Consider the following 72,089-nt stretch of genomic DNA (forward strand, 5'->3'; position numbering starts at 1 on the left):
TTAATGTGACATGTCAGTGTTTAAGATAAGATAAGCAACATAGATGATGGACGTCAACCATTAAAATATAAATTTTGTTTGTTTGTTTGTTTCCTAAACTATACATTGACTTTGGCCCCGCGACCTTGACTGTGTAAACATTTTAGCCCCTTGTGTCGTTGAGTTTGACACATGGGTAGTGGTTCTACTCTGAGTCTCTCCTGGACGGTCCAGCTCCTCACTCGACCCTGCAGACACCGCTGTGTTTTGGTCTCTCAGAAGGATCGAGAGTTTTGCCCTTTTAGCTCAGCTCTGATGCACATGCTCTTAGCAGCACAAATACATTATTGCTTTCAGCTTTGCACTGAAAAACATGTATATATTTATATGTAAACATCTGTTCATTCAATATTTTTTAATATGATCACTGACTCTTTTTTACATAAATACGTGCTGCCCCCTGCTGGTCGCAATAGAATAGCGCTTAGAAGATGTTAACATGCTACAAATTAAACTGTCCAGGAACAGAAAATACACTATTTAACCTTTTTATTTCCTGATATCCATAGTAATGGTTCCAGGGATGATTATTAAACTTTCTTAAATATCTGATCATTCTATTATGATTTTAACATTTATTTTAACATCAAATAAAAGGTGATTTATTTGGTGATTCTAGCACAAGTTTAGCTGATCTAACGTTTTTTTTTTATGTATTTCTTATTAATCATCTTTTTGCTTTGTGTGCACTTTGAACTTCATTCTTCTGCCAGGATTTTTCCCAAAGGATGAATAAAGTTAAAGTAAATATGTCGTGTTTACAGCACTGGCAACACATGATTCTGATTTATCTGAGTCAACCTGCTCTAGTAGAAGAACTCTAATTTCCACATGAATAACTACAAGTTCCGTGCATCTGGAAATGTAACACAAAAAACTCCCATGATGCCTTTAAACTCACCTTCCAAATTAACTGCGGGCTATAAAGAAAATGTTGATGTAACAAAGGTTTTATTGGTGAGTCGTCCACCTTCACGTTCACAGGTCGCTGATCAGAAGCAGGTTCCTGCTCAGGTGTGAAGGAGAACGAGGCAGACATGCTGTCGTCGCAGCTGCAGCCGTCATGGATGAATCAACCGATGGATCAACAAGACGCGGACGAAGCTGTTCAAACACTTTTATTGAGAGTCGCTCGTGATAAGAAGGAAGAAGACGTGACACGATACAGAAGTGAAGACGCACATGAGAAAACACAGAGCACATGTTAGAGGTCAAAGACTTTCCAACAAGGTCAAGAACGGAACACGCTTTAACTCATTTAGTAGAAGGAACCTGAACATTTTTACGGTTCAATTTCTGCAAAAACTTTTGTCATTGGGGAAATTACACAGCAGGTTTTTATTATATTGTAAAATAATTATGAGTAAAAAAAAAGAACTTTTTTGAAGTAAAATAAGTAAAAAATAAGTAAAAAATCATAGTATAAATAATAGCAGGTTTACATAGTTTTTTCCCCCTTCGAAATTAAAACTATAACATCTTGAAAATGTGTTAAACATCTTCTAAAAAAATTACTTTTAAAGAAAATTTTGTTTTATTTCAAAATGTTTACTTCTTTTGCAAAATGGAGGTGGTTTTATTAATGTGTTTTATTCTACAGAGCAGTTTTTTTGTTGTCGAGATCTGGAAACTCTTATGAAAATGAAAAGCTTTAAAAAAAAACCTCAAAGAAATACTTCCAAACATTTTAATTATGTTTATTATATATTAATTTACAGTATATATATATAACATGTGTTTTCGCATAAACAAACTGCCAAAACACATTCCTTTTTCTTCATTTTTAAAATATTACTCATACAAAGTCTTACATATGACTTGAAATCTACATTAAATCGAGGCATAATTAGGTCAACAAAGCCTCTCGTGATGATATGGAGGAGAACCACCATCTTAACTTCAGTATCCTGGCCACTGATTGGCTCAGTCCAGCAGCATCAATAAGTGGCCTGTAAGTAAGTAAATAAGCTCTATGACGACATGGAGACTATAAAAGCGAGTTGAGAACATTAGGAGGAAACAACATGTGCTTAGTCTAAGTCTAGAGTTATAAACTCCAGCTGACATTGATGACCTATAAGTTAAATTTAAAAAAACATTTCTCATGTTTTCTCACAGGCCACACTATTTTTTTTTTGCTCTCTGCCGCCCCCCTCAGGCGTGTGTGATTATTGGTGTAAGAAATGTGATTTATCGGGACAGGATGTGTGCAGTGACCTCGATGTGTCGTGGAGCTGCGAGGGTTTGACTCTTTCATTGGTTGGTCAGTCATTGAATCATCACAGCTCAGTGGACAGTCTTATCTGCTCAGAGTCACAAGCATTGTTAATAAAAAAAAGAAAAAAAGGAGGATAAATTCCTTTACCACAGATTAAAACTATTCATATTGCTCAAGATGTCGTCACCTTTGAACTCTGCGACCCCAGAACTCTCTTCTATTAATACTGCCGGTGTCGCTCGATCAATCCATAACAAGTCAGCGTTTCTGATCAGCAGCATAGATCAGATTATGGCGAGCGGAATCTGAGCTGTCTGGCCCTGGCAAGGGTTAGATAATCTGAAAATCCTCGGTAGTTCTCGCTGTCTAGACGAGCCATCAGTGGAACACTGACGCGTCATCCGGGTCCTGAGGGGGCCACGCTCTCCGTGACCTTTTCACCCCGAGACCGTCGCATGTAGGAACCTCTAGGAATAACTTTGACTTCCTCAATAATGTTTTGGCAATGGATTTAAATATAACATGTTTAACAATAATCATCATATTTTTGTGTTTATTTCTTTTTTTTGTGTGATTTTATTCTTGTAATTAGGATAAAAAATATATATATATTTATTAAAATGTATGTGGTTTTTTTAAGACTAAATTAAACATATATTTTATAAAAAATATTCCGAATTAGAGATGAATTTTATTGACAACAATGACGCAAAAACATTTATTTATTTATCATGATGATTGTCTGTTGTTTTCTTAGCAAGAAATTGTTTATATTTTTACCTGATAATTGTATTTAATTTGTATTATTTCATACTTGTATTCTGTTGTGTCACAACAATAACAAAAATAAACCCTGTGTCGTGTTTACAACACTAGTAATAAACATTTCTGATCCTGATAAGATTTATTTTTAATTGTTTTTCTAATTTTAATTTGGCCATTGATTTGATATTTTAGACTGCTATCTAATATATCTCTTTCATATTTAAAAAAAGGTTTTGATTTATTTTATCTTTTGTTAAAACAAAACAAAAGTATAAACACAAGCCCTCATTTTTGGGGTTACATAAGATGTTTTTATTTTTAATAAACTGTAACTAATCAGAAATGAGTTACTTATAAACCAAATATTTATATTGGTCCAAAACTTAGATCAAATAAACTTTATTAAATAAAAAAGGCATTATTTAACTTTAAAATATGCATAACATATGCATAAATACTCAAAAACAAAAAGCTAATGTGTGTCTCGTTGCTAACAATTGATGCTAAGTTTTTATATTTTTTATCAAACAAACGGTGGTTAAAATAAACAAAAATGAACAATAAACGCTCAACAAAAATGCTGTGCTTGACAGAAACCAGAGATCCGAACCAGCACACGCACTACTGTCCCTAAATAAAGTACAGAATGTGCACACAGTAGGAAGTAGACAACACATGGAGGGCCCCTGGGGGACCAGACCTGACCCAGGACGCAACGACCCCCGGGCCAGAGATGGACGGGGCTCGACCCGGGTTAGGACCGGTCCAAAAAATTGGGGAGGTTCTGCCAAAACCAGGTTAGCCGCTGTCACACGCACAGTGGAATTGAGACGGACACAATGTGCGTTAGTCAGTGGCTCACCTGTTCTTAGATTAAAACGGTAAAAGCTGCGAAATAAAAATGAAAAAAACACGAAATTAAACACGTGGAAATACATTTAAACCAATGACAAGTTTTTGTTGGATTAGTTTCAATATTACAACACATTATTTAGGAAAACAGTGATTTTAAAATGAATTAAAATGGCGATTAATGGAGACTTAAGTGGACACTTTAATACATATTTGTCAGATAAACTGTACTTACCAGACACAAGTTTTCTGTTGAAACCGCGTTGACTGCGAGGCTTTTATTTTTGCCACATGTGCGTTAACTTCTGCGATTAAAAAAAAATCACTTTGCCACAAATAAAGCTGACTTTATATTCCTAAAGTTAATTTCCAGAGTGCAGACGGTTCCACACCGACGCTCAAGTTCAGTCCACTTGCTCTCAAGACCACGCCCCTTGCCTCTGCAACCCGACCTGCTTGTACAGACTGGCACCGCGCGTGACCAATGGGAGCGCGTTTGTAAGTCGCTCGACCCGCCCTTTTACAGATGCAGTCCAATCGAAGGCTGTAGTGGGCGGGGCGTATGCAAACGAGCAGTCATGTTCCCTTTTAGACTTACAGATGGGGCGCGGTGCGTTCAATTCTGCACGTCGTACTCGCGGGTTATACCAATTTGACGCGCGCACGAGTCACGGTTCGACTAGTTATAATCGACGAAGACGGAAACCTAAATAATAAAAGTCGCTTTCTCGTTTATACTAAGTCACGCATTAGATAAAATAAAGGAAATATATAGGTTTGAGTTGAGGCTTTACCCCCCCAGTCGCCGAGCGGTGGTACAGTCCGCTCGCTTGTGTACAGTGTTGCCATGAGCGGAGTGTGGCTGCGCACGTACGAAGGATGCAGCGTGACTGACGGGTGACCCGGTGATGACGTGGGAGCTATAAAGTTATATATTAAAACGTATTCATTATTTGGTCAAACTTAGGATTTATCCTAAAAAAAACATATAAAATATCAAACTATTAAAATAAAATATATATATAAAAAATAAATAATCGCCCCGTTATAAAGTCTAATACTAAAACATGAGTGGAATTCATGTATTTTTTATGTCACATTAATACTCTCGGGTAGTCGCTAAAATATTAAATCAACTAAACATAGCAAACCACGTGGTCTCTCGACCTAAATTTAGTAAGTAAGTAAGTAAGTGATTTTTATTTATATAGCGCTTTTCCAGACCAGGGTCACAAAGCGCTTAAACAATCAAAACAATATTCAATAAAATATATATACTTTAAAGGTCTTGTCTGTGTGTATGTGTTTTCTCGTCTATGTCTATACATGTGTGTATCTGTTTTTGTCAATGTGTATAATGTGTGTATTTGTTTGTGTGTATATGTGTTTTTGTAAGTGTGTTTTTTTCTATATGTATGTGGTTTTGTTAGTGTGTTTTTGTCTGAGTGTATGTGGGGTTTTGTAAGTGTGTTTTTGTCTGTGTTTATGTGGGGTTTTGTAAGTGTGTTTTTTTCCTGTATGTACAGTATGTGGGTTTTTGTAAGTGTTTTTTTTGTCTGTGTGTATGTATTTTATTATAAATTTAGAATGTAATAGTCACCCTGAAGTGAAGAATGAAATAGATGTTTTGACACTTTAGATACTATTGTTTGTTTTTTTTAAATGACAGCCACCTCTAGGATAAACATCTCATGACAAAAAGGTTACACTCCAGGATTGCATTGTTATGTAACAGGGCGTTGAAGACTACTCCTTGCTGAAGAATCCATAATGCATTCCAGAGATATTTATTGATTAGATTAAAGAAAAGTGTGGCCCAAGGGGGGAACATGCGACACTTTCACGTATATTTATTTAGACATGTATTTTTATTAAATAGTCATATTTATGTGTATTGTGTCTTATATATATATATATATATTTTTATGAGTATTGTTTTGATTGTTTAAGCGCTTTGTGACCCTGGTGTGGAAAAGCGCTATATAAATAAATTACTTACTTACTTACTATTTATAGTTTTTTATAGTTTTTTTTTTATCTTTCAGGCCTCAGTATTTGTGCTCCATTCGTACTGATAAATGTGACACTGAATATACTTAGAATCTTCAATTAAATAATTATATATTAATATATATTGTTGAAATGATAAATGTAAATTACAATTTTAATCTTGTCCATAACTTGTACTACGTGGACACCAAAAATACGACTTTAATAAACCGGGATGATGTAGTCTATGTAAACCTTTATATACTTTTAAGATCTTTGTGTTATTTCCTTAGATCTTTGCTTTTCATATTTGCACTTTGTTATATCTTTGCACTTGTTCTTGCTTTTATGAAACTTGCTGTACCTTCTATCGTGTACTGGAAATCTAATTTCCCGAAGGAGATCCCTAGAGAGATTAGTAAAGTATATCTAATCTAATCTAAAATCATCTAAATCTCGTAATAATCCAACTTTAATTTCGTAATAAAGAAAAAACAGTTTGGCCCTTACACTACCTCGTATGGACTAAAGAAACTTTTATTTTGTAATTTGAACCTGAACGGCATCGCTATACGTCATCAGTATCCTCCTCCCTATTTTAGTTAAATCTACCTATAACTCAGATTACTGACGTGTAAACTAGTCTCCATGCGTTAACTAGTAGCACCAGCTCGGATAAAGAGGTCACTGTCACTTTAAGAGGCTGGTGTCGTCCTTCGTCAACTTTCGGCCATTTCCGTCGGTTCGCAGCCGGTGGTGTCACTCAACAACCGTGGAGACTAGAAATCAAAACACGTTTTAGGGTATGTTAAAGATCGCGAAACCAGCGACGTGTCAGTGTACTGTACTCCAAATAATAATAGAGTTATTCTGACATCGTTTTTTTTCCATTCGGGATCTCTATGGAGGGATACGTGAACGTGCACACACTTTGTATTGGCTATATTTAGCATTAGCTCCTCGCTCTGCATGGACCTGCCCTCTTTACTACACCACTGTAAGAACAGTTGTATATGTCATTCTCATGTTCCTCCCGGTGAATCTTGTATGTATTCCCTCGTCAAAGTGTTTTTTAAAATGGTTGTTTTTAAAGAATTGCAAATTGGTCTCACGCTGCCTTCTTTGTTTACAAATGTAGCCCAATGTATGCTAGCGAGTTAGCTAACTTCTCTTGTATAGCATAAAACCTTCGATAAATGTCAACACTTTTGATATATATATATAACACATTTTAATGTTCTCAAGGTGACACCAATCGTGTTTTTTTTGGGGGGTTTAATGCGTTCAGATGAAAAGTACTTTTGTTTTCCTGTTTACTCAGATCTGTTCAGCTCAGTTTGCATGAACGTTAGCTTGACTCAAAATGCACTGAGACGTCGCTTGAATCTCAACCATAACCTGATGTCTTCAGAGCAGTTTTGGTGTCAAATCATGGACGAGGACGACAGTCAGGACGAGCTCATAAATCCAAGTTCTTCCTTCAGTAAAACCAAAAGGGCTGTATTCGGGTCGTCTTCAGGTACCAGGCTCACACCATGTTTGACAAAAGTCGTACGACAATTATTTACCTTATGTTTTGTTTGTTAAGATGAGTCAAATGAAGACGAGGGAGAATCTGACAGTGGGGGAGACGACGACGACGACGATGAAGAAGATGAAGACGTGGACGAGGAAGACGGTAATTCAATGAATATAAATTTCTCCTGATAATGTTCAATTTCTTGTAACTAAAACCCAACTATGAATTTGTTTGTAGATTCCGATGTCAGTGAGGAAGAAGATTTGAAGGCGGACGAGGGAGCGGTTGGCCAGACGTCGGCCAGCCTTGCGGGGATGAGTTCAGACGAGGACTCGGATAAATGTCCTATCTGCCTTAATTCTTTCAGCGATCAGCCCGTCGCAACGCCAGAGAGCTGTGAGCACTACTTCTGTCTTGAATGCATTCTAGAATGGAGCAAGGTGAGTTTGTCTTGATGCCGTCCTTCATTTTTAACTCTCAAATCCAATACAAAGGACTTTAATGTTCAATAAATATTATGCAACATTGCATTGAGTTGCACAGAAGCTCTGTCATAACAGTATATCTATTATTATAACCTCTTCTTCTTTAAGCAATGCTCATATTTGCGTTGGTCAAATTTGTTGTTGCACTTCTGTCATTGCACTATGGTCATTGCACAACACTGTTGTTCGTGAATTTCTGGGACAGCAGTGTTTTTCTCGGTGTTATCTTGGTCCTTTTAGTTTATATTTGTTGAGTATTTTTTTGATTGTTTAAGCGCTTTGTGACCCTGGTCTAGAAAAGCGCTCTATTAATATAAATTACTTACTTAAAATTTGGCCTCAAGTAGTTCTTAGGTTGATGTCTAAGGCAGTCATCTAATGTGGAGATCTCCTGTTCATTGTGTTTAAATGTCTCATCTGAGTTTGCATATTTCTGTAATTTTGAGTTTTTGGCACGTTTGAAAGGAGAAAAAAAATGTTTTTGACTTTTATGTAACTGTATTAGTAAAAGGAATGGTAATAAAAATAGGAAGCATGACAATGAACTACAACACACATTTTATTTTATATGGCATTAAAGCCAATCTTTATGTTTTCCGCTCTTTAGAGTGCAAATTCCTGCCCCGTGGACCGTCTTGTCTTCAACAGCTTAAACGCGAGGAAATATTATGGAGGAAAAGTGGAGGAAATGGTAAGTTTTAACAGTACAAATCTTACTTTTCACAACCTGAATTCAGTCTTTGTTTATGTGCGTTTCCATCCTGTTTTTTATCAGATCGCCGTGCGACAACCAGTGAAGGATGTGAAGGAGGAGGTTGTAAACGTGGACCTAGAGCAGACTAACTGTGAGGTGTGTGGCGGCAGCGATCGAGAGGATCGTCTTTTGCTCTGCGATGGTTGCGATGCTGGGTAGGTTTTTAAAAAATGTATTTCACAAAACCCTTTACAATATGCACATTTATTTACAAAATGTACAATCATCTTTCCAGTCTTGCCTCATTATTTGTCAGATATCGTTCATCTTTCTAAATAATAATTTTAAATTAATTTTATGCTTTGATTTGGCAGTTACCACATGGAGTGTCTCACACCACCTCTTAACGCGGTTCCGATTGAGGAATGGTTCTGTCCGGAGTGCATTGCAAACAACAATCACTTGAGTACGACTTTTTCCCTTTTTTTTAAATTCTGAAAATATATACCATTAATGTCCCATTCAAGTTTTCTAAATTTCTTCACACTGTGAATTAAAATCTTTTTTTTTAAATTAAGGAGTATCTGTTGAAGAAGCCAGTGAAACGGAGAGTGTGCCATCCACTGCCCACCAGTCCAGCAGACCCTCTCAATCAAATGCAGCTCGGCCCACAAGAGCCATCGCCCGCACCCAGCACAGCGAGAGAGTCCGCGCCAACGTCAACCGCAATCGCATCACTCAGGCACGCTCGTCGCAGGTTTGGTTTGAAGCGTGATGCTTCTGTCTTGGCTTTTTATCACATCTTATTTAGATGCTAACACTGATGACCAACTTCTTATTAATCACGTACGATAACCACCAAGTTTTGGCTGAAACTGAACTAGTCGCACCTGTTCTGCATGTGTTGAAGTGATTTGCCTCGTTGAACTAATTCATTACAAAAGTGTGCTTAACCCTTTGGGTAATCTCAGGGTCAAGGTGGGCTGAAAACAAGTGTGTTTGTGGTATCCCTTGTGTTGTCTCTGGGTCAAGTTGGAACGACCAGAAATGCCTATGCAGTGGTGAAGGTCCTTCACCGCGACCCAGAGACGACACAAGCATAAAGATATTTGGATCAAAGTAGGCTATAAGCTTCTTTAATTTTTTTTTTTCCAGTTGGCGCCGACATATTTAATTCGGTCTTCCTGGCTTGACGATACTATCAATGCAGTTGTTGCCGGGATGAACACAGCCGTCTACGTCCGAGATCTCACACCGCGTGCCCCCACCAGACGCCGGCGGAAAACAGGTAAACTTGTCAAGTGTTAATGGCATGAAAAAAAGACTGTTTGCTGTAAAATGTCTTTAAATATTTCATTAAGCTGTCATGATCTTAAATATACGGTTGTTGTTTTTAATTTTTTTTTTTTTTATGATGGAGGATATTGTTTTACTAACTTAGAAAAACTAACTGGACCTTTTGTTATCCTTTTAAATCGTTTTGACTTATTACAAACACAAAGAAGGAACACGATGAGTAGGTGCCACAGAATCAGACACTTTTATTGCCAGTGTTGTAAACACAACATAGGAATGTCTTGTGGTGATTGGTTGCCTTGGTGCTTGGTTCTGTGTTTTTATTATAGCTTATTTTGTTGTGTTCCCATGTTGTGTTTGCAATTAAAGTTTCTGATTCGGATATAACTATTGATTAAGAGAAAAACAAAATTCAAGCAAAGGTTTTTTTTTATAAGAAATTGGTCTGTCAGTCTTTATTTAAGGGTTATTTTTCAGAAGTCTTAATAATTTTGTGCACAATTATTATAAATTTTATTTTATTACTAAAGTGCTCTTGGTCATTGAGTGTTGTCTTATTCTTCTGAGAATATCGATGTATGCACAATTATTGGGCAACTATTAGTGTGCAGAACTATTACACAACTAAATTAAAAACAAAGATTTTCTCATCTCACTTGTTTATTTTTTACCAATAAAGTCTATCACAACTGTCAACTGCCTTCCATACCATTCATGGAGTCTTAATAGTTTCTTGACACATTCACAATAAACCTTTCAGCTCATTATTAATGATACCAGTCCAACAGTACACCAACACATCTCGCTTATATCTGAGCCTAGTGGAGCTCTGAGCTCCTCACTGATCCAGCCACTGGTCCATGGACCATGATATTGTGTTTGTTGGCACATTAGCTTGGGTTCCTGGTAGCTTCACTTTTGTTCTTCTCAAATATTTGGCTGAGAATGTGTGTCTTTCCTTCTCAACACATTTATTACAACCGTTTTGACTATTCCGAACCTAACGCTTGATGGTTCTATGATCCTGTCCCAATATCTTGGCTATTTCAAAAGTGCTGCATCCCTGTGAAATAACTACAGTCAGTTCAATCTTTTTTTTTACACACACCTTGAAATGGAGTTTTAATCTCCTTAGGCCACAAAAACAACTCGCCTGATTAAATCAAATAAGAATTTAAGTTAATACATCTTGAAGTTGAAACGTATGATTTTAATTGTTACCATCAGTCTTACTTACTTCTTACGTCTTACTTTAACTTCATCTTTTTTCTTTTTTTTTTTACCACAATTATGCAAAGTCATTTTAAATGACCGATTGAGGTTTGTTGAAGAAGTAATCTAAACTGATTTACTTTGGATGTCATTATATTCACAAATAAACGTTTTCTGTTGTAAGTAACAACAACTTTTATTACTGAAAATGCAGAAAAATGAAAATATAACTCTTTTCTTATTTTTAAACCAAAAACATATATGATATATTAGATCGAAAGGGAAGAAAAAGACATCTTGGTACGTCACATTTTTTTATGGATTTCGATTTTTTTTAAAAGACATTACCCTTATCAAGTGTTTAAATACTTTTATGTTTTTGACTGTGTAATCGAGATAAAAAGTGAATATAAGAAAACCGAGATAAGTTGAACTATTATTTATACTTGTAACAAAATTTCACTGACCTTTTATAAATGATATTGACCAGAAAGCGACAGCAACTGTACTATAATCGTAGTAGTTGACGTGTGAATATAATAACAGAAGTTTCTGTGTTTGACAGCGAGGCGGCGTAAGACCACTAGCAGTAAATCCTCTTCAGCAAAGGGTGGAAAAGTAAAAACGGGCGGCACGAGAAGGAGGAAGACGAAGCGAAGAGTCAGAAGGACACGATCCAGAAAAACGGTTCGTGTTGGACCTATTGACTTGATTTTTAAAGTAAATAATGTGGCAATAAAAAATCATCTCCTGTTGTTATTCCAGGCTACAAAAAAGCCAGCAAAAACATCTTCAACCCCCTCAGTGTTTCGGGGGTCAGACAACACGCTGAGCAACATGAGAGCCGGCATTGGCGCTCCTTCCCTCTCCATCTACGGGAACCCCTTCGATCTCGATCCATTCGCCGATGAGTACGATCTTTTCCTCTTAGTGTTTCAATTGTATTTGATGTCCGTCTGTTAATGGGGGTTGTTGTGTGGACCTCGTCAGTGAGGAAGACGAGCCACAAGGTCGTGACACACGTTTGCTCGAGGCTAAAAGAAGAGGAATCTCTCACTCCGCTCTACGCTCCCATCAACCTGTGGCTCGCCCCGTTTTTGCTGGTGCCACGAGGTGAGTTAACTGTCGGCAACAGGCTCCGACCACCATTATCTCCTAATGAATCAATTTGTAACTAATAACCGACGGTTGATTCACTAACGGCTGATTTTGAAATGACACCAGAAGAGGTCTGGACCTCCCTCAGTCCAGCAGTGTCGTGGAGGCAGCTCCTGTACCAGACCTTCTTGGAAGCATCCTGACGGGACAGAATATGCTCTTCATGGACAGCGCTGATATTGATATCAACCGGGATGGATCCCTCAAAGCAACCAAACTAAGTGAGTCAACGACTGCCTCGACACCAACACATTAACGGAGGGCTCTGCTGTGACAGCGTGACATTCGTCTTAGATTTAGGATTAAGAAAGTTGTTGACAAAGAACAGCTTTTATTGTAAATTTTGAATAACACTTTTAAATTATTTTTTTCAGATTATTTGTTAGTATTTCTCGTGCCTTGAAATACATTGAAATGTGCTTCTATATAATATGAACTTACCTTTACCTACCGTACCTTTTTTGAATTATATTCAGATTTATTGATCATTAACATCATATTTTTATATTGTCATGCTATAATTACACTTTGCAAGTTCATCTTTTGTCCCGTTTTGTGACTTCGGTATATGTATAAATCCGTAGGATTATATAATTCCAAATAAGTGCAACATCAATTCTTATCACTTTTATAGATTTATATACTTATATTGGTATACATTTCTTTAAAATAAAATGTTTGGTATTTGGGAATGTTCTTTACCTGAGAGTAGAAATTTCCAGAAATATTACACAAAAATTATTAAAACAACTTTTATTGATGAATATAAGATGAAGAGCAAAACATACATGTCATGCTGGAAATATTTTCAAGGATTCGATCAGATCCTTAAAAAGTTTTAAAAGGCATTCTATTCATGAATACAAAAAAGGCCTTTTTTAGTACTAAAATGTTTTAAATCAATGTTTTCAAAAGGCAAAACATGTGAACAAATGATTAGTAGTATTTCATGTTAGTTTCAAATCTTTCAATATTTGGGAACATTTTTTTTCGTTTAATTAATATACAATTTGATGATCAATCCCAATAGCGGAACTTATAAAACAAAACGGTGAAGTGGTTGCATCTGGGACTCGCTTGCTGTGCTTTTTCATTTAACAACATGGGAAAGAGGGAATTCTGGCACAGTTTAGTTACGACATTTGGAAATGACCTTAGGAAATTTTTAAATCAAAATGAAGGGTTTGAAAGGTTTTTCAGTGTATTGAAATCTTTTGTTTAAATAAAAATTTGGGGCGAAATGGTCCTTCAACCCTTTATGTAGTGTTTCTTTCTCCCACTTAGTTGAGCGTCAAGTTGGTCTTAAATTTAAAGGGGTTCATTAGAAATAGACCTAAATTTTGGCCTATAACTCTATAAAGGAACTGAGCACTCTCAATTTATATCAAATCAAACAACATTAACTGCTGGGAAATCATTTTTTTTATTTAAAAGTGCATGTTTGTGCTTTAAATGTCTATTTCTCCTCTTTTTCAGCAGATCTATCCTCAAAGTTCAACCCTGGCCACAGTAAAAGCAGCAGCTCCGGAGAGTGCAGCTCTCAGATGGACACGGGTTTGACGCCAAACCTCAGAGACGGTGCCTTTTCTCCTGGAAGCTCTAGCTCACCATCGAGGCCCTTTTCCAACAGCGCCTCCGTCTTACCTCCGTCCCTGCCTTCCACGCTCGACCACGCCCACCCTGAACGGCCAGTCCGACCTCGACCCGGGTTTCATGCGCCTAGTTCCAGCAGGCCCTTCTCGGCCAACGGACACACGAGAAACCCCGGGTCCTCGTCGACGGGCTCGAGGGCGAAGCACACGTCTGCGCCTAAAAAAGCTCAAATAAAACCGATGTGGGTGGATGTCTCCGAGCTTCCTAGGATACCAAAACTTAAAAGGGATCACAGCAGCGGCTCAGAGCAAGGAAGCGCGACTACTAATGCGGATCGCAGACCTGATGGATTCATGAACACTCTGGCTGGAGACAGAATCCCTCAGGCGAATGTGGATCAACGTGGGGGGGCAGGTCGACAGAGCTCCAGGTCGGACGGAGCTGGATCATCGTCGACCTTCCCCAACTCATTCTATTCCTCCTCCTCCTCCTCCTCCTCTTCCTCCTCTCAGCCACGCCATTCCTCGTTCACCTCATCGTCTTCCTCATCCGTCAGCTTCCGGATCAACTCCAGCGGGAACTCGTTGCTCTCGAGGAGGCTCGGCAGCGCGTCCTCGTCGTCGTCGGACGGCAACAGCACGGGAGAACGCAGGAAAGAAAAGGCCGACGAGGCGAAAAAGAGACTCCTTCAAAGAAACAAACAGAACTTGCTTGCTTCCGCTGTAAAATTAGAAGAGAACGATATCTATGATCCCTTTAATCCAACTATGTCCGAGTCCAGCAGCTCAGACGAGGAGCAGGAGAGCAAAAGCGCAAATCCTTTTTCGTCAAAAGCGACCTCGTCTCTCAACCAAGAGGATCTGAGGAGCAGGCTAGGTTTTAAACGCGAAGAGGAGGAAGTCCAAATTTCACAGGAAGTAACACGGACCACAGGTTCAGGGGAAAATGAAGCGCGTGGAGGCAGGTCATCGGAATGTAGAGTCAAGATTGAGAAAGAATCGACTTCCACGCAAACATTTCGACAGATCCCGTCAGACTTGAGGGTGAAATTGGAACCAGAGAGCGACGACGAACGGGAGGAGCAGAAGAACGTCGGGGCTCAGAGTGACGAAGCAAGGACGGATGACGCTTCGAGTCTTCGGTCGGACAAGAAAAAGAAAGTTCTCGTTAAAGAGGAAAAGCAACAAACTGATGTAACCCCTGCACCCTCAAACTCGAAGAACAACCTTCCATCGTCCAGCTCAGTCCACAGAAATGTGCCGCCGAAGGAGACCGGGTCGGACTCCAGGTCCCAACACCGACACTCGAACAGTAAAAAGGAAACCGTGAAAAAAGAGGCTCCATCGAGGCGTCGACGCTCCAGCTCAAGCAGCTCGGAAGAATCGGACCGAAGTCGAGATCGTCACGGCAGAAGGAGAGATGCTGGAAAGGAGCAGAAGAAGAAACGACCCGAGAGGTCGAGATCAAGAGAAAGAAAGACGAGACCTCATCCACACTCGAACAGGTCCGATTCTCCTGAGCAGAATGTGAAAAAGGAGCGACAGTCTCCTTCTCCCTCCCAGTCGAAAAGTAGGAGGAGATCGAGGTACCTGGAGAGTTCTTGCCACCACAACAGTCCTAATAGAAACATTAATGATCCACACACTTAAGACCAATGCGTCTCCAAGTATATCTTATAGTGACATATAAATGGAAACTAATATCTTGTTTAAATCAAGTATTTTGATGATTCTATTAAAAACTAGAAAAGTGCTTCTTTACCTCCATATTATGATGTATATATTTTAAATGAGTTAATTTTTGACCAATATTGTCACCTTTTGTATTTTATAGTTTTAATTTGATAACCTTACAAGTTGTTTGAAACATCATTGGTATTTAACAGCTGAATGGGTTTCCTTCTAGGACTCACTTGAAAATATTCAAAACATACGTGGTAATAGTAGTACCATCATATTTGAATAATACCTTCTTAAAAAAATTATATTGGAATCCGTTTTTGATATATTTTGGCTACAAACGTACGGAAATAGTTTTCAAAAAAGTTGCTTCAATCAAAAAATACATTTTCAATATAATAAGTACTAGCTAAAAAGTTTTCAATCAAAAGTTTATTTGACCAAGGAAAATAAAATTATTTATTAAATCAAAACAAAATTAAAAAGGATTTTCAATCAAAGCAAAAGTTGATTAATAAAGAGATACAATTTAAATATAACTTTTTTTATTGAAGCAACTTAATTTTAATTGAATAATAAAGAAATAAAACTACTTATGTACAGAAACAATTATCAGAGGAGGCTAATCCCTAAAAGTTGCATTTAATAATCTTAACTTATTGATCATTACTTTCAATTATGACCAATAATAAACAAATGTTTTGAAAACTGTAAAAATTAAAAAAAAAAAACTGCTCTAAACTTGAATTGCTTTTGGTTCTTAATGGATTTCACTGATCTATACGCTTTCCTAAGATCACCATTTGTTTTGTTTTATTTGTGACCAGAGCGTTAATTGTGTTAACATTGTGTTTGTTTGAAGGTCCAGCAGCAGAGAACATGCGAGGAAGAGCAATCATGAAAACAAAAGCCCTGAAAGGACTGACCGACGGGACAGAGACCTCAATAGAGGAAGACTTCCCAAAGACCAGAAGAGAAGAGGTTCTTCTCGATCCAAATCACGGTCCAGGTCGAGGGAGAGAAGGAAAAATGAAGCGCAAAAAAGACACCGATCCAGGTCCAGATCTCAGGAAAGAAAGAAAAGGAAAGAACAGCGTCCAGTTAAAGGCTCAGATTCTCAAGCAAAGGAACCTTTTTTTAAAGACAACAAGGAGAAAGATGTTCCTCAAAATTCCCTCACAGAGAAAATGGATTCTAAAGTGCAAAAGCTCAACGTCTCCGCCTCTGGAAAGGAAGAGAGCAGAGTGGAAGACCAGGTGACAATAAAAAAAGAGGTAATGAAGCCAATTAAAAAAGAAAAAGAAGCTACGCTGGATATCTTTGCAGATTCTCCAGTTGCAGAAGAGATTAAAACACAAGAGGAAACGGAAACATTTGTCCCACAATTCCCCATCAAGACTGAAATGTGCGAGTTAGAAATCAAAACGGAGCCGACCTCTCCAGAGATCTCCTTCCAGACCTCAGGTAGCTCGTTGTCTTCATTGGTCACACCTGGTACACAGCCTGGTCCGGAGCACACGGAGGTCGGCGTGCAGACAGTCTCGGTGAAGCAGGAGCCGCCCTCGGACTCGGAGGATGACTTCAACCTGGACATGGACAACGTGAAGACCGAACCTGCGGAGGGAGAGGAGCCCAGGGCGCCGACAGAGGAGGTGAAGAAAGAGGAAGAGCAGGTGTCGGTTATGTCGGCAGCCAAATCCAAGTCTCAGGTCAAGCGGGTTACCTGGAATATTCAGGAGCCAGAAGGACCACAGCCGGAGAAATCCACCAGCAGTAAGTCCTGCTCTGTGAGTTTGAAGGAAGATTTATTCTAAACTTCCCTCTTTTTTTTTTTTTGCCAGAGTTGGCCATGTATAAGAGGAAGCTGAAGCAGGAAGGAGCTCGCAGAACGTCCTCTGCAGTCCAGAACAATCAGGTAAGAACGGTTTTTCACCAGAGGGTGGCGCTGTTTGCCGTCTGTGAACGCTGAGCTGGGAAGTCCTGCTGCATAAATGAAACTGAAAATGCAGTTTCAGACAAAATGAAAGTGGGAAACACGTCTTTACAAACACACCCTTGACGTTTTTGTGTTAATCCATCCACATTTTTGTGAAGTGATTCATTGTTTAAAATATATTAATGATGTTTTTTATTAAATCAATTTTATTCAATTATCATTTTTTCATGACAAATTGATGATTGTGAAGTAGGAGCACAGGAAGGAAAAAAGCTGTTTTATCTTGCTGCATTGTTTATCAGCACAATTTCTCAATAAATAAAGTCAACACCCTTCGGAAGAATTTTTAGTTTTATCTTTTAAAAACCTTTAATCAAACGGTCTTGACTGCTGCTGTGCCAAAGGCTTCATAGTTCTGAACTCAACAATTCATTTAATAATCACACATTTTAAAAATGCGATTTTTCATATCGCAAAAGTTGGGATTTAAATATAATTTTCATTTGACCTTGGTTAAAAACAATGACTGCCTAATTTCCCTTTATCTTAACAATCAAAAGACATACATTTATGATATGAATTGTATTTGAGAAGAAAGCCATTAAAAGAAGACTTTAAAACATTTTTTAAAAATTGCATATTTAATCTTAAAAGCAATATTTGAGGAAAATAATCACTCAAGACGTGTCAGACAGATCAAGAACCAAAACCATGATTCTGGAACTATAACAAAAAGTTATATTCTTTCACCCAAATTCCTGACTTTTTCACAGGAAGGCGCTTCTGTTCCGGCAAGTGAACCTGGCAAGAAAAGTGCACCAGCAGCTTCAGCCTCCGGAGAGGCTTCAGACGGGGATGTGTCCCAACAATATGTGGTGACTAACAATGGATGGAGAACTTCTAGTTCAAGTTGTAACTCCTTTTGACCTTCTCATTCTCGACAGTATCTAAAAAAGCTCCACATGCAGGAGCGAGCGGTGGAAGAAGTGAAACTGGCCATCAAACCTTTCTACCAGAATAGAGACATCAACAAGGAGGAGTATAAAGATATATTACGAAAAGCTGTCCAGAAGGTGGGTTATGGTCGTGAAGTCGTCAAACACTGATGTCTTTGATCTGGTCACGTGTCCTCGCAGTGTTGTGTTCCACGTCTCAACATTCTTTAATGGTGCAATGACAAGTATGAGGAACATGCTGCTCCTAATAATAGAGATTATCGTTGGTGGAACATGCAGGTTCAAAAACACGATGTAGGATTATCATGTGTGCCGGAGGCTAACGATGCTGAGAAGTCGAGTCCCGTCTAAGTTTGTCTGAAGCTTTTTGACTCTTATTTAACAAGTCTTAATCAAAGATCAGCAGGTGAATTAGTTCACATTAGTTTTCTGGCTTTTTATGAGATGGCAAGTCAAGAATATTATTATTTTCTAACACTTTAGACTTTCTTTTATTGTTATTACACAGAAACCACAGCAGTGAAACTGGCAATGAAATTCCGTTGCATGGCAACTATTAAAATAAACACAGCAGAATGAACTTGTATATAAAAAGTATAAATATAAATATTAATAAGTTAAAAATAGTGCAATATAGTATAAACAGAATAAATAAATTGCATTTTAAATATTGCATATAATAATGAATGTATATAAAAGTATAAATATAAATAAGTTAAAAAGTTAACACACACAGCAAAGTAATTTTTATATAATATAACAAAATACGTTTGGCTCTTCAGTGTTTTATGAACCTGAAATGGTTGAATAGTTTGTTGAATAATGCTTAATATTGTCAAGGTTTTGTTGCTATTTTTTTTAAAACTTTGATTCAAGTTTGTGTATTTTAGTGTTTTTCTTTTACATTAACCGTGGAAGAATCACGGCATCACATTTGCCTACTTTGCCCAAATTAAGATGATGATCATGTAATCTTGACTTGATTATTATTATGAAATTAGTGTTCATGGTGTTTTATTTATGGCATTTTAATCATTTCAAGTGAATTACTTAAAATGTATGAAATATATTTTTTAAATCAGTTCCCCGGCTTCTCCCAAAATGGTTGTGAAAGGTGGTACCTGTGAGTAACTACTCCATTTAAAACATGAATTTATATATAAACAAAATATTATCCTTCAAATTGAATCATCTAAATCTGTTAGATTTTCTTTTCCTTCCATTCTTCATTTAGCTTCATATTAGTATTAAAATGTGGATCTTGAAATATAAATGTAAATTCAAATGTGGTTAACCTTTTTAAATATATATATATATATATATATATATATATATATATATAATCTACAAATGTAGACTCATGGAGAATTCACTGTAAGGAAGTGTATTATAATATAATTAAATTGTAGATTTATTTCGTTTTTAAAATATTAATGCATAGGAATAATTAGCTATTTTTCTGCCACTGCCTTTAAATATCAGCCTTTTTAATTTAATTATGAATTATATTCAGAGAAATGTATACAGTATTGGAAATGTGTAAAAATGGCTTTTTGTGTCCTTTAATGTCCAGGTGTGCCACAGCAAGAGTGGGGAGATCAACCCAGTGAAGGTGGGAAATCTAGTCAAAGCGTACGTGGACAAATACAAACACGCTCGCAAACACAAGAAAAGTGACGAATCGGGGAAAAGCCAACCGGCGAACACGGAACCCGTGGTTATATCCGACAGCCCATGACGACCCCCTGCTGCAGCAGTCGCTGCTGCATTTGTCACTTTTTACAAAGATTATTTTATATCAAGAATCATAGTTCTGATTGAAAGCCAGTGTTTTTCTTCTTGGTTGTTGTCTCGTCTTGAGCAGGAAATTCCCGAACACTCCCAAAGAGTGAGGGATTTAAGGGAGAGAACACGGTGTGATTTCTATTGTGCGGTAAGTTACAGGTGTGTTAATCAGCGACGAGAAGAATTGTGGCATTAAAAGATTTCTAGTGTGTATATCTGAAAGTGTGACTAACCTGAAACGGACTCTGATGCAATCTTTATAGAGTAGAATAATTTTACATTTTCTTGTACAGATTTGATTGTATACAATGTTCAGTTCATGTCTGTTCTCATGAATGATGCGTTTGGTTTATGTTTGTTTTTTTCCTGAATCTTTGTTTATTTGATTGATCAGTCAGTTAAAGGAGATCCAGAGCAAAGTTCAAATGTCACACTTGAAGCAGTTTCAGGAACTGGAGTGGTTCCATCTGCGGGTGTTATCGATTACGGTGCTATGAAATATTTTTATATTAACATTTACTGTAACTGACATTTGTTTTAAAGCATTTTGCCTTTAAAATTGTGAAGCACTGAATTCTGGCTTTTTTTTTTTCCTTCTCTCTCTGCGTAAAAATTCTGACGTTTTAACCATTTATTATTTGGACAATTACGACGCCGTAAAACTGTGGCTTCATTCATGAAGACACCGTGAACTAATGTTAATAAATGACTTAATTGGATTAAAATGGTGTATTCCTACATCTTGGATAATGATTTATAATGTTTGTTTGCAATACTGTTCGTCTGCAATATACTTTGTCTTACGTTAATTGACTGCATTAATCTATTTACGTCACTTTTATTTTACTGTTTATGTTAAAGAATATAACATCTGCTTTTGTTTATCAAATAATTTATTATTTGGTTGTTAATTCAAAATGAAATGGAAAATTACGTTCGGTTTTTACTTAAAACAATAAAAAAATGTTAAATAATTAAAGTTCAACCCGCTTAATAGTAATAGGTGTGTGTGTTCTAGCCAATCAGAGTTACGGAATGCTTTGCCCCGCCCATTAGCTTCTTCCGGGTTTCTTCATCTCGGTACTACTGTAGCAACATGCTAACAGGTTAGCCGCTGATAAAGATGGAACGCAGGTGTGTACGTCAGTACGTTCGACTTGAACAGCAAAACTGTTTAGTTTACGATAATATATTGTTCTGAATAATCGAATATACATCCTCCACGAAGTATGACGTAGTATCTTTCAGAGGGGGGCGTGGCCAGCAGGTAGTCAAGAAACCGCCAAATATAAAAAAAATGACGACACGCCGTAAAGTTTTGAATGCCAAAAAGTTAAGTAAAAACAAAACACACGCTTGTATTTCGACCATTTGACTCGTTTCTAATATATTCCAATCATATATTTAAGGTTTACTGGCGAACAAGAAACGGCTGGAGTGACGTACAACTGAACCTTTGACCCCAGGTAAGATGGACGCTGGGAAATTAAAGTCGAGATTCAAACTGTTACAAACATATAATAAGAATCTGCTTCAGACACTTGTATTTCATCTCCAGTTTATCCAAGTAATTCATGACGAGTGCGAGCGATTAATATTTTATTAAATACACAAACAGAGCCAGAGAACGTGCAGCATATACCCAGCATGGTATCATTAACAAAACGGAGTGACACCATATATAGCAAACATCTTCAGTAGAGACACATATTAGGATTCTTTTTTCTTTTTTTTTGTAAATGTAACAGCTTTTTCGTCGTACAACGGAATTGATCATAGTCAAGGTGAGAGAACAAGGAAACACAAATGGGGGGACTTGGTCATTAAAAGTGCTTTCAGTGGTCAACGTGGCTTTTACCGGCAACATTTTAACGGCATCGTGGAAAACACCCTTAAAAAAAAAACAAAAAAAAACGTATTCCGAAAGAATTCTCTTCACATAAGCAAGGAATTGAGGAAATCTTCGAAGCTGTTGTGTGAGAATTGGAGGCTGACGTTCTCGTTGAGCAGGGAGGACGCTCCCTCCATCTGGGCCCTCTCGCACAGGTGTCGACAGATCAGTGGGACGATCTAGAAAAGGCCAAAGAATAAGTTAAGAACACAACATTATAACCAATTGAACACGTGGAGTCGATCGACTGATTATTACCAACTTTTCCGAAAGGGATGGTTCACCTAAATTTAAAATTTCACTCATTTTCTACTCATTAACTAAGGCTCGTCTTTAGGATTATTTTCAGCGTTATAGGCAAAAATGTACGTCATTGTACGTCGTCGTCATCCAAATAGACAAATGTATTGAAGCCTCGACATAAGAAGTTGTTCTGAAAATGTTTTAATAAGTCTATAGTTCAGGCTTGTTGGTAGCAGAAGCTACAAGGCTTCTCATGCTACATCTCGCTAGAGCTCCCAGTGTGTCATGGCGGACAGCGGACTTGGGGGTGTGTCAAAATTGCGCACTTCGGCACACTAAATATTGAGTGCACAATTGTGTCTCGATAAGCAGTGTGCGAAAATGTTGTGCACAATGAGCACTCAATTGGCCAGAAAATTGAGTGTGGATCGATGGGCAATTTCCACCCTTTAACGGCCGCCATCTTGGTGACGTAGATGACGCTAAACGGAAGCTACGTCACTGGCGACGCGTCTTCGGAGCAGATACTGGCGTAAATGTCTCGAGAAAACACTAATGCTGTTGGTATGCATCAGGATAGTGTACGTTCTAACTAGTACGCAAATTTTCGACAGATAGTACCGTCTCAAATCAAGCTCTGCCGCTTTGCACTAACCGGAAATGACGTGACAGCTTCTTCTTCTACTACTATTTAACGAGGATTTCAACCAGTTGTAGGAACACTATCGCCGACACCTGCTGGCAGCACGTTTTGCAAGTTTGGATCAAGAAATGTTTGAGATATTTATGCCGGTACCAGCACCAAAGAGGTGTCATCCTCCTACTGCTGCCTGAAAATGCATCTTTAAGTGTGTATATATTGGAGTGACAACGTCAACGTCACTAAGATAGCGGCAGTTTATGGTAGAAAGTGTCCATTGATCCATAGTTGGTTTCGTGGGCGTTTTAGTGCACACTAAATTGGTGTTTTTAGTGCACTTATGCACTAAAAATACCAAGTTTAAGTATGCGATTTGAGACACAGCTCCGGGCACTTCTGCACTTACACTAAATATTTTGAGTGCAGAAGTGCGTCACAATGAGCAATGTGTGAAAATGTAGTGCTCAATGAGCACTCAATTGGCGCACTCAAATGGACAAAATTGAGTGTGGATCGATGGTCATTTTCCAGCCTTAACAGCCGCCATCTTAGTGACGTAGATGACGCTAAACGGAAGCTACGTGAATAAAAAAAATAAAACACAATTTAACAACTTGTTTCAATTGGCAAAAAGCGCTGTCAAGTGCCATGTGATAGTGTTCCAACTTCCGGTTGCGATCAGTGTTAAAAAGTAGTAGAAGAAGAAGATGTCGAGGCATTTCCGGCAAGTGTGTAGCGGAAGAGTTTGATTTGAGACAGTACTATATATCTAAAATTTGCACACTGGCCAGGTAGATCTTAATGTGTACTATAAACCAGTACACTCGGAGAAGTGCACATTTTGGGACACATCCAGAGGTAGCTATGGCTTGCTAAAGGAACAGATTACTCTGAAAATAAACCTTTGTTGACATGAGGGTGAGTAGAAAAGGAGTAACATTTACATTTTGGGCAAACCACTATCACTCACTTAATGCTATATCTGAAGGAAGTATTCTACCTTCACAACAATTAACTTCTTCTCCAAGGGTTTTCCATCTGGAAAGCTTTCTCCAAAGCACATGTTGATGGTGTAGCGAGGTGATCGTCCTTGATTTTCTTTAAACATTCTCAGCTCTGAAAAAAGAAAAGTGTGTATATATTACTTCGAATCAGGGCCATGTAAACGATCAACACCCACCATTCAAATACTCCTCGAAACTGAGTAGTGGAACCAATGAGTTCTGTGGCAGTTTTTGAGGATCAGGGTTAGCCTCCATGGGGTCACCAGTGCTGGCGAACACACGACATCGGTCTTGTCTCACTGCGTAGATTCCTGTCTCACGAATCTCTATGAAGAGACCTCTCTGTATGATGTCGAGGATCTGTTGGGTTATAGCCACCTGGTGTGGAGAATCATGGAAGGAAAGCAACAGTGATTTATTTTGCTCACATGCAATTCTTTTCACACTTAAGCTGTGTCTCAAATCGCATACTTCTCTTAGTATACTAGAAGTTAGTATGCATCAGGATAGTGTACGTACTAACTGGTACGCAAATTCTCGACAGATAGAGATATTAACGCTGGTACCAGCACTGAAGACGTTAACTGCTGGCTGAAAATGCACCTGTGTGTGTATATATACTGTATGTGTGTGTATATATATATATATAACTTCCGTTTTTGTGGCCGTTTTAGTGCGCCATGCACACTAAATAAAACTAAGAATTGAGACGCACTTACGCACTAAAATACTAACTTTGAGTACGCAAGTATGCTATTTGAGACAGTTATTTTGTGATCCTGGTCACAAATACTTCTTCTTTGTAGAGGTAAAACACATGTATTTGTCCACAATAGAGGTCAATGTAAAGAGAAAAAGGCAGATAGCATTTTGAGGATTATCATGTTGTCGTCATCATATAGTAGGAGGTACTACTTCTGTTGGTTTAGATTTCAATAAAAGATTAGTTACAAAACTAAATAAGGAGCAGAAAATAGGCATTACGAGATATGCGCAAAGTCAAGTCAACCTAGATAATATACATTTCCTGGAATAATAAGATTTACCTGTTTGTGGTCGACCAGGCTATCGGTGTTTGGGAAGCAGAGAGAGACGGCGTTCAGCTTGGGGTCTTCCTGACAATAGTGAAGCTGGACACGTGCAGCGTTCACTGTGAACCTTTTCATTAGCGTTTTTCTGTAGTGAATGGAGATCTCAAGGTCGTTGATACTTGGTTGGGTATTTAATGGTTGAACTGGTTCTAAAAAGAACAAAGAAAAAATAATTAGAAATATATTTTTGCACAAGTTCTATCTGCTGATGTAAAATACATATTCAATATAAACACATATTTATTTTAAAGGGGTTTCTTAATTCCTTTTCATTTTCATGGTGGTGGATTTGGGGGGGGTCTTGGTCTTATATTTTATAAAAAAACAAAAGCCAAAACAAGTAATTTCAATAGAAAGTTGAATCGTATTATTCTATATATGTCGTCTGCTCCCTCAGTGATTTTTCTTTTTGGGATTTATCTTGTCCCACGCTTTTGAATGCACCATTGACAGTCGATCCTCATTCAACACACCATACTTCTGTCAATCTGATTCAGAGAAGGCATGTCTTTGGTTCCCCCCCCCAAAATATAACAATAATAATTGTAAAGATATACATATTTTGTTGACATTGACAAACTGATAGGGAAAATTTGTTGGAAAAGTTTTGAATTTGAGGCATGTTTATCAAATGTACTTATGCCACATATGGCAGTATTATAATTGTATGTTTATATTTTAATTGTCTGCTCCATGTGTGAGAAAAAGAATCCGGGGAAATGGGGATGTCTGCGCCAAGAACTGGACTCTAAGCACTAAACACCACGTGTGACCTTGATGGTATAAATTATCCAAATGTGTAATTGTAAGGAACCGTTGGAATGAAATAATTTACGGCTTGTGTAGTTGTTAGGGGGCATAAAATGGCAACATAACACATCATTTTTCATCAGAAAGGATTGGGACACAGAACTGGAAACTCTGCTGGTCCTTTCTTTGTAATTACAATAAAAAATGTTCTTGATTTCTCATTGTTTAAAGCTTCAAGTCAGTTTATAATCTGACATGATTCAATTATTGTTGGCTGACTTATTGATGGCAGAGTGTTGGCTCACCTTGATCGTAACAGATGTCCTCAGGCATTTGTACGTTGTTCTCAGGAAGAGGTATATCGGGGTATACAGCAGTTTCAGGATGGTTGTTCAAAACGTATTCCTCAGTCCAGTCATCTGTGTGGCAATCATTTAAGATCACATTTAACACCCAGTCATCGAATTTATAATGGTAATTATTTCCCTAATAATCACCTTGTTGTTTTCCGAGGTGCAGTGCCATAAAATCTTTATCAAGATTCAGCTGTTTCAGAAGAAAAGAGGATTTATCGATGCATCTTAAGGCAATTTTACTACTTTATTTTTACCTCGTTTCCTGACGGGTACAACACGACAGGTGAGCTGTGGATTTCTGGAGTCGTCTCCAAATCGTCGTAAGACTTTTGTGTGGCCAAATTGAAATTATTGCTGCCTGTAAATAGACACGAGGTTAATTGCCAAAGTCATCAAAACGGAACATGGAACAGCCTTACTCTTGACTATCTCGTAGACTTTATGAGGATCCTCCGAATTCTTGGAGTTGTCTCTGACCAATTTGTAGTGGTCGTTGAGGTTGTTGAGAGCACACCGAAAGTTTGTCTTCCATCTGGCTTTGTCGCTCGGGAACTCTCTAATTTTGCCACTGGCCACTGCCCACGCCTGTAGAGGAAACACATTGTGGGTCACGTGAGATTTGAAAGATTCCTGTGTCATGAACTTGTGCCGTTTCCTGCTCAAAGTCTAGTGCAATGATTTGTACCGTCTGTTTTCATAAAAAGTAATCATAATAAAAAATGTGCCAGGTTTAATTTTTTTAGTTTTTGATAGTTTCAGCGCTTCCTGTGTCACAATCACGATCACATTTTTCATAAAAAACTATTTGTTTAAGGTAAATGTATAAACCTGGAAAAAGATAAATTATTAAAAAAACTACCACTCTTAGGGTAATGCAATGTCCTGTGTAGTTAAGCAAGACTGACCTGATACTTACTGGATCACTGACATGTCTGGCAGGGTATAAACAGAACGACATAAGCCATCGCGAGATAAGAAATTTCTTTCGAAAGCACCTACCCAGAATATTTTGTAGTCTTCCTCATTGCAGTCCTTGCGCGAGTTGTGCTTCCAGGGAACTCTGAACTTGTTTTGTTCCACAAAGTACAAACCCGCGTATTCTCCCGTCTGCACTTGCTCTATGAGCCAGCTGGCAAACTGTGGCTTCGGAGCACTGAGAGGAAAACAAGTCACATGAGAGACAGTTTTTTTTCTTCCTCACATGAAAGAGGAAGCAGGGATCGACAGATCAAAAGGGGGATTCTCCTCTGAAAACAACTGAATGAAGAGACTTTCACCCACCGTTGCATTGTGTTGACGTCTTAAGCAAAGCATGCTCCTCGCTTGCATTTATAGACTCATACTAGCGATGACACAACCCACCACCCCCTCCTATCACTCGTGGACCAATGAGGGAGTGAGTTGCAAAGAGAGTGTCTTTTTTTTTCCTGTTACAACGATACACGCCTCCTGCAGACCGGATCCGGGAGGGACATGGCCATTTCTAGAGATGGCATTTCTCTTTTAGTAGAAAATGAAAGTTACCACTTGCATCATGTATTGGAGGCATTCATCATTTATTATATAACAGAGCTGCTGTTTAACGCTAATGTGTGCTAAATATCATATATATTTAAAATTATTAATATTATTTTATGCATTTTTTTTTTTTTTTTTTTTTTTTTAATTTATCATTATTATTCCTATTTTATTCTCATTTATTTATTTACTTTTTGCTTGGTATTATTGTTTTTAACGTGTCCTGTATGTCCGCCTATGTGTATTTACTGCTGAAACAACTTGAATTTACCCAATGTGGGAAGAATATAGTTATATCAATGAAACAATATTTATATCTATACCAGACCTGATATTATCTATGAATGACTTATTGAAGTTCCTATTATAGCATTTTTAATCTTGTCTCTTAAATAGATATAAATAAAAAAAGTGTATAATATATACATGTTTACATATTTTATGATTGAAGTCGTATACAAGATAGTAGTATATAATACCATAATTAAATTTTGCAATATTGTTATCATTTGAACATTTCCGCAACGTTAATCAGGTATTTTAATTTTTTTTTTAATTTTTTGCCATCATATAAAAGCTCTACTTTCACATCAAATCCTTCAGACACAAAATGTGACTATTTTTCAACCATATTTCCAGAGGGGCCACCCCTGCTCCACTGTACCAATGAAACTTCTCTTCTTCTATTCTTACTCTGATTTAATCCTTCAACCCACACACGAGTTGCACTGATTGCGGTCGAACATGTGCTTGTTCAGCTCGTTGAGTTGAGTTGGTAAACATTAACCGTGTAACTGAAACTAAGGCAGAGTGATAAGATTATGCAGAAGGAACTTTGGAAATATTATGACTGAGTTGGTTTATCGATGAGGAAATGTATCGGTAGAGATTATTGTTTGTGTCTGGAGCCACACCTGCGTGACGTTGTGATTTGAAACATATTCTTATTTTGACATGAAGAAAGTGTAAATTGTTTATTTCTTTCTTCAAAAGATACCTTTTTTTCTGTGTAGTTTTCTAATATTAACGTGCATAAACGTACACAAGGGGTAATAATTGAACTCTTATTTAAAAGTGTATACAGTAGACACTTGATATATAAAACAACTATAAGGCTGTAAGGCAAATTACCCATATTTGAACCCGAGGCAACATTCTTTCAGTGACTGTACTCTTTATTAAAGAGTACAGTTAGGTTGACACCCTGCAAACCAGTTTTTCAAGTCCAAGGATAAAAACAGAATAATGTTAGTTTCGTCATTCGACGGTGGAGTTTCCCTTCGTCTGATATCATGAGCCAACAGTACTGAATACCATCTTCCTGATTTATTGTTGCGCAATATGTTTGCATGGCTATGTGCAAGTTAATTTCATATTTCTTACATGTTGCTTGTATAAAAAATTGACTTTAATTGTATTGTGGGCTAACTTAAATACGTTTTCTATCATTGAACTTTAATTGTTCCGTCTGAAGACAGTAATCAATTAATTGTCAGTCAGGTGTTGCTTGTTAAGCCGACACCTGATTGGTTAACTCATGTGTGCTTGACTGGTTGGAACAAAAACCTACACCACCCTGGCCCTTTACTGGACCGGTTTGACACCCCTGTCTTAGAGTAAAGAGCAACTCGACTTTCATGAAGATTCAAATTCATCCAATTTTGATGACATTGAACAATTTTTATAAGAACCTAAGTAAGTGAGATTTAGGGGGGGGGGCATAAACATTAAAATATGTCTTGATGATAATTTGATTGTAGACTACTGGAGGGGGAAAACCAATGAGGTCAAGGGACAGAGTGGGTACAAGGGTGGCAGAAGACCCTCATGAAAATTCAAGTATGTTATAACTTTATTTAATCTAAACAATACAGTATATATTAAACAATACTTTATACTTACTGTCAGCATGTTTATTTAAATAGTAGGTTGAGGCTGAATGGGGTGCAAAATATATCCATGAAAATCCAACTACATCCAATTTTAATGAAACTTAAACAATACTGGGAGCTTTCATGACGATCGAGCTTAAAATATAGACTTTGTTTGTTTTATTTTCACAACAATTTCTCATGTCGGGGCTTCTATACACGAGCGACATTACAGACGAGCTGTATGGAGGTATTTGGATGTTTTTAAGTGTGTATTTTCGGATGAAGAAAAGTGAGCCCCATTTGTCACTTTAAGCTGTAATTGTAAGGCCTATAATTCTCAAGTTACTTCTATTTTTAGTTATTTAATTGTGAAATATTAATTGATGTACCCGGACTATGCCAAGAATTGTAGGTTGTAGATGTGTTTAATGTAAATATACGGCAGGTATTACTGGGTGATTGTAACAGAAAAGCCATTTTAAATAATTGACACACTGAGAAAAATACCTTGTATTTCAATGTATACAGAAAAAGATACAAGGCATGAACATGTTAAACATGTAACTATATATATATATATATATATATTATATTATATATATTTAAGCATCTGTGACACAGTATTGGAAATTTGCACAAATATTAAGTATATTAGTAGATGTTTTTTGCTGAGTTTGAATGCCAAATAAGTGAAAAACAATTTAGAAGGAATGTACTTCCGTGTTGCCCTACGCAACACCCGGGGCAGCGCCTTCATGATGTGATGACAACAAGTCCTTTGGGCCGATGAACGTAAACAAGCAGTTTCACCATCTATATTTGTAAACATCCTCTCTAAAGATGTTTGAATCTTAAGGAATAAAAAGAGATTCATGTAACCGCGAGTCCTTATGTCGGTTTATTGTCTTATCTGCTATTCTTCCGTTGAAGTCGTTTCTCTGTTGGTTTGAGTGAAACTCTGTGTGAAAGTATTTCCACCTGCTCTCACTGGGACGTGTACTTCTCAGTGGTGCCGCTCACAAATATAGCATAGAATGAAACCTCAAAGTTCCAGCTAACTCAGTGTCAATGTACCATCAGTATGAAGTGAAAATGAGTCGTTTAGTTTCGGCGTGCAGGTGTGAATGTATCACTTTTTCCTGTGTAACTTGATGAGGTAACAAAACATCCCCGAATGATGTACTTTTACCTGTAAAAGCTGCTTTTACTGGCGGGTTAATAGTCAAACTAGAAACTTTTGTTGTATTTTAATGACATGAAGCGGCTTCTTAAATTCCTCTGTCCTACTTTCAATCTGAAGGCAATAATGGGATCAAGTGTTTGTAATAAGGAAGTGATACAGAATCCAGAGGTGCGCTTCCTTTTTCCTGCCCATTTGAAGAGAGGTTCGGTCCTCAAATATGCACTTATTGATGTCAACAAAAGTGGAAGAAACTAAAAAAAGAAAAAGAGGAAATATTACGCAAAAATGTGTCCTGTTAGCACTTTGTCTATGGAAGTGGAAAAGTGTTTAGGTGTAATCTGCTGATGAGTGATGTCTGATGGGTATTCTTTGTTTTGGAAATGAGTTAAACAAATATAGCAGCAGTCTCTATAATTGTTCAGTTGTGTAGAGTCATGTTGTGAGTACTTCATGGGCTTTAAATGTCAGTAACTCACTTTTGTGTGTAAATCAGAAATCAACTGTTATAATTCCTTTCACCTGGTAATGTAATTCTCAATCAAAACAGATTTATTTTAGCGTAAACAGATCACGACTAATAGTTAATTTAAAAAACAACAACACATTTATAACATCTCATCAGATTCTCTTAGATTCCAGGAATCCCTTTTTAACAACCTAGTTTTACATACCTGTGACACTCATCTTTATACACCTGTAATTGTTCTTGTCCCGAGATGTGATTTTTAAAAGTCAATAAAGCTGGTTTGATATGTGAGATAAATTTCTAAGAAGAAATTATGTTTACGATGCAACAACAGTTTCTCTCAAAGATGAGTTGACTTTGGTGGTTTGTTCTTGGACTGTGTTAAGACACAAATTATTAATTCCAATAGTTTTTTTTCATTATTATTTATTCACCATTATTATTATTATTGTTATTTTTGTTTCAATGTTTGTCACTATTTGGGTGCCAATGTTAAATGAGGTCACAAAACGTAAACGGTTGGAGCAGTGACGTCACCAGAACATCTGATACACAAGCGGTTGTCTCCCTCTGCTGGTAACCTTGTGGTATGACATATTTCAATACACATTCGCTGTTTCATCTTCCTTATATAATTCAATTTAGAAAACAAAATTGCGAATTTTTGACGATGTGACAGTATTTAAGTGCTTCTGTTTTTTTTAGCTCACAATATACCTAAATGAGAATGTGTTTTAAAATTGTTTGCCTTGTTGTCATTTTTATCTTGACCTTTTAAGTATATATTTTATTGAGTATTGTCTTGATTGTTTAAGCACTTTGTGACCCAGGTCTGGAAAAGAGCTATATAAATAAAAATTAATTAATTACCTACTTACTTACTATATATTGCATTTAAATCGATAATAAAAGGCCAAGACACATAAGACGAACACAGGAGTCCAGGAAAATCAGGGAAAAGCCTACTCAAATAAAAATGTCTTAAGATGTTTCTTGAAGGAGTCAGTAAACTCCATCAAACGAGGAAGATCGTTCCAAAGCTTAGGAGCAACAGCCTGGAAGGATTTCTCTCCTCTGGTCGTGCGTGTTCAGGAACCATCAGCAGATTCTGATCCATAGACCTAAGAGCCCGAGCTGGGGTGTAAGGCTGGATCAGATCAGTGATGTAAGGAGAAGCCTGACCATGAATAGTTCTGAAAGTAAGAACCAGAATTTCAAGATTGATCCTGAAAGAAACTGGCAGCCAGTGAAGAGATTTAAGGATCAGAGAAATGTGATTTCTTCTACTAGAGCGGGTCAGAATTCTCGCTGCTGAGTTTTGCAGGCGAGACAGCTCCTTCTTGTTTAGAGACGTAAATAAAACTTTTACAATAGTCCAATCCTTGTGGATTACAAGGTCCAGATCGTGTTGTGACACCATCTTCCAAAGTTTAGAGATTTTTCTCAGATTTTACTCAGTTTTCTGCAGTGTTGAACTAGAGACATGTTTTTGTCAAATACCACACGCAGGTCACACTCCAAAACACACACAAGGTTATTGATTGCTCTAATATGTGTGTGAGGGGGTTGCATGTTTCACAATTGCACACGTTGTCCATCGCCCCTGATAGCTGGGATTAATTTGAATTAATGAAGTTAATACATAAATATTTATGTTCCTTCTGAATGTTTTCTGATGCGTTGTTTCCAAGAAAAAATTAAGTGTGTTGTGTTGGATTATAATTTAATTAAATAAATAATATAAATGTGATTTCCAATTAGCGTGAAGATCTGCACAATGTCAACGCTAAAGTTATGTCCGCCACAAGAGGGCGCAATGCATCCATCTTGCTATTTCCATGATGCTCAGCGGTATCGGATGCAGTGTCGTGTTGAGGGACTTCTTCAGTCGTGGTATAAAGTACCTGGAGTAAACCAGGGTATACGAAACATCTTCTTAACTCTTCAATAGCAGTAACAATATCCCTATTTTGATGATGAATTTATGCCCTGACTTTTAATATTAGTGGATTACATGTGATTATTTTTTTATGTGTATTTTATTGTTCATCTTTTACCTATAAAGTGTCCTTGAGCGCCATGAAAGTCCCTATTAAATAAAATGTATTACCTTTTTTATCATCACCACTCCTGCCATAAGTGCAACAAACCATAGATAACTTTTTATGTTGTTTGTTGGTTTACTCAGGGTTATTCTATTATTTCTACTCTTACCCGTTTGTTTTTCGCATCACAGACAACAGGAGTGTTATACACAAAGCTAAATAACATTTGTTTTATATGTTGTGGATTAAAAGGAAAAGTAATGAAGGAATTTTTTACCATTTCCATTTTCTATAGGAGACATTAACCTTACTTAAATGTTCAAAATATACAAAGGAATAACATTAAATCAAACTTCGGAATAATCGTTAGGTCTGTCATTGACTAGTTAGTAAACTTAATTAAATGAGGAAGATCGTTCCAAAGCTTAGGAGCAACAGCCTTGAAGGATTTCTCTCTTCTGGTCCAGAAGCGTGTTCAGGAACCATCAGTAGATTCTGATCCATAGACCTCAGAGCCCGAGCTGGGGTGTAAGTCTGGATCAGATCACTGATGGAAGGAGGAGTCTGACCATGAATAGCTCTGAAAGTAAGAACCAGAATTTTAAAGTTGATCCTGAAAGAAACTGGAAGCCAGTGAAGAGTTTTAAGGATGAGAGAAATGTGAGTTCTTCTACTAGAGCAAGTCAGGATTCTCGCTGCAGAGTTTTGCAGGCGAGACAACTCCTTCTTGTTAGACACTTAAATAAAACTGTTACAATAGTCCAAACAAGAAGACACAAACGCATGGATTATAAACTCCAGATCATGTTGTGACACCATCTTCCAAAGTTTAGAGATTTTTCTCAGTTGAAGGAAACAGTTTCTGGTCAGTTTTCTGCAGTGTTGAACTAGAGACATGTCTTTATCAAATACAACACGCATGTCCAATCCACAACACATAACAAAGTTATTGATGGCTCTAATATGTGTGTGAGGGGGTTGCATGTTTCACAATTGCACATGTTGTCCATCGCCCTTGATAGCTGGGAATAGATCCACCCCTGTGATTCCAAAAAAGAACGAATTAATGAAGTTAATACATAAATATTTATGTTCCTTCTGTATGTTTTCTGGTGCGTTGTTTCTGAGAAATAATTAAGTGTGTTGTGTTGGAATATAATTTAATGAAATAAATAATATAAAAGTTATGACTTCTAGTTTATCCCACAAAATGTACAATATTTTGTTTCCAATTAGCGTGAAGATCTGCACAATGTCAACGCTAAAGTTATGTCCGCCACAAGAGGGCGCAATGCATCCATCTTGCTATTTCCATGACGCTCAGCGGTATCGGATGCAGTGTCGTGTTGAGGGACTTCTTCAGTCGTGGTGTAAAATCCACCAGGGTAGGCGAAACATCTTCTTAACTCTTCAATATCAGTAACCATATCCCTATTCTAAAGATTAATTAATGCTTTGACTTTTTAATATTAGTGGATTACATGTGATTATTTTTTTATGTGATTTTTATTGTTCATCTTTTACCTATAAAGTGTCCTTGAGCGTCATGAAAGTCTCTCTTAAATAAAATGTATTACCTTTTTTTTATCATCACCGCTCCTGCTATAAGTGCAACAAACCGTAGATAACTTTTTATGTTGTTGGTCGGTTCACTCAGGGTTATTCTAGCCGAGTTACAAACCTCTTTTATTACCTGTTCGTTTCTTGCATCACAGACAACGGGAGTGTCATACACAACTCTTAATAACATTTGTTTTATATCTTGTGGATTAAAAGGAAAAGTTATGAAGGAATTTTGACCATTTACCTTACTTAAATGTTCAAAATATACAAAGGAATAACGTTAAATCAAACTTCGGAATAATCGTTAGGTCAGTCATTAACTAGTTACGCAAGCAAGTAAAGAATTAAGTTGAACGATTTCCACCACTTAATAATAATTGCATATTTTATGATAATTATTATTATTTAAACCATTTATCTTTTCTATCATGGGCTCTGGGATTGTGTTTGGAACCTTAACTGGCCCTTAAAATAACAAATGCAAAGGTTTGAGTGAAATAATTTACTTTTTATATTAGTATGATGTTACTTGCATGCATTTACTTCTTTTATAATAACCAGAAAATCTCTCGACGAATACTTACCAATTAATTCTAAAATGTATGTATTTCAATCTAAACTAAGTAATACATTTTGTGTGCTCCAAAAAATTTTCATCTCTGTGTTCATGTGTCAGAAATTGTAGTGAAGTGTAAGTAAGTAAGTCATTTTTATTTGTATAGCGCTTTTCCAGACCAGGGTCACAAAGCGCTTAAACAATCAAAACAATATTCAATAAAGTATATACTTTAAAGATCAAGATAAAACTGATAACACAACAGGAGTTCCAGAAAATTAAGGAAAAGCCTGAACAAATAAAACGTCTTAAGATGTTTCTTAAAGGAGTCAGTAGACTCCATCAAGTGCAAAGAGAGAGGAAGATCGTTCCAAAGCTTAGGATCAACAGCCTGGAAGGATTTCTCTTCTCTGGTTCTGAACCGTGTGCGAGGAACCATCAGTAGATTCTGATCCACAGACCTCAGAGCCCGAGCTGGGGTGTAAGGCTGGATCAGATCAGTGATGTAAGGAGGAGCCTGACCATGAATAGTTTTGAAAGTAAGAACCAGAATTTGATCCTGAAAGAAACTGGAAGCCAGTGAAGAGTTTTAAGGTTCGGAGAAATGTGTAGAACTTTATTGACCCCTCAGGAGGTCTCCTTCGGGAAAGTGTTTTTTTTTTCCAATTAGCCACATTAATACAGCAATTATTCATAAAAATAAATCAAAATAAAATGAGAACAAGAACAAAGATAAATAAAGAGAACAAGATGTCTAAAGATAAGATAAAGAACATATCTATGTTACTGCTCAGCAGTGGTGCTGATGTGAAGTGATGCAGGTTCTTCTTCATGGCTGAACTATGACGTCCCTCCTCACTCCTCCAGACACTCACACTCGCAGCCTGGATACAGACCAGAGCTCCCCGAGGTATGTGTGCAGTCCTGGAGGAAAAAAAAAAAAAGCCTCCCTCAGAGCAGGACTGATAATTCCAAGACTGGCCACGGCTACATTGTCAAATAAAAAAAAAAAAGGCATTTTCAAAGAAGCAAACTATTCACTTTTTTCTTTTCTTCCTCCTGTCTTCTTTTTTTTTCTTCTTCTTCTCTCTGCTTTGAATGGACCAATGGCGTCCCCGGACACATTGGGATGTAAATGAGTGGGAGCGCGTGCTGAAAGCCCGGATTGTTTATAGAGCTTGCGGGAGCCACGCGCCTGGCTCGCGGGCAGCAAAGTCACACCGAAGGGGGGGGGGGGGCGGGGCTTGAGCGTGGAGCGTGCGGGGGGACGCGGTGTGTGTGTGGGTGGGGTGTGTGTGTGAGGACGCGTGTGTAAAAAGAGGAGTGCTGCCAAAGTTTTGGGTCAGACCGGAGTGAAGCAGTCAAGAGAGACCTGGAAGTCAGACACGCGAAGGACACGAGAGCCAAAGCCGCCCCCCCCCCCCAGGTTCAAAAGATGGAGACGACCACCATCACCACCACCATGCAGACCGCCTTCACCTTCGGACTTACCGAGAGACGCGCCACCCTCAGCCTGCACGCCCCGGCCCGGGAGGAGGCGCCCTTGCCGCCGCCGCCGCCCGCCGGCGACACCAAGGTGCTGAAGAGACAGCGCTCCGAGTCGCCGGAGCTGCTGCGCTGCAAGCGGCGCCTGACGTTCAACGGACTCTCGTACTCGCTCCCGCCGCCGCCGCAGCAGCAGCAGCCGGTGGCGGTGGCGCGCCGCAACGAGCGCGAGCGCAACCGGGTCAAGCAGGTGAACATGGGCTTCCAGACGCTGCGGCAGCACGTGCCCAACGGCGCCGCCAACAAGAAGATGAGCAAAGTGGAGACGCTGCGCTCGGCGGTGGAGTACATCCGGGCACTGCAGCAGCTGCTGGACGAGCACGACGCCGTGTCCGCCGCCTTCCAGTGCGGGCTCCCGCCCTCGCCCGCCATCTCCAGCGCCTACTCCGCGGAGCCGGAGTCGCCGCGCTCCGCGTACTCGTCGGACGAAGGCGCGTACGAGCCGCTGAGCTCCGAGGAGCAGGAGCTGTTGGACTTTACCACCTGGTTCGATAGGTACTGAGGAGCAAGAAGAAAAGAATCTGGAAGAAAAAAGAGAAAAAAAGCTGCGCTCCGGAAGTTGTGCATCCTCTCTCACCTGTGACAGGTGTGTGTGTGTGTGAGGTTCTTGTCAAAACCTCTTCACAAAAACCAGCACCAGGAGTGGGACAGTCTCTGAAGAACTGTTGAATAATAAGTGCAATTACTTTTTTCACCCCCCAAGTCTGCTGGAAGACAAAGATCAACTTTTTTTTGTTTGTTTTTTGGTACCAGTTGTTTTAAACATGAAGACATATTTTTGTACACCGAATCAGAAGTGTGTGTGTGTCAGGTGTGTGTGTGTGAGAGCAAAAAGAAAAAAAAGCTACCTGTTTGTTTTGATAATGAGGTATCAAGGAGACGTTCATCCATGTGTCTGCACTTCGCGTCCCCCGTGAACATGTAAATACTCTAACAGATATATTTTTGTGTACTTTTTTCTAATTAATAAATCTATTTATATTATACCACGTTGTTCTTGTTGATGATGACCTTTTTCCCGACTCGCGTGTGCGCGCACGGGGGTTAAAATGACGCAGCTGGGCGCGCGCTCCATAATAACCGCGCTAGACGCGCACCTTCCACTGCGCTTTGTGCGCTCTGAGGACAGGGAGATTAATATTACGTTTCATGCTTTGCATTGTTTCTTTTGCACACTCTACCCTGAGGGGAGGGGGGGAGAAAAGGGGGGAGAGCGCAATTCACTCCAGTGAAAGGACGTAGACACTTTGAAATACGGCCCGGGGAAGAAGGGGGGGAAAAAAAAGCCGCACAATGAGCCGGGGTCAAAATTCTTATTGCGCCGATTGAGATCAATCTAAATTAAAAAGGGAAGGGGTTGTAGTCTGGTTGTATCCCCGACTGTGTTTTTCAGGACGCCATCAAAAAAAAAAAGCTCATCTCCTGGGGGTGCGCAACGTCCCATTGTGGACTTTGCGCCTCATTATGTCGAATCATGGTAATGTGAATAAAGTCAAATTTGGGGCGAGGAGACATGAAGGGTTTAATTTCACCTGGAGTGGGAGTGGAGTCTATTTAAGAAAAAGAAAAAAAGGACACGGTCAGTGGGTGCTGTCACCCTTAGATTTAGTGGTTTAAAAAAAAAGTCAAAGTCCAACAAGTGATAAATGACTTTGATTCTGCTTTTATAACCTCAAATCAATGTTGGGCACAAACACCCTGCTGGTCCTTTATGCTGCTCTTGCTCCTCTTTGTCAGGGTCAAAGGGCATTTGGATACAAGGACACCACGCAAAGATGTGCAATTATCCGAGAAGATGAATTTAGAGTTGATGTTGATATTGCACTAATCCCAACACGGTGATCACACCGAGGTGTTATTTATGTGTGTGTGTGTGTGTGTGTGTGTGTGTGTGCACGTGCATGAACATCACAATAATAATATCAGGCATGTCGCGTTTGATGTTTTCCCGTCAGCAAAATACGTTTATTGGTGTATCTGCAATAACAGGAGATGTGCAATAAGTGTGCGATAAGAATCTAACCGTCTGTGTTTGACAAACAGGTTTTTTTTTTATGGAGAATGAATATAAAAGTTGACTATTAAAACATTGTAAATTTAGATCAAATATTCTGCTCGTAGCATAAAAGTGAGTATATTTTGTTGCAAAACTGGATTCATGGTACTATTAATTTAGCATAATTTGATGAACATGTATACCTACATCCAGAGAGAAGTTATTATTAAACAATTCCTTTTTATTTTTAATATACTTTATACAGAATTACGTCTCATAAAATTCTTAAATGAATTGATTTATTTGATATTATTGTATTGTATTTCATAAATGCTCAAATTCCTACCATGTCTTTTTCACCTTTTTCAACATGATTTATTTTACCCAAAATAGAGTACTTTCGCCAAGATTTGTCCTTTTGATCCCTCAAAGGTTTTAGTTTGTCCAGCCTTAACTTACCCAATACATTCATTTTCACTCAGAACTTTGTTATTCCTGGTCAACTTTGTGTGGTCAGTAGAAAGTGATGCTCTTTCGTTTGCCACTGGTTTGCAGCACGTTTTCATGTGGTCTTCAAAGCCACAGAAATTCCAGGTTTTGTGACCTCAAATGTCATTGCATCGGAAGGAAGGGTCTTCTGCCCGCTGTTGCATTTTGTGGTCTCATGTTGACTTTAGCCACTAAAGTCTTGTCTTGACCTTCAACCTACTAAAAGTCTTGGGCCACTCATTGTCCTCAACAAGAGTTTACATGATTTATCTCTTTATACTTGCTGTGTCAGCAGTTCTCTTGCATCACATAGTTGAAACTACAGGAATTTATTCTGGACAGGATCTAGTATCATCCATTTCAATTGTTAGAGGCTCATATTTTTTATCACTCCGGTTTCCTCCCACTGTCCAAAAACCTACAGATGTTAATTGGGAACTTGGGGAAATTGTCCGCTTGTGCGACACACTGGGGTCCTGTTAAGAGGGTCCCCCGCCTCTCGCCTGAAGAAACAGGGATGGGCTCCAGCCCCGTCGCTATCCCCATAAGGGAATAAGCGGTAGAAATGAATGAATATATCTTCTTATTCATGATATCATCAGAGTTTATCTACTTCTTATGAATTATATTTTAAGCCAATTATATGTTCGACCCGGCGGTCCATGTTGACCCAAGTCAGAGGTGTTTGACACTCATGTATACCTTTGTTGTTGTATTGTTATGACCCAGTTTTCTATTTTTATTTTCAACCATCAAATAAATAGTATTGATGTGTATCGGCAAGAATCTGCCAATATTATATACTGTGATACTGTAGTACCGAGTATTTGACTCTCGTGTTGCAGAACTTACAGACTGCATGACTCATGACAAAGTCGTTACTGCTTTCATTTATTTTGAAACCAAAATATGTCCAAACATCCGCTTTAAAAGCTGCCGCAGTCGATGTATCCTCTCGTCCTCATTTCAATATTCCTTTAGCCTCGGAGGATGTTATGGCATGAAAATGAATTGCAACCCAAAAATGACACGCCTTAAATATTATATATATATATATATAATTGTAAAATAAAAATATATATAATTATTTTATTTTACACACACTTTATTGAACTATAAACCATTAAATAACTTGAATGGTTACACAATAAATATGATTTGCAAGCCCCCCCCCAAAAAATGTATACAGTTCTGTAGAATATCAATACAGTATTGTTGGAAACAATACCACGATATATCCTCATATCGATATTTTACAACAACACTAGTAGCTAGAGTCTATCCTAGCTACTCGGGGCAAGAGTCAAAGGACACCAAAGGCAATACAAACAATCAACCATTAAATGCTGTGTGGTGTTTGTATGTTCTCCCTGGGCTTGCATGGATTTACTCAAGGTACTCTGGTTTCCTCCAACACTCCGAAAACATACAGATGTTGATCTAATGCGTAAATGATTATGTGTCACTGTGTCCCATTTGGATAGGCTGGCACATCTTTCAGGGTGTGCGCCGCCTCTCACCCTAGATAGCTGGGATAGGCTCCCAATAATGAAGAATGAATGAATGAATTATTATAGATATTGAGAGGTAGTTTCAGGATCTATCCTTTGGAAGCATTAAGGCAAATTCCAGGAGTTATCTCAAGGTAGAATTAATGTATTAATAAAGATTTGTACAACATTTATCTCTGCGCAATAAGCCCCATTTATAAACGGCATGGCCTCATAATGACTTAGTAATACTACACAGATATTTCTCAAAAATATATCCATTAAAAAAAAACATATTGTTTAACTATTTTCCCAAATAGAAGCTTGAAGTCCATGCAAGAACTTGAAGATTGTCACCTGTGCTTCAGTTTGTCTGTAAATAATGGTCACCACTCGTCTGTATTTGTTTGCTCTAAACTTCAGCCGACCCACCACAGGAGTGGAACCCAAGTTTAGACGTGAGGGGTGGAGGGATGCAAGAGGTGTGGATGTGTGGCAGGATGGAGGTGACGGGGGTCCGTGATTTGCATGCGCCATTGTGCTGCACAAGTTTGGGTGCTTTTTTTTTTTTTTTTAGCCTCAGCCCTTTTGGCCATTTACTTCCACTCTGGCTGGCTGTGGTGGGCTGTGAATAGTCTCCGCTCGGAGGAGACACAAAGGCGCTTTTGTGCTCCGGCCGCACCATATTCATCATGTAATGCCTGTAAGACAAATCTGATTGGACGTCTCTGTCACTTTGATGTGGGTCCAGAGTGCGAGTGGCCCTGAGATTGCTAACTTCAATCTCTATTGCCCATTCTGCAGCATTGATAGTGGGGTGCGGGTGAGTCCAGGGGGTTAGGGGGGGGGGGAGGTTAGAAGAGGTGGTTTTGAGCAAGAGAAGGGAAAGGGGAGAGTAGGCAGGGGGTAGTCCTCATTATTTACTGGAGCAAATTCATAATAAATGTCCCAACTCTACAAAACCAGGTCGAGATGATTGACACTACTTTACGCCGGGCCGGACAAAAGCCCTGATTTGAGCAGAATACCAAGTGAATGGGGCGAGTGTGGACTCAATTCAAACAATTTTAATCTCTCCCTGTCCTCCCTTATTTCTCCCCCATCTCCCTCACACTTACTCTCTCTTTTTTTTACCCCCCCCAACTTCAGCTCACTTGCCTCTTTTGTCCGCCGCATTCTCATTTTACAGGGTAATTCTACTCCAACGGATGTGCTAATTGTACTGGGTTAAACTGGATGCTGGTGGACTCCTGTGATGCACAGCTTATTCTTGACTAATGACTATAATGATGGTTCAGGGAGACACTCGGGCCGCGGCTGGAGAGCTCGGGGACGGCACCACAACAGGTTTATGCCTTTTCTTTTGGGAGAGTTTTGGGTTTAAGAGGAAGGGAACATTCGAGCCCGAGGGAAACTCAAAGGGATGGTCTTTGATTTCTTTTGAGCAGACGTGCTCGACAATAGGTAAAGGAGAAGTTTGGAACTGTTAATATAAAAAGCGAGGAAACTTTATATTTATCCAGTTGGCGCAAAAGGGGTTCTTGGAGTTCATTTGAATGTCAGTTTCTTTTCTTTTGCACCCCCATACGTGTTGATCCAAAGTCAAAGCCGCTTGGTGGAAACACCCACGACATATTTAGTTCCCAAGTGGGCTCCACCTGAGGTACCCCCTGGCCCTTAGTAAATCTGTATTTGAGTTAGTAGTGGAAGGGGAAGTAAAATGAAGGCAGCAAAATTCCCAAAAAATTAATTAAATGCTGCTAATTCTTGGTAAAAATGTCCACACAAAGTACCAGGAAATATTGTCTTATTCAATGTTCTGAGAACCTGTGATGCTTCACCAAAGGCTTGTATGTGTATTCATTAAGTCCTTCAAAATAAAAGCTTTGAAAGTAAAAGCAACCTAGATTGATACATTGTCGGTGAGACATTTTCTTTTTTGATGAGGAAACTAGTCCATATACAGCGCTGATCTTAAAAAAGACACTTGGAAGTTTCATTACCATGGTGCTTGTTTTACAATTGGCTTAAAATGTAATCAATAAAACAACATCCATGATATAGGATTTTTGTTGTTTTGTGTGTGTGTTGCCTGGTCGGGAATCAAACCCGAGCCTCAAGGGGAAAGATTTATAAGGTGACAAACCATGACCTCTAAACAACTAGTGATGTTGTTTTACAAGTTGTCATGAAAGTTTGTTGTCATTGAGTTTTTACCGTATTTTTATTTAATCCTTTATGATCTTTCTATATCCAGACTGTGGCGTTGATCGATATGGATCACCAGAAGAAAGCATTTGCGTCTTAGCATTTCTAAACAAGAAATATAGCAAAAATCTTTTATTCAAGCAACTTGATTACATTTCTATTCAAGCAAAACTGGCAAAAAAACATAACCTCCTTGGTGGAGGTAATTAAACAACAATCAACATTTCCTTTTTTTTCCACTGATAACTTATTGTTGTTACTTTTTTTGGTTGGGGTTTGTACGTATATTGGACACCAACTAGTACATCCATTACTTTTTTATTTTGACAATCCTTTTTTTGTTGTAGGCTTTGTTGCTGCTGCTCTGTTTTACCCTATACAACATAATGTAAATAATAAAAAGTGTCAACAGGGACTAAATGTTCCCACCTGTTATGACGGTGAGGTTGTTAGTTTACCCGAGAGTGTTTTTCATCTCGTCTTTTGTTTGTCATCCGATTTAAAGTCTTTACCAACTGACACTGATATTATGTCTCGGCTGCGTGTCCCGATGTTTATTTGAAAAAGGGTGGGATTAGGTGCATTCCTGAAATCAACAATACGTTATCAAACGTCACAGTTTAGCTTTTGAACCGTTGGTGTGCAAATTTTCACGTCCGTCTAGGGGTAACCGCTAACCAACAAGAAAACATCTTCCCTTTTCCGCACACACACACACACACACACACGCATACTCATGTCCCGGGGTCCTCAGCAGGTTGAAGCCTGTCCCAGAAGAACCTGTTCACAGCGACACACCGCGGGTCTATCAACCTCTGACATGAATTGCCCTCAGCTTAGCTCGCATGAATCCTTCTCCATTGTTCGCTGCAGACGGACTGTAAGGACACTTGGTCGCTTTCTTTTAACTGTCTCTTGAATGTCTCCGCACGACACAACATAAGTCCCTTTTACTACATTATGAAAGCTTTGTGTAAACTTGTTCTATAAAAGAAACGTTTGTTATGCCTCTGAATAGAGACAGAAAGGCTCCAGAAGTTTAGAAAATATTAAAAGATTCAGCGAGAAAACAGTGCTCTCTCTATTTCAGATCATCCACTGTTGGTTGACAATACTACTCAAAATACTACTTGCAATACTTTTCTTGGATGTCATCAAAATATATTTTCTTCATTGCACTTGATATACCAATCTATCAAGTTCACTTGTGTGGTTCAGTTTTCCTTTAAAATTAAAATTGTATTATTAAATTAGATGATTTTTTCAATGTTTATTACTGCCAAGAACATCATGTTTCTTTCAGCGTTTTCTTTCCGTCTGATAGAAAAATAATTTAGTAAGTTATTAAGTAATATTTGTAGAGCGCTTAATAGCTCCAATTTTATAAACATAACACAAAATATGTTGTGAACGGTACAAGGAACAAGTGATTTATTTGTTGTTTTTTTTCAGTTCCATCTTGATTTTTGAAGATTTTAAAGGAATTTAAAGTAAAACATGAAAAAAAAATCCACTTCTCTTGAGACTGTGGTTAGAAAACGTGTTGTTAAAGTTGAAAATAGTAGAGAAACCACTAAGTTCTTGAATCATGAAATTCTTGAATCATTGAATAGTTTGACGATTCGTTTGCATGCTCGGATTTAAACATTCTTGAAATTAAATTTAGCTCCTTGGCTGAGGTATGAAGAAGTAGTGGTGGGTGTGGTCAGTAAATGGCACAACTGTGATCTAATGAGTCTACGAGGTGATTATTGATAAAACATTTAAATAAAATATATTTTCTTTTTAGAATACAGAATCATGAGAGATCACTGTTGGCACAATACAAAAAAAAACTGTGAAACGGCGAGACCGCAAAAGGTCAACCGATATCGTGGGGAACTATAAAATGTTGGTATAAAAGTGCCTCCATGATTTTTTTTTTTAAACATAAATCTTCTCCACACCCCTACAATACTGACTTTACTTTTTGCGTCTGTTTCTTTGTCAAAAGTAATTGAGAGATGGTATTGGTTAGATGGGCGGCAAAGCATTATGGGAGCTTTTCAGGTCACCTTACTTCTTCACTGGCTTACAGTTTCTTTCAGGATCAACTTCAAAATTCTGGTTCTTACTTTCAGATCTATTCATGGTCAGACTCCTCCTTACATCACTGATCTGATCCAGCCTTACACCCCAGCTCGGGCTCTGAGGTCTGAGGATCTACTGATGGTTCCTCGCACACGGTTCAGAGAAATCCTTCCAGGCTGTTGCTCCTAAGCTTTGGAACGATCTTCTTCTCTCTTTGCGCTTGATGGAGTCTATTGACTCCTTTAAGAAACATCTTAAGACGTTTTTATTTGTTCAGGCTTTTCCTTTATTTTCTGGAACTCCTGTTGTGTTATCAGTTTTATCTTGATCTTTAAAGTATATACTTTATTGATTATTGTTTTGATTGTTTAAGCGCTTTGTGACCCTGGTCTGGAAAAGCGCTATACAAATAAAATGACTTACTTACTTACTCATAACGTTTTTAAATAAATGTTTTTATCTTAAAAAAGTGTACAGATTACGTTTAATGCTAGTGTTTCAGGAACGTACTCCCCTTAACACACTAACCAGTAACACTAACATAGACTTTCAGAAAAAAAGGTAATGGCTTCTCGTAATAAAAGTTTTTAGCTCTTATAAAAAAATGTAATTAACAGAAATAATTATGATTGGACACAGCCTTTTTAGCAAGATTTGTCGCTTTCGTTTATGTCCTGATCATCTATTGCAGTTGGTCAACTAACATGTTGAGTTTAATACACAAGATTCATATTAACAGAACTTTTTATTCCATTTAAACAACACTTCATTTACTGATTTATTTTGCAAACTGTGCATCATTTCTCTGTTTATCTTTGAATCTGCTTGAAATTATTTGAAACCTGCAATCTTTTCTGTTAATAATAAGATGATAGATAATGATTTAATATGATAACAGGTTGTAGAAAAAACAACAACACCCTCGTGTAAAGCTGCTTTTACGGAGAAAACGCTCATAATTCCAGAAATAATAAGATAATTATTCACACCGACGCTTCAAAACACGCACACATACACACGGGTTGTCCATACCCCTGCACCCCACGACCTATTATCAGCAGATACCCTGGCTTATAGAGGTTTGCACCCCTCCCTAAGACAAGGTAAAGAGAGGATTAGTGAGGACCATTTAGGGGCTCCTTTCAGGCCACCATTTCATTTCATTAGCTTGTGACCTCTTCAGTTAATTATTTTGATCTGGCTTCAGCCTCGGCCCGTTTTTAATGATGCTGACTGACTCGCCGCCCCCATCGGGATGCACAATACTTAACACACCCATTGAGGGCAGGCAACAGGACCAGTGAAAGGGAAAGAGGAGAGAAAGGAGAAAGATTGAAAGTGGCATTTACCAGTCACCAGCAGAGGCAGAAAAGAAGGGAACCGGTGATGGCAGGCAGGCGTAACGCCCTCAGACTTTTTGTCAGGATATACTATTGTCCCCCTTTGATGGAGTGGCTCTCGTTTTTTAAAGGGTGAAATTGTTGCCCGGCTTTAAACTGATTTCAAGGATGAATAGTATAAACCCTGCTTTTAAAAATGTGAAGTGCGGAACCCAGTTTACTCAGGTGTTCTCTTGATTAAAAAAGACCTGCAGCATTTAACGGCATGTATTTTATAGAGAAATATACACACGCTTTTAATTGGTTTAAGTGGTTAACACTGATGTCAGGCTAATAATAATACTAATAATAATAATATGAAGTGCAATGATTGTGAAATTAGGGAGTATATAGTCAATCGCTTGTATTAAATAAGGAAAATACATTTTATATTGCCATGCTAGTATATAGGCTATTCCTTGATTCTCTGAGACTCCTGTGTTCGTCTCGGTGTTGTCTTGACCTTTTAAGTATATATTTTATTGAGTATTGTTTTGATAGTTAAATCACTTTGTGAGTCTGGTCTGGAAAAGCGCTCGACAAATATAAATTACTTACTTACTTACCTCTATGAAAAATTGTTCTTTAGTTTACATTTACAATTCTTATAGTAATATGACAAATCACTATGAATTTACAATAAACAATTTATGCATTTTAGATTCATGTGTTTATTCCCATCATATATCCCTCATATATAAGTGTATATATGGAAAAACTAATATAAATATTACCAGTTTATTATGAAAAAGCACCAATCTTTTTAACATTGAGATAAGATCCCATATTTTTCTTACCTACATATTGTCGATCTCATGATGATAATTATTGTTCTTGTATATTTAGGTCTGGTTGGACTTCGTCGTGCGTCTATCAGATTGTTGTCATATCAACTTTCATTTACCAGCATCATTCCATTAGTAACGACAACAACCTGCGGTCGTGCCGAAGTACCTTTTTTCAGTTCCAGTTCTCTGTGTACTTTAGAACAACTTCTTTTTTTCAGTCGCTATATAAATATTCAAGGTATGTTTTTTCTTTTAATCACAACTGGTTAAGACAACAACTTGTTGGATTACTAGTGATATAAGTGTGTGTTGTTGTGGATTTATTAGTAGTTTTTTTTATCTTCATTACCGACATTAACTCTGCATATATTATGAACCTTAAATTAATTCAGTGGCTCACATTGTTTACATTATTTGAGAAAATACATAATAATTATTTGAAACATTTTTTTAATTTCAAATTAAAAAGTGAGCTTGTTATTAAAAAACTTTATTTTTAGAGAAATTTCATTCACTTTTGACTACTCATCTTACTGTAAAAGTCTATTCCTGAAATAAGGAAGACAATTATTTTTTAAGCAAAAGGAGCAACTATATAACAAATTATTAGTCGACGAAATCATGTAAAACTTTTTGAATACTTAAAAAAAAGATTTGGAAAACATTCCTCTCGAGCTAATGTGCATTTACAGCTATGAGATAAATCCATTATATGTTCCGAAAGTACTTTTTTACAAACCAGAACATACTGATTTTCGGCTCAAGAATCGTCTCATTTTCCTCTAGTTTTCTGCTATCAAAGCAAATGAAAGTCCCCCAAAAACAGACAGTTTCCTCTGTCTTCCCCTTTGTGTCGTGTATTTACTGGCAGTGCTGTTGGCCAGTCAACTCTGTCTGGCTTTGCATGTAAAGAGTGTCGCCTCTTTGTTCCGTCCACCGGCCAACAGCCAAGCTCCCCCTTCAAAAACTTCAAGACACACACACACACACACACACACATCCATTCCCGCAAACATCGCCCTCTCCCTTTGCTCCGTGTCACCCTCAAATTGGGAATCACAAAAACAAGAGAAGCGCATCATTTTATGGAAAAAAAAAAGAGGCAGGTGTCCAGAACTTTTCAGTGCTCGTCGAAATGAAGACCCTTTGACCTCAGCGCTTCACTAGCTGGTGGCTGAGGTGGTCGGTCAGAAGCCCAATCAGTCTCGTGGTGACAATGCTGGGAGGATGAGGGGCTGTCACTCCTTCATTCAGACGGAACCTTCAATGACGCCGTGGCAAGGGGGAACCCCCTGATTGATTAGTGCCTCTTTCCTGAAGTGCATGTGTGTTTATGTGTGGCCCACGAATATGGGTTTTCGCGCAGTCGGGAAGCTTGATTTTTTTTTTTTTTTTTTTTTTTTTTTTAAAACGCCGCCCGGAGAAAGAACTGTAATTATGACTTTTTTTCATTCAGCCGACAACGGTTAAAGCTGACGGAGTGGCTCCTTATAGATCACTTCACCCTCTCAGTCTTCTGGAGAGAGATTATTACCGGCCCTCGAGAGCCCCCGGAGCCAGTCAGGCTCATCAGCCATGCTTTTTTTTTTTTTAGACCCGAGAGGAGCCGCCGGGGCCCTGACTCAAACTGGATAAAAGATGGAGACAAGTCCATATGTAATCCTATTTCATTCCCCCCCCCCCTCTTTCGTTTCCTTCCTTTGGTGCCCGGTGTGTCACATAAACAGGGACTGGCAGTTCTGACGGAGTGCCAGTCAGCCTCCTGACCCCGACCAAAACAGGAGCCGGAGCCGACCGGGGTCAGATGAATTAATAAGTTGTGAGCAAAAAACCTGTGTGGTCTCACTCTCTCTTTTAGACACTATCAGTATGTGTTCCCCAGTTCTCTCTCCCCAAAATGGTCCCTGCAGTGGTCCCGGGGCCTATTGTTGCCGCTATCATGCATCTATGTGCTCACCTGCTCCGTAGGTGGCCCGCCTCGTAATTTGTGTATTCTCCTCCTGAGTGCTTTGTAGATTCTTGTTCTAGATAAGGAGACACTGGTGGAGCAGAGAGATTACAGCTCGCTTACGCCAATACTTTAGCCGCCTAAACAAATGCTACACGGGAGACGTTGACGCTCAAACGTTGTAAAACTACGACTTCAATCGGGCCTCGAGCTCGAGAAGCTGATTCTCTTCTGGCTCGGCTCAAGCATCTGATTTACACCGGTCCCCGTAAATGCATTATCGATGTTTATAGATCGGTAATAACGCCAATAAAATGAGATTTCACTTTATGACGTTCAGACTCATCAACAAGCGATCAGCGCCATTAACACTCATTGTAATAGCAAACGACATGAGGAATGAAAGCAGTTAAGTTACATTATTTATACATGAAAGTAATGTAAGGAGAAGAAAAATGTTGTTTAAATCAAAATATTATCGTTGATAGAAGAAACTTGAATTCAATAAAATAAATTTGATTATATAATATAATAATATACTGTATATATATTAAGATATCAATTTTATATCGTGTTTATCTCATTTTTTTATCCCGATCTCTATTTTTTTTTTTCGTGTGCTGACCATTTATTTTGATTTTAGAACTATTTATAACACTATTATATTTACCCCTGCTGTTGAAAAAAGTTCAGGGCTTTTTCTCAGCAGACAGAAATAGACGAAAATATTTAAAGATTATTATTATTATTTAAAAAATAGACGAATGACATTAATACAGATCATCATTTATTATTATATTAATCCTTCAATTATCTTAAGCACTATACAAATAAAAATTACTTACTTACTTACAATAAAAAATGATGAGCTAAAAAAAATAAAAAATAAAAAATATTAAAGGACAAACATGATATAAAATAAAACATTTAAGGGACGATAGTTAACAAAACAATCTTAAAATGTTTAAAAAATGTTAAAATGATGAACCGTTTAAGAATAAAGAAACTCCATTTAATCTATTAAAATATGAATTAAAGTATCTATAATAATTGGTTTTCTTAATATATATAGAAACATACATATAATACAAAAAAATTAAAGTGAATAGAAATCAATGTTTTACACCGTTAAGGCAACTTTATTTAGTTGTCGATAGTGTTGCAGATATTTTCATGAAGAATATTGTGTTTGTCTAGTCCACTCAAATCATGTCCAGATTGATGAACTCACCTTCCGGGTGAGGTCAGACTCTCGCTCCTCTGACACTGTCACTGCCAGGTCACATCGACGCTCGCATGTCACTTCCTCAGGCGACCGCTTTTCTTATTTCTGACGTCACGTCACAGGGTCATGTGAGCACGCTTTTCCTAAGGTACGGTCTTAGAACCATTGTGTGAAGCAGATGATTATTAGGATTTGCGGGTCACATGATGTGAGGTCAATTCACTGTCGTCTTTATAGCTCACAATATTGACAAGTGTTGGTGGGGACCCTGTTTTTGGGTTAAGGAATACAACTTGACTGATATTATCTTTTTCTTCATACGAGAACTGATAATATATATTTTTCTTTATACCAAGCCTTTATATCAAGACTGTTTGGGAAAAACTAACTTTTATTGATTATTTTCCAGGCTGTTTGTCAGTTTTAGTTTATTATTTTTTTTGGGGGATTTCATTCATTTCTGTCCCACCCATACTAATGTAAATCTATTCCAGTTTTAATTGGCCAAAAGTGTTTAAGTAAATAAACAAAGTTGACATTAAGGTCTTTTCTGTTAAAACTAACATTTCCATTCAGCCAAACTGATTTCACAATAACAAAGGTTGTTATCATTTTATTTAATGCTGTTTCGACTGTTTTCTAACTAGTTGTTTTTTGACCTACTAGTGTCAACGGTATATGTTTTAAAGTATATTTTTTATTCAAATTTTGTGTTGTGATCCAATCAAGGGCTTCTGGGTAATGACGTTTATTGCATAGCATGTGTCACATTTTTCTGATATTTATTTATTTATTTTCTGTCTTTTTCCTAATCATGGTTCTCAAAAATGGAAGGCGATGTTGAAAACTGTGAGAAACTTAATATAAACATCTGGAAAACATATTGTATTGGGATTTTTGTAAAGCATTCCATATGAATCTGATTTTTGTCTCGTTTTTTTAAAAGAACCTGAAACTGTTTATTAGCACTTTAATTATTTTTAGAGGGAAAAAAAATGAATTGACACACGATTTTGTTAAAAGCTTTATCAGGGAGTCGAAAGAAAAGCTACATGAATTCTTGTTTTCTGGTTTTACATCATTTATTATTGGTTTAACTTTTCCTCACGGATCCAGAAAATAAAAACTAAGAATGTTACAAAGCAGCTAATTCATCTCCATCATTATACCATCTCATATATTTGGTATTTTGACAACCTTTTGATGTAAATGATTTCTTTACTTCATTAAACTCTTCTATAGAAAGACATGACATTGATATGATGATTTGACATGTACTATTAAGACAAGTTTGTGTTGCCCAGGAGCCAATCATATTCTCCTCCAAACATGATCTTGTGTATAACTAGGTGCTGGTGTTCTGCTGGTGTATTCAGGGATGAGTGACAAATGAGATTTAGCTCGGGAGCCACACAATACGTCCACATATTGCTTTTGTGCGGGCTTTGTTCAAACGCTGCCTTTTCATGTGTTGTCACCATGTTCCTGCGTGAATAGCCCGACAAGAGAAACTGGATAAAATGACATGCGACCTGAGTCAATATTTAGACTCGTACAGACGTCTTTCTCTCTCTCTCTGTGTTCAGGCCGGGACGCCATTATGTGAGGGCGAGACGGGCAGCCCCTTGTCATCCGACTCCCGGGATTAAGCGAAAGGTGAGGTGTAATCCCGACACTTTGAAGTGAGTCAGGTTTGAGACTCGTCACGCATCACACGGGGAATAAGAAGCACTTTTTTTGTCATCGATCTGAAGAGTCATCGTTTTTTCTTTGTGCCCCCTGTAAATGTCAATCCAGTGTTTTTTTCTTAACGACGGGGGAATGCCGGAGCGTTAAGAAAAAAAAAAAAAGGAGCAGTTGCTCACGTCAGTGAGTCATAAACTATTGTGGAACCATCAGTGTGTTTTGTTGTGTTTGTGAACAGTTGCCGTGGCGTGTGGCAGCAAGCCTGCTCTGTGTTCCATTGACCACACATGACAAACACGGCCTTTTTTTTTTCGGTTCCTCCTCGCGCTCTTTTCAGGCTGCAGAGGATCCGCATGTCAACACAAAAGGCATCGATACGGACACCTATACCTGCTTAAGCATTAACCATATACCATACGACTCATTTATCCTCCCATCAGACACGCACGCCTTCACACCTGTGGTCAGCTCGATGAGGGGGGAATTCCGACATTTATCAGCGGGAAAGGAGGCGAGCGATTAGATATTGGTGATAAAGATTTAAAGTCAACATCCCCGGCAGGTGTCCAGCGCTTTTTACGACACACGTGTGTCTCCACTCAGAGGGCTTTATGACCTATAAAAGGATGGAGCAGAGTCCAGAATAAGCCCCTAATCTTTTTACGAACTTCTTGGATTTTGAGGACTTGGAAAGGCATCTTAGTGAATATATTTAAAATAAAATTTAAGTTTCAAACAGTTAAAAGGGTAATTGTTCATAAGCCTCATATTAAATGAACCTGTTGGTTGTTTAGGCTCATAACAAGTACAAGCATATGGTTCTTAGAGAACAAGGTTGAAGAATTGAGTTACTTTCTGTGAGTCATTTTAGAGCGACGGCGACCTTGTGAAGAAAGAACGCTTGTGTTTCATGTAAATCAAAGTATCTAGAAAAAGGAAGTCTGGGCCTCTTTGCTACAGTCACTGTACACACAACTTCAGATAAGCAAATCAGTTTATACTGTTCTGTTTCTCCGGTACATTTGTCGCTCTGACTTTTTCTAGTTAATTCAGAGGCTAGCTGTAAACAAGGTTGCGAGCGCAATAGAGAGAGGTGGTTGCTGGGTAGGTCACATTGTCCTGGTATTTGTGCATGTATTCAAAATTCCTTTTTTTTCTTTTTTTTTTTTTTTAATCTAGTCATTGTTCTCAAGAGACAATGTGGAAAATGGGCTGTTGTAAAGCTCAGAGAACCTTAATATTGAAACCATCTTAAAAAACACTATTTTGAATATTCCATATAAATCTGATTATTATTTTCTTGTTTTTTTTATGGGGTCTATAACAGTTTAATGACATTTTAAGTGGTTAAATTGATTTGACGTATAATTTGAGTGACCAGCTCCTTGTTTTCTGGTTTTACATGATTTAATATCGGCTTCATCTTTCCTTAAGGATCAAGAAAATGAAAACCACAAATGTCGCAAATCGTAATGATGATATGATAGACCTCCAAGTATTATAACATTTCTATATATTTGGTATCCTGTCTCTCTGACATGAAAATGGTCAGGATACATATTGAAAAGAATGTTGTGACCAGATTCTTGTTTAGTCTTCCTGGTTACTTTAAAAAGTCTCTCAGTACTGCAAGTGAAAACAATATCTCGAACAGACAAAGTTACGAAAAGCATCATTAAAATCTTGATCATTAGATTTAAAAAAAAAATTGAACCTAACCACCAAGTCCATTAATTGTACATCAATCTAGTGATTATCTGTCATTTCACGCCCACACCAGCCATTATTTTCATTATCTACACTACTTCACTATTTATGATCTCCTACCTTTTTTTATTTGCGTGTTTTAATACCTGTTCCTGGTCCGATCAGCTCATAAAACTTGTGACGGCAATGATTGAGGAGAGTCTTGATGTCTGCAGCCCAGAAGCACATATTCCAGTTCCTGCTCGGGCAAGTTTGCACTTCTTCTCATGCACAGTGATCAACTCTTCCTGGAGTCTACAGTTCTTTGAATACTTTTATTTTTGCTGGCCTTTTATTTCAACTTATTTATGGTAATCGGGACAGGAAGTGGTGTCGCTGCAGCGATAACTCGCCTCCGGAACAGAGGCAGGAATTTTGTGGTGGGGTGGTCCTGCAGAGAAGACCTAGCGGTGGCAGGCTGGTACCCCCTGCCTATTACGAGGGGGCACCTCCCAAATCCAAACCACTCCGTCAGCCGGCGACAGAGTAAAGCCACGGAAATTAACTAAGTTAGCCATTCAGATGCTAGTCTGTGTGGAGAAAAGGCCCAAAGATCCAATTGTTCCCTGATCAATCACAGACGGCCTTTTTTTGTTTTGGGATCTGAGAATTAGGTCGGATTGTCTTCTTTAGTGATCCATTCCTGTGATGGTTTCATCACAATAGGAAAACAGAAGAATGCCAGTTAGTTTTCCTGCAGGGACTCTTTACTGTATTAGACAAATACAGATGGATGGACACGTGGACCGGCAGTCATTGTTGCTCGGCGTGGAGGTTGTTTTACATCTGCTGCCCCTGGGACCAGTCGCTGCTGTAATTTCCCAAGAAAGGTTCAGTCATTCAGTGACATGTTGTCTCATAATGCAGCAAACAAGCGCTTTATCATGTTACACTAGAAACCTCATAATGGAAAAAACTTTGAGAAGAACTCAACGTGTTATGATCTACAGTAATATTTAGTATTTTTTCTTGTAGTGTACATTTTTGACTTGGTTATTTGGCAAGAAAATCAAGTTTTGGTTGTTTGAGATTTGTTCTTTCTTACCAAGACTGTTGATTCGAAATATAAACATATTTTCTTTTCCAATAGCCATGCTGGCAACACAAAATGAGCGATATTTTTAGAAGTTATTGTTAAAAATATTGATAATTTCCTTCGATAAAATGGAATGTAATCTCTATTTATTTTCTATTATTGAGATAAATAGAGAAAAATATGATGAACTAAAAAAAACAATTTTTATTCACACAAAAACACGCAAACCTTTGTACAATATTTATAATAATAATTAACATTGCTGGCCAGTTGGTGCAAAGTTTTATCATGTAAGAAATAAGTGGTAAAGCTTAGTAAAGTCGGAAAGAAATAGTCAACTATTAGGTTGTTCAATTTTGAAAAAAAGATGGAAGTTAGAGTTTGGAACTCAGTTTACATTCACTAACAATGTCAGAAGGCGTTTGCCATTTCATTGTTGACTAAAATTACTTGGCCATTGTTTCTTGGATTTCTTTGTGAGTAGTTTAGACTCTGTTTGACTAATGTATTTTGTGTATATAGGCCATTGGTTGTCAGTTATAGTTGCATCCTCCTCTCTCTCTCTGGTCATAATGTTCAGGCTCTTTTGTTAAACACAAAGCTTTATGTCCCGGAAATTCCATATATTTTTTTTAGTGTAGCTGGAGATCTTAAAAATGTCCATCTTTTCTGGATCCATCGTTTACTTTGGACTCGGGCGTCTTAAACCATGTGCACGTCAGAGCAATGCATCTTTAATAGCTCCCATCCAGGTTGTAAAGGTAAACCCGAGCAAATAGAAATATGATAAAGTAAAGAGGAACCAGAGGCCCGGTGTGCTGCCACAGTTTACTCACTGCAAAACCAATAAGATAAAAGTCCAGTCTAGACGCAGGTAGAGTTGTGACTTCTCTGTGTGTGGCGTGTGCTCGGAGCGTCCATATCAGCGGCTCTGATATTCAGTTAGATAGTGAGGTCAAGACGTGTGTGTTTGTGCAGTTGAATTTAGTGGCAGGTGTTAGATTCCTAAACCTTTCTCAACTTTGCTCGGACCCGTTTTTACTACCTGGAAGAAAGACCATCTTAAAGAGAGGGAGAGAAAAGGAGGTTTTAGGTCAATGTTGCATAAATGTGTGGATCTGACCAGATTTAAATGACATGAATAAATAATTTCTATTTTCTTTCACTTATCCACGCTTGAGGTAAATAAGACCAGATTTCACTCTTTTGAGGAACGACTTTCTGCTCTTAGAAAACCGAAAAAGTTTTTTGCACATCCATTACTATAAAATATAGGTTTTAGATTACTAATTTGATTATTACAGCTTAACGCAAAAAATGCATCTTAAACAATAGATTTATATATATCTATTACTACACAAAAATATGGGTTTTATAATATTTACAGTTTAACACAAATAAAATAAAAAAAAAATGATATATTCATTTATTACTATATATACTATACTACTATACCATACTATATATAATAACCAAAAATACGTATTTAAATAAAAAACAAAAACGAATACTACTCTTATATATGTGTTTTGGATCAATAAATTGATTATAATTACAGCTTAATGCAAAAAATACATCTTAAACAATATATATCTATTACTACACAAAAATATGGGTTTTAGATTATTAAATGTATATTATTTGCAGTTTAACAAAAATTAAAAAAATTAAATGATATATTTATATATTACTATATATACTATACTACTATACCATACTATATATACTCACCAAAAATATGTATTTAAATAAAAAACAAAAACGAATACTACGCTTATATATGTGTTTTGGATCAATAAATTGATTATAATTACAGCTTAATGCAATCTAACATTTTACCACAGAGCATATATCATGATGTACTAAAAGCATATATCTAATCTTGTACGTTCACCATATGTTCCTCAAAAATACTAAAAAAAAAAAAAAGCTCCACCTATGTCACTCAAACTAACATTGTCTTCACACCAAACACCTCCAGCTCCACACCAGCGCCTCATGCTCCAGTTCTCCTGTAATCTGTTCACCTCGGGGATGCTCCCGTGCACACGACCTGTTCATGCGTGACCTCTGGGTTCGTAGGCACATTTCAACCAAAGGCTTCGAGGGGGCGCCGAGTTGTCAGAGCGGGTGGCCTTCACAAATTTGACTCGCGTCCGTCGGTTTTTTTCCGAGACGTGCCGAGACGGGAAGTCCTTTTTCCATCACGCTGCTGCTTCAGATTTGGGATCAATATTGATCCGAGTGTGTTTGATGTTTAGTTATGTGAATCTGTTTGCCCGCGTAATAAGAAGAATCCCAATGTTTGTGTTTGCGATGTGCTTAATTACACAAATTAAGTCCGTCCACACAAGTGCACACTCGGACACACACACACACACACACACACAGAAGCCGAGCTGGCACGACTGTAAGAAATCAATTTTCCACTTTCCAAGATGCACACAGGTCTTTGTTTATCCCCCTCTTCACTCAATTACCTCCTTTCTGGTTTGTTTAGCGTTTTCTGATCTTATTTTCTTGTTTGGTGGCACTTCAGTGACGCCGGAGCATCCATTATTATTATTATTATTTCCCTCGGCCTGTGTGTGTGTGTCGCAGATTGAAGGCATCCCCAGAAAATATATACGTGTGTGTGTGTGTGTGTGTGTGTGCGCGTGTGTGTGATGTTATAGTGAAAGGCACCATCTGTTCCACGTGACAGTAATGAAGTGAGGGTCATTGTGGTTTTTAAGGCTCAGACCCATTCATCACTGCTGTAGGCGGGCCGAGCATATTCCTCGTGTCTTATAGGGACACCTCCACCACACACACACACACACACACACACACACACACACACACACACACACACACACACACACACACACACACACACACACACATAACTGTATAGCTCCAGTTTGCTATTACCTAATCTCTGTGAGTGTGCAAACACCGCAGTTACTCACAGAGACATTAGCGTGACGCGCAAGACAGGAAAACTCCCTAGGAAGGATCGGCAGGGAATTCTTGACTGGGGTCTTATTTGCATGTTATCTGATGGAGATTATGGATCATTTTCCTAACGAACTGCCGTCCGAGCCCAGTTCATCTTTGGATTTGAAGACTTTGGACTCGTGTCAGATACTTGATGTCCTACTGTATGCATTGGAACACACTAGTATTGTCTGACACAGTAGCTTAGGGATCACAAAACAAAAACTTTTTTTTTTCCCCATTGTTTTTAAATAAGAAGGATTCTTGTGCGGAAGGAATCGATGTCTTATCTACACATGTACAATCATGGAACATGGAACACAATAGTAAAAAGACAAACGTGAACACGGTAGATACACAAACATATTCACCATGGTAATGACAAGATCAGGCCAAACGTCTGGACATTTTTTTCAGACTGAATGATCTTAATTTCCCTTTACTTTATTGTTTGATTCTTTTTATAAAAGGGATTATAAGGTCGTCCAATAGTATCAACCTGATTTCTGCGCAACACAACTCATGAAAAGACACACCTGTGAAGTAAAAACCATTTCAGGTGACTATGAATTCTTTGAAGAAACTAGAACATTAGACAAGTTTTCAGTTATTTTACACTTTTTTTGTAGAGTACATCATTCAACATGTGTTCATTCATAGCTTTGATGCATTAAGTGAGAATCTGTTAAGGAAGTAATCCTGAAAACAAAGAAATGTTGTTGGATGAAAGGTGTGACCAAACTGTACACAATAAAAGAATATTTAATCATTTTAGTATATGAATTTCCATTTAACAGATATTTTGGCTACTTAATAGTGGACCTTTTTATTATATTATTTTACTGGTATTAACTGGGTTTACTTCGGGCTCTCCAGTTTCCTCCCACAGTCCCACAAAAACATACAGAGGTCCATTTAGTACTCTTAGCTTTCCATAGGTGTGAGCAGTTGTTTGTCTCTGTGCGATAGGTTACCTTTTCCGGGTTTGCTCTGCCTCATTCCCGTGGTAGCTGGGATAGGCCACCTCCCCCCTGTGGTAAAAGAGTCATTATGCATTATCTCTTTTACCACAACTTGTCAGTGGCAGCAGTGTGACAAATCTCATCCTCATATGTGTTTTTTACATCCTCATATCAATGTGAAACATTTTTTAAATAAAATTGATGAGTAATAAAAATAAAAGTTTTTTTTTAATCAGATGCTGATGTTGTTAAATGTTTTCTGATGGTGCACTAATGGTTATTAATGATGACTGGCAACATCTGGTTTATAAAAGTCCAGCCACAGTTCATCGAGTGTCCACTAGAGGCTGGACCAGAAGTCACACACAGCCAAAAATCATTAACATGACAGACTGGTTCTTAAAGATCAACCAATGTGTTGATTTGAGTGTGTCTTAAATAGATGTTGGACTCTATTGTATCATCAGTGTCTGTTCGTACAAAACTCTCTTCTTTGAAATATTTACGTTAGGAAATATACATAAGCTCCGCCCACTAAACCTCCACACCCACTCTGCTGTGATTGGTAAATCATGGAGGTATGTCACCAAGCGTCATCAATCCAGTTTAACTGAAAGCATTGTCATAATCGCACCAGTTTTCACCCTTGTTGCCCTTTAAACTCTAATTCATTTCCCTTTTGAGTAAATTACCATTTATACATTTTCCCCAAATTTACATGATAAGAGAGCGGTTGAGTTGATTGACAGGTGATTAGAAGGTGTAGCTACAACCTAGTGGGCGTTTTTTTCTTCTCATAATTCAGTAATCCACTGATAAATGACTTAAATTTGATTATCAAAGCTCATTATGTCTAAATATGCCAAATGTTTTATAGATTAATACATATAATAGCAATGTAAACTATGTTTTTTTTCCTACATTTTCATTGACTCAGGTTGCTGAATACCTTGAAGTGAGATTGCAATCGTCAGGGAAATTCTGTTAAAGTCTATCTTAAAATAAAGACCTGGTTTTTGGAAGGATTTCCAATGTCAAAGCTTGATTACAAGATGGACGTAACAGGCGAGCATTGTGGAGGTATTTGGATGTTTTTAAGTTTCTTTTTGGACAGAAATAAAGATGAAGACGAGTGAGTACCGGTTGCTACATTAAAATGAACAAACATTTTTGTCTTTAACTCTAATAAGGAACGGATTACTGTGAAAAGAATCCCAACTGTTCAGCCACTTTTTTTAACACACATTTTTATCAACAACAGTAATCAGTCATTGAAACAAAAACATGTCTGCATGTGACACTGGCATTGAATCATGTGTGAACTGAAACGGCTTCATCCACATTCTACCATCAATCACGAAAAAGTCAATCCCAGTCAACGCGACAACACGGTCCTCTATCTCAAAAGAAAACCGGGTCCTCAAATATACATCCGGAGTCTGATCCGTCGGGATAAAACCTCCACGCCGCTCATCCCTGTGCAAATGCTTAGCATTATTGTTCAAACATTGACATCAGCTGGAAACGCTGCTCTGAGTAACCATTCCCCGACGCCACCAACACCAATATTGACACGAGCGGACTAATCCCTCAACGTCTTGCCTCGGCTCAAAAACCCTGAAAGCCGCGACCCAAACGGGGCCATTTATCATATTTCCCGAGCCTTCATGGAGGTGTCGCTCTCCTCGACGTGCGCTCCCCTCTCCCTGTGTTCTGCCGATTGTTTCGCCGGCGCTCAGTTCAATGGCGGCGCGCACTTTGAGTTTTGTTGTTTGGTTTTGGTCACCCCCCCCCCCCCACTCCCACCGGCATCTCCCCCTAACGGACATACAATGAGCTTCATTCTGTCGACTTGTTGCTCTGTCCCTCGCTCTCTGCATGAGCCGCTTGTGTGTCCTCTATCTTTACACTACATCAACACATGCTTTGTACATACCTGCCCTCCGTGACCCCCAGACGGAGTCCGCTCCCTTCATCTGCTGCCCACACACACACACACACACACACACACACACACACACACACACACACACACACACACACACCACAAAAGATTGTTCTTAATGTGTGTGTTGGCAGTGACGTGTTTGTTTGTGTCTCCTAATGAGATGTGAATGTTTTTCTTCAAACTCAGCGTGAAGTGTCATCACGGCGAGGACAGGTTAACCCTCGCCGTGCCTATGATGGACGATGGTCACTTCACGGTTCACGGTTGGATGGAAATAGTCGTGTTGAATTATGTCATGGGTCAGAATTAGTACTTTTTAATTGCATTATACTTGGATATCAATTTTGTTTGCACAGATTTTTTATATAAAGATCTATGCCCGCAATGTTTTTTTTTTGGCGCCACCGACCAGTTAAATGATGGCATTAATTTCCCTGAATGACCTTCGGATAATAAACCGCAGCATCAGCAAAAAGATGAACATTAAGTGCTTTAAGAAATACAATCTCCCCGTAATGCTGAATCAGCGAAAGCCTGGACTGTTTCACCATAACAAGATGGTCCCATTAGATTTTTTTATATAGTTCACAAAGTTTATAGTATATATTATAGCATATCGTTTTTATATATATTTTAAATTCATAGGCTTTAAAATTGTAATTTTGTTAAATACACAACTTCAATTTGAAATGTCAAAGGTCACATACTGTTACTTGGAGAAAATGTGTCCTTTAAAAAAACAAAAAAAACACACCTTTTCGACCATTAAAATCAATACAATGATAATGATATAAATTATTATTTTCTTCTTCTGCAACCCAGTAATAAATGCATCACAAAACGTTACCAGTTACTGATCGAAGTGTTGGCTAAGGCACCAAAGACCCCCAAAAAAGAACCCATACACCAGAATAAAATGTGGAAATATTGTGGGATCCCGTATATAAAATGCAAATGTCACAATTCGAAAACATTTTTATTTAAAAAACATTCCAAAAATCTTTTTTGCAACATGATTAGTTTATTGTACCTTTTTCGGGGTCAGATCTTTGTTTTATAAAACAAAATGCTTAGGTTATGTAATTTACAAGTAACCTTGAAAATTAAAATCCAAGGTGTCATACTTCTTCTAACGCTGACTTTTCTAAATAAAAGTAAAATGCCATCTCTCTAAGAACTTCACTCTCTCTTTTAAAAAAATGTATTCATTATTTCCACGATGTAAATCCTTTACACTAAGTCCGTTGTCTATAGCGCCCCCCCCTCTTGTCAACGAGACGTTAAATCCAATATAAAAAGCATCGCCCACGATAATCTTAACAATTCACGTATACTGCTTAAATTTTAAATAACAATACATCACATCACATTAAATATTAACAACCCCCGGAGCCCGGGCATCCAATTTATACTTTTCCTTTTAGCCCGCGGTGCGTGAATCTCCTGGGATTACTTCAAATTTAGTTTGATTGGATTAGGAATCTACGCTTCACACCTACCACCAACAAACGACCTGTTGTGTTACAAAAAAAAAAGAAGGAATACGACTACTTTTTTTTTTCATGGTTTCAGGTTTTACAAATTGCTACTCAGGTCTTTTTAATGGTTTTTTTTTTGGCCTTAATTCTCTTCTCTCTGCATCACCATGTCTCACTCCCCGATCCGCCCTCTCTCCTCCTCGCCTCCTCCTCCTCCTCCTTATTTATTAGTGCGCCTCATGCTCCTTATAGGGCCCCCATTTTGCATTTTGGTGCCTATCAGAGTGCTTGTGTGTGTGTGTGTGTGTGTGTGTGTGTGTGTTTGTGTGTGTGTGTGTGTGTGTATGTGTATAGGAACCCCCTTTCTCTCTCCGTGGAGCTGAAAGCCCAGAGACAGCGTCCCTCTCCTTCAGCCCGGAGGATAAGTCTACTATCATGCTAATGCCCATGTCCTGAGACTAATAGGTCCTTTTACACTGGAGGTTTTCATTCCTCTTGCCTCACTAAAGGGTTTAGTGCCAAGGTCCTTTCTCTCCTTCCTAAACTTTTAAACAGGATAAATATTTCTGTGATTCCTCCGCCCGGACGATGGGGTTCGGAGACCATTCTTCACATAATTGGCTCCAAAAAGGCCTTGTTGCGCTTTCTGTAAACACAACAGGCAAATTGCGGGGCGACGCACAATTACGGATCATTTTTTGGTGTGGTTTTATGTACTTATGGAAGCCCATGAAGGACAAAAAGTGGGACAGCGGTACATTGTGGGTCACAGTTTTCGTACCTCTTCCCCAAAATCCCCCTTCTTTCTCCATAGAATGGATTTGAAGGGGGCAATATGGATTTTTTGGCAAATAAAATAAATTCTTCCAAGACCATCTGTAAGATCCTACTGACCAAAGGTGCCTTCAACCATCTTGTTAATACTATCCAGTTTTCTTATCTCATTGTTTTGCAAGTTGAATACATGCGTCTTTATTTTTTTACGGAACCCATTGATGCAGTAATTAGTTCTACAAAAGCTTGAGGCCGCTCCGGGTATGGAATTCACCCGAGTCCTCTCTGTAAGGAGTTTGTATGTTGTCTCTTTTGGTTGTGTTGCTTTTTTCCCCCTGTCAAAAACATACAGAGGTTAATTGGGGACTCTTGGTGTCTGTCAATAAACCATGTAGCCCCCCCCCCTCCCACCACTATTGCTGTACCAGAGTCCAGCCCCCACGCCCCCCCCATGACCCTATGAAGAGAAAGCCAAGCGCACTGACCCAGTGGATACCTCCGCCAAGGAGGTCATTTCACATCAATCGAGTCAATAAAACAGATTTAGAAAAGGGAATCAAACTTCTGAGTGACAACATTGCTACTTAAAACTGAAACACTGGTGGTTGCTCCTGATGATAAGGTTCCAGGGTTGAGTCAGTACTTGGGTGACTTAGGTCAGTCTGTCAAACTGAGCCTGAGAAACCTGGGTGTTGTATTTGATAAAGACATGTCTCTTGTTCAACACTGTAGAAAACTGACCAGAAACTGTTTCCTTCAACTGAGAAAAATCTCTAAACTTAGGAAAATGTTGTCGGAACATGATCTGGAGCTTGTAATCCATGCGTTTGTTTCTTCTCGTCTGGACTATTGTAACAGTTTGTTTTCATGTCTTAACAAGAAGGATCTGTCTCGCCTGCAGTTGATTCAGAAGTCTGCAGCGAGAATTCTAACCCGCTCAAGTAGAAGAACTCACATTTCTCCGATCCTTAAAACTCTTCACTGGCTTCCAGTTTCTTTCAGGATCAACTTTAAAATTCTGGTTCTTACTTTCAGATCTATTCATGGTCAGGCTCCTCCTTACATCACTGATCTGATCCAGCCTTACACCCCAGCTCGGGCTCTGAGGTCTGTGGACCAGAATCTACTTATGGTTCCTGAACACGGTTCAGGACCAGAGGAGAGAAATCTTTTCAGGCTGTTGCTCCTAAGCTTTGGAACAATCTTCCTCTCTCTTTGCGCTTGATGGAGTCTAATGACTCCTTTAAGAAACATCTTAAGACGTTTCTATTTGTTCAGGCTTTTCCTTGATTTTCTGGAACTCCTGTGTTGTTCTCAGTATTATCTTGATCTTTAAAGTATATACTTTTTTGAGTATTGTTTTGATTGTTAAAGCGCTTTGTGACCCTGGTCTGGAAAAGCGCTATATAAATAAATATTAATTACTTACTTACTTAGCCACTGGATTACCAGTTACTTGGTTCAGTTTGGTTCCTGGTTCCTTTCAACGCTTTAAGACAAGATTGTGCACTAAAATTTAAGTAAAGCACTTTCGAACAATAAATAGATGGATAGATAAACCAAAATGAAATTACTTTTACATTAGATAATCCTATCCGAAAATATAAGGGTGACTTTTTAAATTATGTTAATTACAGTAAAACCCCTACCGTTGCAAAAAACAAGAAACTTTTCTCCAATGTAACCGTAGCCTGTGACACTTGACACGTCAACATCCTTGTTTTTAGTCTTAAAAAACAAGTCTGTTAACTAGCAAAGATTAGTAAAATAGTTCCTAATAGAGAAACCAGTCCAAGGCTTGCGCTGATTCAGTGTTATTGTGAAATGTACTTTTCATGTGTACATTAATTACTATTTTATTGCGCTATGAAATGAACCAGTCTCTGGTTCAAAAGGTTGTTTTATGACATACTGCCTTATTATTTCAAATGGGCCAAATTTGTTGAAGTGAAATAGGATTGTAGAAATTGATATCAACATTTTGACTATTAGCATCAACCATTGACAACTTTTCTCTTGACTCAAGATCTTTTCATGAAACACTTTTCAGAGATTTAAAAAGGTTTTATTTTTACATTCTAAGGTCAAATAGTAGAGTTGGACCACTGTGGACCACATGTTATGCTTGGATCTTTATCCTAAAAATCTGACCAGTCACTGACACCAGTTTGTTTGACGTTACAAAATGTCACTCATCAAACTTGTCGGAAGGGTGACGCTTGTCAGATCACGTTGAGCCTTAAACCTATTTTGGGTTTCACTTATCTTAATTTACTGTAAATAAACAAGACAGGACGTTAGCAGCAACAATCAAAGCAGACAAACACCAAAAGAAAATCCCCCGGCATTGTTGCTGTTTACATGAACACATGCGTAAAAAAAAAAAAGAAGGCGTCAGTGTTGTTTGGACCTGCCGGTGCTTCATTGATCCAAAGATATCAGCAGTTTGATGTCGTGGGCACGCTTCCAATAGTGTGTAAATTAAATACTAGCAACTGTTTCTCCCTTTAAAGATGTCAGGAAGGCATTAGTAGAATTATCGCCGGCCTGCGTTCAAAACGGTTCAAGCATTCGTTGCCAGATGATGGTACTGTCGTGGTTCTGGGTGCGAACGACAAGCCTGCTCACGTCTCAGAAAAGTCTGCGAGGGAAGTAGCCTGAAGCTGAGATGGATTTGACTCCTGCTCGCACGTGTGTGTGTGAGCGGAAAGTTCAAGACGGGGAAATTTGACTAACACCACTGTGTAAGTCACACATTAGTTGTTGATGGGAGGCTAGCGTGACCAACGTGAAGGATGCTCGCTGGGCCTTCACCTTCGCTTTTGTCACTTTCTGTCTGTTTCTCTGCGTGTCCCCCAAAGATAACGGCACCTCGCAGTTTTCTTTTTTCCCCCTATTTTTTTTTTTCCTGCTGGAAGATTCCATGCCCCGCGATCATGACATAGCGCGTAGGATACGATGAATTCTGACAGCTCTGTCAAGCACGAGAAATGACTGCTGGCTGTTGCTGATGCTGCTGCGTGACCCCGCCCTCGTGTCCTCCCTCCAAAGAATGCACTTTTTTAAATCTGGGAAAGTGGAACACATTCCCATACACACAAATACAACCCAATGCGTTATCTACATTATTAGAAAATTATGAAAGAAATAAATGATCCCTACAAAGTGATTTAAATTTTAACGTATTCTTTTCTGGTTTGAGGAATTATTTAGTTAAAAAAAAATGTTTTGGAGCTAATTAAAATAGTAATACAATTAATAACAAAACAATTTCTTCTTCTTCATGTACACCAGACATGTCCAACATATGACCCAGAGCCAGATGAGACCCTTGCTTTTTATTCAGATCACATGAGTCTCACTATTTTAAATTAAAACGAAAGAACCTGAACCGTAAATAACAAAAGTTGGATGAACTTTAAACTTCAAGGAAACCGACTGCATCGTAAAAGGTTTCCAATTTTTTTTATAACAAGATATTTGAACTGCTTTTTTTTTTTTGATTATGTGGATTTTTCCTAAAATAAATGTTTACCAAACTCAAGAAGCAAACATTGATTAAGTCAAGATGTAATGACGGTAGTTGCATTTAAATTTAAAGTTTGCCCAGCCACTGTTGCTGCATTTTAAGTAAGTAAGTAATTTTTATTTGTATAGCGCTTTTCCAGACCAGGGTCACAAAGCGCTTAAACAATCAAAACAATACTCAATAAAGTATATACTTTAAAGATCAAGATAAAACTGATAACACAACAGGAGTTCCAGAAAATCAGGAAAAGCCTGAACAAATAAAAATGTCTTAAGATGTTTCTTGAAAGAGTCAGTAGATCATCAAACACAAAGAGAGAGGAAGATCGTTCCAAAGCTCTTGCAACAGCCTGGAAGGATTTCTCTCCTCTGGTCCTGAACCGTGTGCGTGGAACCATCAGTAGATTCTGATCCACAGACCTCAGAGCCCGAGCTGGGGTGCAAGGCTGGTCTTTTAGTCAATTAAATCAATTCGGGACTTTTGCCACATTTTTTTTCGAGGGGGATTTTGCTTTTTAAAATATCTCTACCTGTCCGTATCAAATGGGAAGGGTTTGCACAATTTGTTGGGGTTTTCTGACAATTAATTTCTGTGTATTTCTTCTGATGACCTTGATCACGTGAATTGATCTTAAAATGCGTTTAGTTTATTCAGCAGAGCGATTCGGAACGATCGAGTCTTTCTTATTTGACACCCTTAGCTTGGATTTCAAACCCTTTTCCATCTCTTACATGTCTTGTAATCTGCCTTGTCTCGCCATTCATGCTTTTCTTGAACTGAAGTAGTTCTTAATGTGTCTTGTGTGTGGCTTATAGAATTATTGCTACATCATCTTGACTCACTCTGATATTTAGAAGTGTAACGATAAACACAAGTAACTCAGTTTGACTGCAGTGCTTTTAAAACTTGCTCAGTGTTTAGTGCCCGTGAAAACTGGGTCACACCTGAATGAAGAAGGTCAAGGAAAGTGATTGGAATCCCTTGGGCGGGCAACACAGTGAACATCTCTGGGATTTGTTCTCCCTAAAGAAAATGACTATTTTGGTTGCTGGAAACATCTTTTTAAATATCAACCTGTCCCCTGTTGTTATCTTTTAGGCTCTGGAAAAAGCAGGAGCGTTACAACCCCCCCGCCCCACCCCCCTCCAGGGATCATCTTTACTCTCGGCTGAAGTGGATATTGCACAGTTGAGGTATTTACACGTTCTAGAAAAACATTATTTTGACAACAAACAATATTTTTGAATCATTATCATACACACACAAATATCTCAAGATTACATCACCAACCGTCATCAGGGCTTAAGAGCTGTCAGTCAAAGGCAGAGTTTAGCAGCATAGGGGCCCCTCAGGGAAGAGACCCTCGCTTCAGTCTGACTCTTTAACACGACTGTAGTCCTGATTACAGACGACTGCTGTCGAGTAAAGACATATGTAGAGGTAAAAAAAACCCTCCTGAACTATTGACCGTGGTTTGACGGATGTGACGTCAACAGGGTCTTGCAAGGTTGTTGCTTTCTTCAGATGGTGGTCTGCAGACCGATCTTTTTAAAGTCCTCAAATATTTTAATTGGTCAGAAAGAGTCTTCAAAACGTTGAAGTGTTAGATCTTCAGCTATAATGCAAGTGACATTCTGGAAGTCATCTGTGATTGGCAGCTGACAAACACAAAAAATACTTACTTAAGTAAAGTTGCATAGCGGTACCAAACCACCATGTTGGGGTCCGGTACCAGTCCCTGGTTTGTTACCAGGCTGCACAAAAACGGATTTTTTTTCTTTCTTCCAAATTTCCCTTTTATTGTTTAATATTATTTGAAAGATGCTTTATCTGCTTTAAATGTTTTAAAGATGGGGTTTTCTACAAATAACAATGTCAAGACTCCTTCCTCTGTCACGTTTACTCAGGACTGTAAAATGAGTAAAACAAAAACCTGTTTCTGTAAGTAAATAAGTAAGTAAATTATATTTGAAGAGCCCTTTTCCAGATCTACCTTGTTTAAATTGAGCCAGCCAAAGATTTCTCTGTATTTAGGATTCTGGTGAGATGTATCTTTTATGCCCCTAACGTTTATATTTTTGTCACGCTATTTATTTTTTTCATGTTTTCATCCCAAAGGCTGGTCCGTTTAAAAAATACTGCCTGTATTAAACTGGTCAATGGTGCTAAAAAGAGTTTGGGACCCCTTTGGGAAAGTGCTTAAATTGAAGAACGAAAGAAGATATCCTTAAATCTTTAAGAGACCAGCAAGATATGCCAGAATGGAAAGACAGTTAGGGGGAAATTAAGTGACCCTCCAGGCTAGTTGGTTCTCTCATGAAATATGCATCGGTGAGGAAATATGACAGATAACAGTGTCATCTTCTTTCCATCTCTGACCTTTTCCCTTTCTAACTGCGTGGCTGCAGGCCACGTGTGAACTCTTAAGAAAATGCAAAATCAAATATGGAAAACCACGTTAGCTTAGCATGGAAATCAACACAGTTTGTAATAATTGCGTATCTTTGTGTTGGTTCAGTCCTTCAAGAATTTACTTTTTGATGTGAAAACCTTTTACTGAGAAGTTGTTGAAATATTCTCACATCTGACAGAAACTGAAGATTGTATACGAAGCTAAAGAAGGTGCAATGCCGATGTTTACCTCGTGTTAACGCAATGTTAGGTTTACTCAAATCTTGGAGACATCGTTGAGCTCTGACAGGCTGTGATAGACAATCATCCTGCAGGGTGGAAGTCCAGGTATGCACTTGTCTCCTTCCTCACTGCACGTGAAGCCCTAAAAGCAAGTGACAGGCAACGGCTCAAACTCTTTGTGTCGTTCTGTCTATTCAAAGGAAAAATAATTTTTGCAACCGGATTACAAAACTATTTCCTCTGACTGCCTAACACGACGACCAGCTGCTTCTCTGCAACAAGAGTCCTCGGCAGTCGAGTTAATGATTTTTCATCACGGCTATAATTGCTGACAGCTCGGTAATCCCGCCACCTAGGTTAACCCGCTACCTCTAAAAATGCCAATCTTCAAGACAGCGTTCATGCAGACACACACACAAAGGTAATTGCATGTTATCCCCTGTGTCGCAACAGGTTATTTGTGTTGACAGATGAATGATCTGCGAGTCTGTTTATATTAAACATGTGAGCGCGTGCGCACGGAGACGCACACATACCGACCGTTAACTGTTAACCGTAGCAGTTACTCGCCTGCTGTAATAGAGGACACATAAATATAACCTGAAGAGGAATGAAGCCTGTTTGTGTGCACTTTAAAGAAAAAAAAACTGTTTTGCGATGTTGCATAATCCTTTCCTGCTTGTGTTTTTGCATTATTTTAACTTTTGAATTGGACATAGTGTAAGAATAAAGGCTAACCAACTAAATTTGAAAATAAAACGCATTAAAAGAAACATTTTCTACATGCTGTATTTAACTAAATAAATGCATTTCCAGCATGAACCAGCCTATCTGAACATAGATTGTCAAGTTCTGGATGTCTATTAAAGCTTTTTTGTGGTCTTTTTACGTTAAGTTAGTTCTTTACGCTGCCGTCTCCAATGTCTCAACATCGATTCATTGACGCTAAACGAATGCAGCATCTCTATTTCCTCCTTTAACAGACAGAACATATGCATTTCTCTTTTCTCTCCTTCCTGAGGGTGTGCTAAAAAAACAAGACTTTGTGAACTATAATTTCTTTCAGCCTGCATAGAAAATATTTTATATTGTCAGCAAGTCAGTCAGTTACACATGTGTACATTACTATAAATTAGGTTAATTTTGATATCAAATCATTTCGTTTTTAATTTCCTTTTATTTTGTATTCTGCATTGTTGAAATGATAGTTGTAATAATAATAATGATGATGATACAATTATTATGATGTATGTAAATATATATATAACTCTCCAAAGTCACATAGTGCTTTACATAAGAAAAGAGAATAACAACCATGACTCAGTTAAACAACTGCAGTAAATATACAGTATTAAACATTGTTATGATAATTATCAATGCCTTAAGTGATAGTTCACCCGATATTTAAATCCCATTCATTTTCTTTTCACCCTGCGAATAAGGGTTCAGATTATTTTCAGAATAATCTGTTATTTTTATAGTTAAAGACTGTCTATATGCTGTAGAGTAGACTATAATATAAAATATAGACTATATTTTTCTGATCAATTTTTTTCGTGTGGATGCTTCAATTCAACATGGATGTTACAGACGAGCAGTACAGAGGTATTTGGATGTTTTTAAGTGTCTTTTTGGACGAAGATGAAGACAAAGACAACTGAGCTCCAGTCGCTACAATAAAATGAACAAACATTTTTGCCTATAACTCTAAAAAGTAACAGATTACTCTGAAAACAGTGAAGTTTGAATTTTGGATGAACTATCACTAACAATATATTCATAGTTTATTTATATATAGCATAAAGGTAAACAGAGAAACTTTATATTGAATTATTATATTTTTAAAGTCAAAAGGGTTTTGCAGCTCCCAGGGTTTTCTTTCCTGTAGAAAACCGGTCTAAATGGCTCTTTGAATGGTAAAGGTTGTTCACCTCTGGTGTAGAGGGAGAAGAGCAGTGGTGACAGGATGCATCCCTGGGGGGCGCCGGTGCTGATTGTCAGAGGACATGATGCATACATTAACAATTGTAAATAAAATAAAGCTAAAGTTTTTAATGGTGGGTTGCATCCAGCTTTAGCTGCCTTATTGGCAGCTCTTGTTTCATTAAACCATCTCTGCCCTTTATCAATTTAACTCATCCATCTCGCTCTTACGCCTTTTGATAGAGCGCCTCCTAGATTTAAGATGTGAAAATGTATCAATTAGCTGGTGATTTATATAAGCCACAGTGTTAAAAGCCTAGCTGAAATCTAAACCACTATTTATGTTGGGTTAGGTTGATAGGGACCCAAACATTTTTTTTCTCCATTTTTGTGTTGTAGTTTACAAGTCAGTTTAAGTTGCTTAAACCGGTTATAAATATGAATGCAACATATTTTTCACAGTCAATATTAAATGATTTAGATAAATACCGCAATACAATTACCTTTATTATCCTATTTTCTGGTTTAGCCACTGCTGCGAGTTCTATGAGCTCTTTAGTTTCCCTCCGACAGTTACAATCTATTGCTTCAGATAAAGATCTCACTTTCACCTAATGAGCGTGAGCTATGTAAAGTTATTGAGTAAGGCTCTACAGTTCCTCCCTCTGGGATGAATTCCCTGCACTCTTCTCTATTTCAGAGCTTTCTTAAACCCCTGAGATTGGGGGCTTTAATGAAGGATTTGTCTGCGTCGCACTCTCAAAAGTTGGTGACTTTGAAAAGAGATGTATTTCTCAAAACTTTCTCATTTTTGAAGAAGCTAAAATTGAAATATATATCAGACGTTATTGATACCTAAATGTTTCACTAGAATACCAGACCGATGTCGTTGGATTCATG

The 72,089-nt window shown here is 38.1% G+C and overlaps 3 protein-coding genes and 1 long non-coding RNA gene across 10 annotated transcripts; 3 read left to right on the plus strand and 1 right to left on the minus strand.

Moving 5' to 3' along the window:
- Nucleotides 1–6,586: 6,586 nt before the first annotated feature.
- On the plus strand, nt 6,587–20,958 carry phrf1 (PHD and ring finger domains 1). 6 transcript variants are annotated; one of them, XM_087797395.1, is made up of 19 exons: nt 6,599–6,860; nt 7,275–7,382; nt 7,452–7,541; nt 7,620–7,822; nt 8,475–8,558; nt 8,643–8,776; nt 8,936–9,027; nt 9,140–9,318; nt 9,717–9,849; nt 11,635–11,756; nt 11,835–11,980; nt 12,060–12,182; nt 12,294–12,448; nt 13,704–15,405; nt 16,362–17,272; nt 17,341–17,414; nt 18,209–18,310; nt 18,380–18,508; nt 19,965–20,957. In XM_087797395.1, exons 2-19 carry the CDS (start codon nt 7,295–7,297, stop codon nt 20,127–20,129), a joined length of 4,632 nt encoding a protein of 1,543 aa, XP_087653521.1. In that variant the 5' UTR covers nt 6,599–6,860; nt 7,275–7,294; the 3' UTR covers nt 20,130–20,957. The 6 variants fall into 6 exon arrangements, with proteins under 6 accessions (XP_087653517.1, XP_087653521.1, XP_087653522.1 ...); XM_087797396.1 differs by having other exon boundaries at nt 12,297–12,448; XM_087797391.1 differs by having other exon boundaries at nt 6,587–6,666; nt 11,635–11,980.
- A 463-nt stretch (nt 20,959–21,421) lies between these two features.
- On the plus strand, nt 21,422–52,213 carry LOC148073652 (uncharacterized). Its single transcript, XR_015712076.1, has 3 exons — nt 21,422–21,508; nt 21,586–21,642; nt 52,081–52,213. It is a non-coding gene; the product is annotated as an uncharacterized LOC148073652 (long non-coding RNA).
- Nucleotides 21,763–27,493, minus strand: irf7 (interferon regulatory factor 7). 2 transcript variants are annotated; one of them, XM_087797302.1, is made up of 10 exons: nt 27,433–27,493; nt 27,151–27,304; nt 26,571–26,736; nt 26,406–26,509; nt 26,297–26,341; nt 26,101–26,215; nt 25,001–25,194; nt 24,131–24,332; nt 23,951–24,066; nt 21,763–22,246 (listed from the first exon to the last, which is right to left on the minus strand). In XM_087797302.1, the coding sequence occupies exons 1-10, from the start codon at nt 27,438–27,440 to the stop codon at nt 22,112–22,114; spliced, it is 1,239 nt and encodes a 412-aa protein (XP_087653428.1). In that variant the 5' UTR covers nt 27,441–27,493; the 3' UTR covers nt 21,763–22,111. The 2 variants fall into 2 exon arrangements, with proteins under 2 accessions (XP_087653428.1, XP_087653427.1); XM_087797301.1 differs by having other exon boundaries at nt 26,101–26,214; nt 26,293–26,341.
- Nucleotides 36,658–37,820, plus strand: ascl1b (achaete-scute family bHLH transcription factor 1b). Its single transcript, XM_087797513.1, has one exon. It carries the CDS (start codon nt 36,792–36,794, stop codon nt 37,401–37,403), a length of 612 nt encoding a protein of 203 aa, XP_087653639.1. The 5' UTR covers nt 36,658–36,791; the 3' UTR covers nt 37,404–37,820.
- Nucleotides 52,214–72,089: the final 19,876 nt, after the last annotated feature.

Source organism: Callionymus lyra, chromosome 8 (genome assembly GCF_982586985.1).
Source record: "Callionymus lyra chromosome 8, fCalLyr1.hap1.1, whole genome shotgun sequence".
Lineage (NCBI taxonomy): Eukaryota > Metazoa > Chordata > Actinopteri > Syngnathiformes > Callionymidae > Callionymus > Callionymus lyra.

What these genes read in the sequence shown, in the direction of transcription:
- phrf1 (XM_087797391.1), top strand. Translation starts at nt 7,295, where the DNA reads ATGGACGAGGACGACAGTCAGGACGAGCTCATAAATCCAAGTTCTTCC. An exon ending in TGCAAACAACAATCACTTGA is followed by an intron (nt 9,028 to 9,139) that starts GTACGACTTTTT and finishes TTTTAAATTAAG; the next exon opens with GAGTATCTGTTGAAGAAGCC. An exon ending in ATGTGTCCCAACAATATGTG is followed by an intron (nt 18,311 to 18,379) that starts GTGACTAACAAT and finishes CATTCTCGACAG; the next exon opens with TATCTAAAAAAGCTCCACAT.
- ascl1b (XM_087797513.1), top strand. Translation starts at nt 36,792, where the DNA reads ATGGAGACGACCACCATCACCACCACCATGCAGACCGCCTTCACCTTC.
- irf7 (XM_087797301.1), bottom strand. An exon ending in GCACCTCGGAAAACAACAAG is followed by an intron (nt 26,215 to 26,292) that starts GTGATTATTAGG and finishes ATTGCCACACAG; the next exon opens with ATGACTGGACTGAGGAATAC. An exon ending in TTTCGAGGAGTATTTGAATG is followed by an intron (nt 24,067 to 24,130) that starts GTGGGTGTTGAT and finishes TTCTTTTTTCAG; the next exon opens with AGCTGAGAATGTTTAAAGAA.